Genomic DNA, 72089 nt, shown 5'->3' with positions numbered 1-72089 from the left:
CTCTCCTGCACGATACCATACACAGTAACATGGCTAGTTTCCCTGATAGTTGTTCTAGCGATAGGCATCTGTTGCTAGGCCAGTCTGATAGCAGTTTCAGCACCACCGATACATCCCATAATACTTTGTACTTAGGTTGCGGTGGCTTCCTAAATATTATTCCTTTCAGGAGTCTAATCACTGCTATGTTTTCCCCTACTGGTGTACCATCAAGTGGTATATGACCTGCTGAAATTGCAGATCTGTAGACTCCTATGGTTCTATATGCTTTGCCATCCTGCAGAAGTTCTGCCAGAAAGTTCAGTATTTCAACTAAAGGTGCAGAAACGGATGAAGATCTCTCCTTCTGCACCATGACGACCACTTATTCCAAGCTGCGTCGTAGCTCCTTCTGGTTGAGGGTGCCCAAGACTCGGCGATGAGACTTGCAGCCTGCGCCGAAATGCCTGGGAGGTTCCAGCGTCTCCTGCTATCCTGCACGCCATCAATGGCAGCGTCCCCTTCACTCTCAGAGGGTGAAATGACCCAACTGGGTCCGTGAGCAGGTTCACTCCTTGAGTAACATCCTCGGATAGTCTACTAGCATTTCTATGAGTGCTGGGAACCAAACTTGTGATTTCCATATTGGAGCTATTAGTATCAGATTTGCCGCCTCTCTGCGAGCTTTCGCTAGCACTCTGCTCAACATTAAGAACGGTGGGAAGGCGTATAGAATCTGTTCCCTCCAGTCCTGCAGGAAGGCATCTACTCCAGCTGCTGCTGGGTCTAATCTCCAACTGAAGAACCTCTTTGTCTGTGCGTTCAGTATGGACGCAAACAAATCTGTATGGACCAGCCCCCAACGTTCTTACAGCTGTTGAAAAACTACTCGGTCCAGCTTCCAGTCGCTGGAGTCCGAGAGGTACCTGGAGTTCCAGTTTGCTATCACATTCTGTGATCCTGGCAGGTATTCTGCTACAACCGAAATCCCTGATTCCAGGCAGGAGTGCCAGAAATCCTTGGCTATCTCCGCCAGAAGTTTGGATCTCGTTCCTTCTAGATGATTGATATATTTCACTGCTGAAATGTTGTCCATTTTCAACAGAATACAGGAGTTCACTTTCCCTTTCGTACACGCCTTGATCGCAAATGACCCTGCTAGTAATTCTAGACAGTTGATGTGAAGTTTGAGTTCTTCCGAGCTCCACTTCCCTCCTGTCTGAAGGTCTCCGCAACGGGCTCCCCAGCCTGCTCTGCTGGCGTCCGACTCTATGATCAGGTCTGGACGATCGCCGAAAATGGCTCTCCCGTTCCATGCTTCCATATTTGCTAGCCACCACTCCAGTTCTGTTCTGGCATCCTGGTCGATGTGGACCAGCTGTTGATATTGCAGACCCTGCTGAAGGTGTCTTATCTTTAGTCTCTGAAGGGCTCGATAGTGAAGGGGCCCCGGGAATATTGCTTGTATGGAGGCTGCTAGGAGGTCCACCACTTGAGCTATTGTGCGTGGTGATATAACTGCTCTGCTGAGACATGTCTTTATCTCTCTTTTTATGTCTGTTATTTTTCTGTTTGGAAGTTCTAGTGTCGCTGATCTGGTATCTACAACGAAACCTAGAAATTCTATTCTCTTGGCTGGTTTCATTTCCGATTTTTCTCGGTTCACTAGGAATCCCAGTGACGTCAGGAGATTCACTACCCAGTTGGTCTGATAGTGGTGCGTCTCCCTGCAGCTGGCCATCAGTAGGATATCGTCCAGGTATATAATCATACGAATCCCCTTCTCCCTGATCGCTGCTGCTACTGGTTGTCTAATTTTTGTGAAGTCCCAAAGCGCTGATGCCAGGCCAAACGGCATGGTAGCAAACTGCCATAATTGCTCGCCCCAGTAGAATGCTAGGAATGGGCGGAAATGTTTTCAAACTGGTATTGCCAAATAAGCATCTTTGAGGTCTATCCTCACTAACCAATCGTCTTGTCGGAGTGTGTCTCTGAGATGATGAGTTCCTTCCATTTTGAAATGGTTGTAAGTTACCCATCTGTTCATGTCTTTTAGATTAATTCCGGGTCTCACTTTGTCCTTTCGATGGACTAAGAACATGTTGCTCACAAATTTGGGAGGATCACGCAAGGCTCTATCGCCTGTTTTTTCGCTAACTGCAGCAGTTCTGTGTGCAGAAGATCTATCTCTTTTCGTGTTTTCGCTAGAGGGCGTGGCGCCTGACTCTGATTGGGAGTCTCTATAAAATCTATGAGCATGCCTTTTGCTGTCTGCAACACCCATGCATCGCTGGAAAGCGCTTGCCAGTTCTCCCAGAATATTGCTGTTCTCCCCCAACTGGTGGATAATTTGGGACTCTCACCTGTGGGAAAATTGTGTCCTCTCCCTTGTCCTCTGCTACGTCTTCCTCTCGGGAAGTGACCACTTGGAGGGAAGAAGGCGCCTGGCTGTCTGTTTTCCCAGTAATTACTTCTGTTTCCTTGAGGCCTCCTGAATGCTTGGTAGCGACCGGCCGCTCGGCCTCTAGACCGACCGGTCCCTCCAAAAATCTGTGTCGGGAAAATCTTTTTCATAGATGCCTGGGCCTTTTCTAGGGATGTGTATGTTCCAACAGACCTCCCCATTTCTTTTCCGAAGGTTTCCCTGAATAGAAGGCCTTGCATGGCTTCGCCCGCTTCATAAGACAACAGGTCTCCTAACTTCTGATCAATTTATAGCAGGAGACCTTTCCTGCGCTCAGAAGAAATTGCGCAGTTCGCATTGCCTAGCAGGCATACTGCTCTCTGGGCCCAGTTTGCCAGGACTCCTGGGTCCACTTCTTCCCCTGTGTCCTTCGCACGTTCGGCCAGATCCATGATCTTTGCTACTGGTCCCGCTATGTCAAGAAGCTTCTTCTGACAGCTTCTCCAAGAGCGATCAATGCCTTTTCTTGGGTCCTTGTTCGCTTTTGAGACAAATGACAACATTTTCGGATCAAGCTCCGGAGCCTCTGCTACCTTCCCTGGTAACTCTGGTTTCGGGCACTCTGCCCTCATCCTTTGCCTGACTTCTTTTTCTAAGGCCTTTCGTAATCTCTGCGTCATATATTTCGCCACTCTTGGCGACGGTACCCATTCTGATGATCTTGGGTTTCTGATATCTTCGGGGATAAACATATCGGAGGTCTCATCCTCCTCTAAATTGTTGAGCTTTCTTAGCCTCTTCCTCGGCGGAGGTTGGCTGCTCTTGTCCCCCTCGTTGTCCGCCTCTTCTTGCGAGGAGGTAGGGGATTCTGGGATTTCCTCTTCGGGGAAACTTCCCTCTATGTTGCCCATATTATCATCCCCTGGGTAGGGGATCTCGAGGCTCGGCACCTGTGTTCTCTTTATGAACGCTTCTCTTAGCTTACTAAAAGCGTCTACAGCCTCCGTGCCTCAGTATTTGCCCCCTCAGTTTGGCCCGGGGGGTCAGAAGAGTCCTTGCTCTTCCGGGCCTTGATACACCCCTTGGGGTCCTTTGCAGTGACCCTGGTGGACGTGCTGTCTCCGGTGCATTTACCTTGAGTACTCAGGTATAATTCTATGGTATGTAGCCTGTCTTGCAGGGGTCTCACACCCTGTGCTACTGCCTCTGTGAGCGAGTCCACCAGCACTTCTTTAAAGCTGTAGGCTAAATCCTCTGGGTAGGTAGCCTCTTGCTCCTCATCACTCCACTCAAAGTTAGACATTATTGTGCTGTTTAGGTGCCTTCCCAATACCTTTCCAGGTGTAGGTGCACGTCCACTGCTCCACTCTATGAGGCTGCACCTGTCTGCCCTTTTTCCTGCTGTGCAGGGTTCTTCAGATATGGGCTTTCTGATGTGTGAATGAAAGTATATGCTTTGCAGCTATCTTCCAGTATTATCACTTGACATTAAATTCCTGAGCTTATTAATGCTCCGAAACACTTAACGCGGTGAAATCCCTTCAAAATCCGGAATCTCTCTGTGTCGTGTATATTGCTCCTACTCCCCAAGGGTGGGGGCCCTCAGGAGCCGAGCGCTCTCGCTCTCATTGGCCCACGTGATTGTGAGCCGTGCTTCACTCTCACAAGGAGGGGGGCTTTCCCTCTCTTAGAGCGCGAGTTTTCGGGTACTCGTGCTCCGCCCCCACGAGGGTGGGGGCTAAACTCACTCCTTAGCGCGAGCGGGAAGGGAAAGCTTCCCGCTCGCGCCGCTTGCTCCGCCCCCCGAAGGGTGGAGGCCGCTAGCCCTCGATCGCGCTACGGAGCGCTGCGGGCTTAACTGAGGAGATCGGCAGGCCCCTAATGTGTCGGGTAATCCGGCACGGGGCCGCCGAATCTCCTCAGCAAATATAAACTGTTACGCTGCGCGTTGCGCTTTGCTTCGCTGAGTCTCACAATTAATCCCATAACATTGTCTTCATTATAAACATTAACACACGATCTCACATGCATATAAAATAAACAAATTCACGGAGCTCTACAATAACGTGTTACTTATCTGGAGAGCAGGAAAAGAAGAGGAGGAACACAGGAACAGGAAGAGCTAAGGCACAGAGACTAGAGACTAGAACTACAGAGAATGATGGGACTTGAAGTTTAAAAAAAAAAAGTTTTAATAATTTCACGAAATATGATGTATTTGTTGAAACTGCTGGAGAGTGAATGAAAGAGAAGAGAAAGCTTAATGCTCGCCTCCGTCTTGACATAGAATAACTGATGCCATTTTTAGATAAATAGCAGTTTTGATAAAATTCTTCCAAGTATGTACTGTGCACTAGATTGGTAATGGATGATGAGTATGGAAATGTGTAGGAGGTGTGCAAGGGAAATTTAAAAGTTAAAGTTCCTAGATAGGTAAAAAATGCAGTTCCGAACTGTCTTCGAAGCACTGATTCGATCACAAAGTGCAGACGCCTTCGCGAACACGTCACCATGCCACACACAAGCCTATGGTCACGTGGCACTGTCCAGAAGGTCTGCGATTAAGTCCGACGTTCCCGGACATCTACAGATGAAAAATTATTTCAAAAAGTTGCAAAAAAGTGTATAGACGTGTTAAAAATGATGCCACAAGGTGGGAAACGGCAGAGTTTTAAGGTGGAACTTTGTAAATTGGACAAAAATATTGCTTATTGGCTAAGTATGATATTAGTAAATTGTAGGAAAATAGCATGCACTGGTAAAAACCCATGAAATTCACTAAAAAACTTTGTTAAAGGGAAGTTATGGTTAAGTTGCACTACTAAAAACCTATGAAATTCAATGAAAAAACGTTGTTAAAGGGACGTTATGGTTAAGTTGAACTAATAAAAACCTATGAAATTCAATGAAAAAACTTTGTTAAAAGGGCGTTATGGTTAAAGTTTCACCTAATAAAACCCTATGAAATTCAATGAAAAAACGTAGTTAAGGGGACGTTATGGTTAAGTTTCACTAATAAAAACCTATGAAATTCAATGGAAAACATTGTTACAGGGATGTTATGGTTATAGGTAAAACAGAAAAACCTCAGAAATTCGCCAGTTATGGTAAGCTAAGCAACCACAACTTGCACGACCACCGTGCACTGCTAAGACTAACACCCAGGACATCAAAGATGACATCACAAATGTCATTGATGACATCACTGATGACATCACATATCTGGCTCACTTATTTTGGTTCACTGAAAAATCTAGGCCAGGTGGTTTTATTCACTGACAATCAGAATATTAAAATTCAAAAGGTGATGTATATCAAAACGTTAACCTTGTCGTATGTTCTTAAAGTACTTTCCTTAGGGTTTGGTCTCAGTTCATGGTGCACAAGCATGGAGCAATAGCAGGCCTCAAACACACAATTTATTTGTAAACAGGAAGATAAACTTTAATGCTATTAACATTTTCTGGAGATGCTGTTTCTTTCTTCCTTACTTTAGTTTCCCTGTATATTCCTATGATTTATATGCATTGTGGGTCTTCATATGTATTGTCTGTACTAGCACAAGTGTGTAGTAAATCTTGAATTGTTAGCTAGTTATTACATGTTTAACATTGCACAATCACCTCTGACATCTTGTTACCAACTTAATAAAAACAACCCCTTGCAGGTAGGGACTTTTCATCAACATTAATTTCACATGTGATGTCTTCAGTGATGTCTTAAGGTAAAACAGGGTCAGTTAGGAGATATACCTCCTTTGCCTTTTGTGATACTGTCGGACGAGGGAAGGCTATGCTCTCAAGAGCGGTGTGAAGGTGAACCAGTAGTGACCCAAACAACACAGTATAACAGTCCAAAATAAAGCGAATGTCCAATCAAGGTTCTATAAAAACATAAACACTTTAATCAAAACACACCATCTGCACATAGAACAAATATAAACGATGTACAAAAAAACCCCACCAGAGGAAGAACAGAGAAGATGGGACAGACTGGAGAAAGTAGCACTTTGAGCATGGTTCCAGGGGTGGAATGAAAAGTGCTAACCACAAAATGGATATCTTGGTAGAAAACAGGAGCAATTGTGACCTAACCAGTCTCTAGGGTCCAAGTGGACTGAGGGGGCAGTTCAGAGTCAACAGTACTTGGATTCAGTTCTTCGTGGGCTGATGCAGTCAGATCCGGGGTCAAACGTAGATGCAAGCTGATCAGACTCAGTTTGGGTGCATAGGATCAGTAGAATGGCGGCGCTTCAAGGATGCTGGTCAGGGTGGACGCAGGAACGTTTTACAGTTGACCAGGCCAAGGTGGGCTTTAGCCGCTCGGAAGGGTCAATGAGTGACACTCTAGCAGTTCGAGTCAGTGGACGACAGTCGTTGTAGTGTTTATCTTGGGTGTGTCGATTTGTGATCAATAAGGCGGCAATTCAAGGGCTAGCTAGGCCGAGCTGTGGTTGTAACCCCAGTTAGAGTCGGCGAGTGACTCTCCAGTGATTTGTTTCGGATCCCGGCATTGAGCAGTCGCTTCGAGCCTACCAGGTGACAAGCTTTGGCTGGAACATAATGCAGTGTCAAGCTGGTCGAAGGTGCAGGCAATGTTCGATGGGTGGAGAAGCAGAGCAACCCGCTCCATAAACTTTCCTCTCATTCCAGGTGCTGTGAACACAGAGCGATCAGTACGGTGCAGTGAACAGGGAGTTTCAGCTGATCTGGTCCTCCAGTTACTGTGAGCCCCTTTCAGGGGAACTCGAGGATAGGATGGTTCCATTCAGGGTCAGCTCTACCAGCTCAGGAGGTTTTGGTGCAAAGTGGTAGGTCCTGATCCACAGCAGAGATTACTCCTGATCTTCCCTTGGAGCTTTAGGGTACAGTTGTTGCTCCTGTCTCGGATGATTCCTTTTTCACCTCAGACTGAGAGCTTTGGAAAGTGCAACTCTCCCAAAGGAAGTCCAGTGAGATCTTCAAAACGAATCTGCTGCCTGAAAGGATTCCCCAGGAACTGAGCAAAGCTGCCGAAGGGGTGGAACGCCACTTCTTTTAAGGGCAAAAGTCCCCAGGTAATTGGACTAAAGCTAGTTTGCCTTAGTGGTCTCATCCCTTTTGAGGAATGGAGTGGACTTTGCCCTGTTGATGTCAGATTCAAAGTGCTTTGATCCAGAAGAAGTGGAGGGGACAGGGCAGAGAGAGAGGGACAGTGAGAATCAAGATGGTGGGAAACCTTCTCCCATTGACCAAAGCCCTCTGCCTATCATAATCCTGGCCCTTCCCTTCTTCTTACTGAGAACAAAGGCCTTTTTAGATGCAGCACCTTGGTGGGATGCTACTCTTTTTGAAGGGGTGTGCCCCCTTGATGCCCGGCCCCAGCACAGCTGCCTGCTGTGCGGCTGTCTCAGGGGAAGGGTGTTACCTGCCCTCATAAAGAGAACAAAGAGTAGGCCTGGCCCTCCAGGATCTCGTCCTGCCATTTGGCATGCTACACCCGGCTTACCAGGATACACATCACCTTCCATAGTGGAGCTGACTCACAGGAGCTGACACATGTGCAATTTCAATTGGATTGTGGTGGTTGTGACCATAAATAGCACCAATTACTATGCATAAGCATAGGCATACCTTTTATCCTGCCACCAGCATGGGTGACCTATGTTCATCATGTTTTGGGTACAGGGGACATATCTTAAGTCCTGCCTGTGCACTGCAGGGACTTGGCAGTGTCTGCAGATGTCAAGTGGGCATAGAGCGTGGGTTGCAGATCAGGCTACAGAGGCGGCAGGGCACGAGTGCACTATGCGTTTGGCATGGAGTCGATGGGAAAGGGGGAATCTCGTTGGCAGATTACCCCTCTTTGAGACAGAATTGCCCATGTCATTCTATTGCCCTTCTTTGCAGCCTTGCCGGAAGGCAATTGCTCACAACACCAAACAGAAAAGGACGAAGCGCTGAAATAGATGAGAAATAGAATGTTGAACACTGATGGAGATTCTCTCCGGAATAAGCTCTTAGTCACCCTGAGCTCACTAGATAGCCATCTGCAGTTCGGAAAAAAAACTTGAATACATTCCTTTTAAAGCTCTTTGTCGACCCATGAACACAGTTTTGGCCCATGGCTACAAGGACGCTGAAAAATGTAAAGAATCTAAAATGGTGTTCCTGGTGATGTTCCTGTACTATTTGTACTATGTGTTCTCAAGTTGTTGCACTTATCAGTACATAATGGTTGACATTACTTTCACATAATCTACTGAGGCCCACTCAGGCAGGTTTTCAGAAAGACTTCTCTATGCTGGATCACAGCTTACTCGCAAATATTTTAATTTACTAATAGTATTCAATTAGAGGGGGAACGTATATGTAGCTTTTATAGATTTAGAGAAATCCTTTGACTCTATCCCTAATAGTCGACTATGGGGTACGTTAGCCACACTAAAGATGCCTAAGGGGCTTTTAAACTTAGTTCAATCTTGCTACTCTGAAGTGCATGCTGCTGTGCCAATTACGAGATCTGGTAGTAGGACAGAAAATGTTCTAACAAACAAACGGAGGACTGTGCATTAGCCCCACTTTTATGTATATTATTGCTCTCAGAATAGTGACTCCCCCCGCCCACACAATGCCGGAATAAAGGTTAGTCCCTCGAAGCTGCATAACACTTGTTTTGGGATGCTTCTACATGACCATGATACTGCATTGTAGATTTGACCCCTGGGGGACTACATCAAGCCCTCATTTATTCTGATGAATATTTCAGTGCCCACAGCCTCAAGCTGACCATGATAAAAACTAAAGTGGTGGTGTTTGGTAAACACAGAAATTATTTCCCATGGTTTCTAAAAGGAGTGAATATTGAGGAGGTTGAGTGCTTTTGTTATCTGGGCGTGCTTTTCTCCAAAGATGGGAAATTGTCAAATCACATAAAAATGATTGCTGCAAAAGCAACGGCTCAGATTATTTCATAAGTACAGGGGCGGCTCGTCCATAATGGGTGAGGGGGCATTGACCCACCGGCCTCCTCGCCCATTATGGAGGAGCAGAGGAGTCAGCCAAGTGAAAAACTAAGCACTCCCTCATCAGCTTTTTCCAGCTGTGCGCACTCCCTCATCAGCTTTTTCCAGCTGTGCAAGTGTGCCTGGGCTGGCTCTGGCTGAACTGTGAAAGGGAAACATGGTTCTTTTGACAGTTCAGTTATTTTCCCCTGCCAAGCATGCTCAATGAGCCATACAATGCTGGTGGTGTTTTGCTTCCCCAACCTTGCATAGCTCATTGCAAATGCTGGCTGGGAAACTGCATGGCTGTATGTGTGAGGGAGCGCTCCTGCGCCTCCCCTCAAATGCAGAAAGAGCAAGCTGGAGCAGGGCGTCTCATCAACCATGCTCACGCCCCTCCATGCATGTGCAAGAACCAGGAAACTCTTGCTGCCCGATTCCTGTTCATCCTGCAGTAGCTGGAGCACTGGGGAGGAAACTTCAGTACCGGGGTAGAAGGTACATTTGTGTTCGTTTATTTTTCATTTAAATGTGTATGGATGTGTGTATGCTTGTGTTGTTATAAGTGAGTGTATGATGATGGGTGGTCTTGTGAATGAGCAGGTGCTTTTTGCTGTGTGAATGTTGTATGAATATGTGTGTGTGTATTTTTATGTATTATTAAAATATGTTTATAGATGCATGTATGCTTGTGTTTCTGTGAGTGAGTGTACAATGATGGGCGCCCGTGTGAATGAGCAGTTGAATCCTGCGTGAATGTTGTGTGTGTTTGTATGTTCATTTATTTATTTAAATATGTGTATGGATGCGTATAATCCTGTATTATGAGTGAGTGTATGAGGATGTGTGCTTGTGTGAATGATTGAGTGCTTGCTGTGTGAATGTGTGTGTCTGTGTGTGTGTGGGTGTGTGTGTGTGTGTGAGCGGACGTGTGTGTGTATTTGTCCTGGACCATGGAGCTGATTTTGGCAAGTGGGTGTGTACAAAAAAGGTATTTTAAAAATGCGTTTGTTGCACAATCCCCCGACCCACCAGCCAAAATCAGCTCCCCTTCTGAGGTGCTCTGGGGCCCAGAGAACAGGGATGGTATTTCTTTTATTGGACATCTATCATAGATGTCCAGTAAAAAATACCATGTTTTTCCCCTGGTCCCCCCAGCAGCTCCCATACAGGCATAATCATGTTGTCTGTGTGTGTCTGTGACGTGCTGTGGAGCCCAGGGGACAGGAATGGTATTATCTACTTGAAATCTATGTTAAATATCCAGTAAAAAATAGCATTCCTATCTCGGGGAACTATGAAACAGACAGCAAAACCCTTAATGAAATCTACTCAGTAATTCAAGCATGGATGGTACATCATGGACTCTGTCTCAATGACGAAAAAACCGAGTTGATCATCCTTGGCACTAACGCCAAACTCAAAAATCTCAATCCCGCATTTAAATCCTTCACCATAGATGGCAATCTCATTCCCGTGTCAAATAACACCAAAACCCTTGGGGTTTACATCGATGCCACCTTATCCTTCTCCAAACAAACTAATGCAGTAGCATCATCAGCCGCTTACACCTGCAAGCTGATCACTGCATGTAGGCCGTTCATCTCCTCACCCAATTGCATTACTCTTGCTAGAGCATTAGTCCTATCCAAGATAGACTATTGTAATGCCCTTTACTCAGGCACTAGCTACAAAAATATCAACAAACTGCAAGTAATTCAAAATAATGCCATCAGAGCTGCCCTCAACATCCCCAAAAAGATGCACATCTCGGAGACCAGACGCAAACTACGTTGGCTTCCAGTCAAGCACAGAATATCCCTTAAAACTCTGGCCCTTACACATAAAGCCAGGGCCAACCTTGCACCAGCCTACCTCACCAACCAATTTACACCTCACACTTCTTCAAGACCACTTAGAGCAGCACAAGCTAACACTATGTCCATACCGAGATTTAAACTTCATAACTCGGGTGGTGCTAGCTTCCCTGTACAAGCCTCTAAATTATGGAACACAATACCTGCGCTTTTGCGAGCAGAACCTTCATTTAACCTATTTAAACATAACAAAAAGTGTTGGCTTCACAACATGGACTCTATGACACCCTAACCGCCTGATCCCAGCATGATCGACTGTCACTGGCACACTTTTGTAATTAATGTACTTATACTAGACTATGTATATATGCATTTGCATGACTAAGTTTGTACCCACCTGTAACTGCAATGTAACGTAACCCTTATTGACTGCTTTCAATTGCAACTGTAACCAGATCTAACTTATGCGCCCGTATGCCCCTGGGCCTGGCTGCGCTTTATAAATAAAACAAATACAAATACAAATGCATTCCCCTGGGCCCCAGAGCCTGGCATTCACGCATAATCACATTGATTGTGTGTGTGTGTGAGGAGCTGGGAGGCGGCAGAGAACAAGCATGTTTTTTTTTACTGGATATCTATACCATGCCTGTCCCCTGGACTCTCAGTTCTTGGCATACACACATAACCACATTGATTGTGTGTATGTGTGAGGCGCTGGGGATCCAGGGGTCAAGAATGTCTTTTTCTTTACTGGGCATCTACGATAGATGTCCAGTAAACAATACCATGCCTTATTCTTGTGCCCCCCAGTGACTCACACGCATAAAATCGCATTCAGTGCGTGTGTGTGAGGCACTGGGGCCGAGGGGGAGACATGCCATTTTTTACTGAGTATGCCCAGTAAAGTTAAAAGGATGAAAAACAGGATCCACACACTTATATCTGATAGCCTCCATTTGAGTGACAATGAAATTGAAACCCTCATTAAGCAATTACAATGAAATTGAAACCCTCATTAAGCAATGGACCACTGATGTGGCCTCAGATCGAGGTCCCCCAGTCACTACCTCGGGTAAAATGTACATGTCATCCTATGATAGGGAGCTGGTGGTGATAAGGCGAGCCTATCGCTGTGACTTGCGAAAGTTTAAAAAACTCTTATTTCATGGGATGAATATTCCTTTCATAGAAAACAATATTCCAATGCTTTCAGAGTATGGTGTAAACGTCATCGACTAGGGAAAGTCAACATAAAATGGCAAACATTGATAGGAACCCTGCAAAAAGGGGATAGCAGATCCATATGGAGGATTCTGAACAAAGTTAGAGGCAACTGCCTTCCTTAACCCCTTAATGCGATAGGGGAACAGATCTGGGTCAGATACCTCACAGACAATATGTATGATGGGAAGATTGTGGAACCAGTAATGCATAATATAGAGCCTTGGCCGTTGAAATTTAGTAGATGTGAAATCCTTGCTATAATTAGTAAGCTCAATAAATCCAGAGCTCCTGGCCCCAATTGCCTTGCCTCAGTCGTTGTCAGATATGATCCAATGGGTTGGTCCTCCTTTTTGATGAGTGTATATAAAAAGGTATGCCATGAAAAATGTATTCCTGCATCATGGAACAACTCAATATTGATCCCAGTGTACAAGGCTGGCACACGGAGAATGCCTGAAAATTATTGTACTCTTTCATCACTTGATACCACCAGTAAGATCTTCGCTGCCATCGTCCTGACCCATCTTCAATGCTGGACTGATGCAAAGCAGATACTCCATCCATATCAGTCTGGGTTTCACTCCGGATGTAGTACCACAGATAATATTAGACTGCTTGAAGCCATCATGACCAGAGCTAAACAGCGTACCAACTAATCAATAAATGTGTTAAGCAGGGATGCCTACTGGCAGCATTGTTATTTAACCTCTACACGGCTGAATTAATTAGACGACTGGAGAGATATGCACACAGTCCAGCTAGATTCTCTAGGGTTGCAGCATTATTGTATGCTGATGACCTTGTGGTAGTCGATCATACCATCACAGGCATGACATCTATACTCGAGGAACTGGGCTGATTTGCCTCTGAACATGGCATGACTGTTAACCTTAAAAAGACAACGTCTATGCTTTTTTCTTCCAAAAAGGTTAATCGACCTGCCATGAAATTAAGCTGGGGAACAATAGACTATACCGACTCTTATAGGTATCTTGGAGTGGATATGGATTGTAGATTAGGTTATGTATCATTGATCGATAACTGGATAAAGCGGACAAACAAATCTCGTTGCTTGTGCGAAGATATGTCTCCCAATATTGTAAAGGATCCCAATCGGGCATCACACACCGGCCCAGGACTCTTGCCCTTAGCCTATGATGAAGTGCTCAATTAGAATACTTTTTCTTTATTTTCTACGAATTCGAATTGAGCTGGCACCCAACCCATCTCAAACCCATTTTACAAATACCCTGTGTCACAATGGGCCATGAACCAGGCCGGTAGGTGGGAATACAATATTTATTTATTTTATAATCAAAGAAAAGCACATAATTTTAATATTGGGCATCAATCACCAATGGGGTGATAGTTACAATGTAAACTAAGGAAATGCACTTGGTTGACCTTCTACAAGAACACACCCAAAGCACAAATGAAGAGGAGAATTTTTTCTATTCGGGTAGATAGCACCCAAATTAAGATTTACCCCTGTAATGCTCCCTCAAAACCTAATTAATCGAATTTTGAGTGGATAGAAGGGGCAGCAAGGAGTCAGGGATATTAGGAAGAAAACAGAATCAAAATCCGACCTTCCCTCACAAAATAATAGTCATTTTGCAAGGTATCAACAAAGGGCATACAGTTCAAAAAGCAATTTGAAAGTAAAAACACATTCTAGCCAAAATCTCACGTTGAAAAGTTTAATTTTTCTCTTTTGCAGTTTTACATATCAAAATGTTTTTTTTTTTTGAAACGGGTGAAATAGACAGAATCGGAATGTGGTTTTTAGACTGGGGGATAGATAAACATCAGAGGGATAATATGGAAGGGGAAGAGTGACTCTATCTGAATAATTAGATGAGATTTTTAATATGGAAGGAGATTCAGTTTTGGGAAAATAAAGCAGTTAAAAGATAAAACCGGTTGGGAAAGGAAAGGACAAGTTTCACTTAAACTAGATTTAATGGCTAGAAAAGAGAAACGCCACCCGTGAATAGAAAAGTTACACTGCATTTGTAACCCTTCACACGGTGTGCCTTTTTTCTTAGCGAAAATTAATTTATTTAATCAAAATATTGCTAAGGACTTACAAGACAGGAGTGAGTGGATGAATGGAGCTAACACTAAGAAATCAAGGACAGGATGCACAGAGAATTCAGACAGTTTTAAAAAAGTTATCAGGGTATTGATGGGATTGCTTAGAGAGCAGGACAAAGACAAAGTATCAAGATGAGGTATGCTATGTGTTGCTATCGGATGGGGAAATGCAATCAGCGCTGGAGTTTGGAATTTGGGACAGCCAACCGGGTTTTTGGACTCAAGGCAATATCTGGTCACTGGTCACCGCATGGCTCTCCTAGCAGAAAATAGCTGGCCTGTCTGGTCACGGCACAGTGGCCTGCAGGTAGTGGGGCAAAAAGTCGGTACATAGACAGATAGCATATTTCAGACAGAACATGGTAATCCAACTCCCAAGTTTGTAGAACTTTGTTTTGCCCTTCTAATAATTATACACACTTTTTAGTGGGAACCGCTTCACCTAAAATCCCACAATTTTAGGTATCTGTACGTATCATCATAGAGCATATTTTCATTAATTTTTAATGTTCCACCATATATACTTTTCCCATGATTCACATTTTCCTGTCTTTTCCGTCCCATACATGCTATGGACAGCCGCGATATCTTTTTTTTTTTCGATAATACTTTTTATTGGCATTTATAGATAACAAGAGCTTCATTCTTCTTAATGACATTTTACAAAGATATTGTGTAAGCAAACAAAAGTCAACTAGCCTCCACTGAGGCAAACAGGGATGGGGGGTTCGCCGGGGTATACCATGAGAGGGATAGCTGCAGTCTCGGGACATTGGTACAGGAGGTGCGGTCGATGATGACGGTGAGTTAGGCAGCAAATGTCACTAACTGGGAGTATCTAGGGGAAATTTCTCTACATAGTCTAGAAATGGGGACCAAACACTATAAAACGTATTTCTTTTGCTGAAGCGATATCTTGTTTTAAAGCCACAAAAATTACATTTAAATTGTAAAACTTTTACATTACTGCGTTGCCCGGTTATCAAAATAACAGCCTTAAAGTTTATGAATGAAAACAGTCTTTCAAGCCAAATGGGCTGGCCCTTTGTCCTCCAAATATGGTCATGTCTTTCCAGGCTACATACAACTGTCAGTTTAGCCCAGGGCTGCCATGGAGTTTCTCAGTTTGAGTGAATGGTAGGTGTCACTTCCAAAAGTAACACGTAGTGTCCCAGAATCTATTGTCTCAAGCTGGAGCACAGACACAAGTCTGACGAGCATGTGAGATGCATCCTTTTTGTCCATTCAGAGCTTCCAGATGCTGAAAGTAACACGTGGGTGTCCCAGAAATCCATGCGGCTCCTTTTGGGTGAACGCCACTCCTGTTGCCAGCACACAATTGTCCTTTGAAGCCATGCAACAAACCTGTTTGGCTGGTTCCCCAGTACAGCCAATGCATTTATTTACTTACTTATTTATTTAGTTTTCCTGAGCCCAAAAGGCAAGGCTGTTAGAATAAAACATTATATTATATTTTAACCAAACCCCCCCTTACATTTCTCGGCAAGGACAGGGCCTTATTCAACATTACACTTTTAAAACAGATATCTTTCTTGTGTGCAAAAGCCCATTTTGACACAGGGTGAATTCTACTGGGATGTGCCTTTTAAATTCAGTTTTCTCTTCCCTCTGGATTCCAAACATTGTTTGCAGCCCTAGTCAGTTTCTCTTACACATAAATCTGTTCAAGGCACAGGTCCACTGAAATTGACATATGCACAGAGAGTTAGGGTTTCTTTTGAAGCGTTTATTTTTTACATTTTGTAGCATAAAAGTCAAGTGTTTTTCCATCCGGCTGGGAGTGAAGTTTCTGGTGATTTCCCTGATCTTTCCTGACACAGCCTGTCATTCAGTGAGAAATGCTTTCTTTTGCTAAAGCACAACTGGCATATGGCTGGGTATAGTTGGGCCTCACTGGATCAGAACTGTATATTGTTTAACAGATGAAAGGAGCATCAGGGGGCATCATTTTAAATGTAAAATATTTCCTTTTTCAAGTGGAAATTCTGAGCTAGCAGCAAAGCAGCGCTGCTTCTAAATTTTCTTCTTTGGTGCACATAAGAAAACCCACTGGCAGCCTTTCTCGGTGTGCTCCCTGGTCCATCTTGCCCAGTAGGTGCTTAGCAAGACAGTGCAGCCATCATTTTATAACTGCAAAAGGCAGGTTTGATGCGAGGCAATGGTGCTCAAAGGAGCCAGTGCAGCTATTTTGCGGGTAACTGCTGAAGTGCAGCTTGGTGATGGAGGGGAATTCTGCTGAGTGGGTAAATGTACCCCACAAATCCCCCCCCCGACTATCCTGCGACTTCTTTTTGAGGGAGAGTAGGGCAAAGTGAAGTTCATCAGGTGGAGTCCCTCTTCCATCAGGGAGCGGTACGCAGCGATCCTCCTGTTGTCTCTCATTGGAGCGTGGAGCGACACCCACAGCTTTTCCTTTGGTCTTTCTTTGTGGTGTTGAGCGACCCCCCCCAGATATTCCTTTGGTCTTTTGTTTCCAAGTCCTCCTTGGTCTTTGAAGGGGCGGAACCAGTACAAATCTAGTGAATAAATCAGAACCGGTTACAACATTTTCCCACTGACTGCCTTCCCGGAAGGTTGACAGTAGTGGGACACACATGCATTACCATAATTAAAGTACGCAAGAAAATAACTACAAATAATTCCTCACAAGACACAGATAATTATGGATGTTTACTAGAATTTTTGGTGATAACCTTTTTGCACTGATAATGATGAAAAGTACTCCCTGTTAGATAGATATACCTATCAACCTAAAAAGGGACAGTAGGTCCACGGTAGGAGAGGCACTGCCAGCTTGATAGGTTAAATCGGTACTAGGATGAAACCATAACATACAGAAACCATATAAATAGTAGCAAACAAACAGAAACTTATGAGGAAAGTTTTTAATAAGTTCTGTCAGATATTCCAACACGTGTTTCGGCCCTTCCAGGCTCTTTTTCAAGGCAAAACTGATTAACCAATGTACATGAGAGAAATTGGTACCAAAAGACAACAGGCAATGTCATTATAAATTATAAATTGACCAAATTTAAATATACACACAAAGAAAAGCAAAAAACAAAATACAATCCAATACATAAGGGACCAGGTCATAGACAAAAACAATCAGATACGGAGAATCAAGGGTAATAAATCAGGCAGAAAAAAACACTCATTTTTTTCACAATAATGAATTAATAATGCATTAGTTACCAATTTAGATATATATGATTCAATTTTGTGGGATGGGAAACAAGTTGTTTGGAAACAAAAACCATACATTTCAAATTAGAACCTGGAATATGGCTTAAAAAACTCAAATCTTGTAACACCAAAGGAAGACATTGTGGTAGTGTTCTTAGTCTGATAATCACAGCTTCCCATAGCCAGAGCCCATTGGTATAGGTGCATAGTATGTTATTGCCAGAAAAGTGTAACACCCATGTGTTGTGCATAGGGGGATAGGTAGCTAAGGTCCAGACCCAAAGTGACCAAACAAATTCCTGCCCAACTAGTAGAATAATCAAATTCATAATAAAATACGAATGTATGTAGAGCAGAAAACAAAGCCTGACAGATATGAGCAAGGAATAAATAAGAATGGTTGGAACATAGCTGTCCAAAATAAATATCGTATGTATGTGGGACTGGCAAAATATCTGGCCTCAAATGGCTGGATGAAGACAGTTGCCCAATGGCACTTCCCAAAGATTATATATTCTAAAGGTAAAGAGAAAAAGAAAAGAGAGGGCTCACCCCGCATAAGGAAAATGCATTCCCATTCAGCCCCTATGCTAATTACGGCAGCGGGACATGTAACATCGATTGAATTGAGGAATGTCACCTGATATTTTATGCTGATCATTAGATGAGTGGCGAGTTCACAAATGGACCTTCTGCTGGATAGTGTCAGGTTTCTTGATTGTTGTGAAGAGTATGAGACCCCCGTCCGCAAGGATCACAGTGAGAGAATACAAGATTACTTCCTATGCGATCATTGAGGCCACAGGTGGGTAGTCCTCCAAGCCCGGAACCACGGAATGTTGATAACTCCAAGGCTGTGCAAAGGAAAGCTTTGGTTAGCAATCAAATGAGCACAGTACAACCAGAGAGACAGAATAAGGGTAAGTGCTTACCTAAGCTGGGAGTTGGTGTGGCCCTAAATCCTGTGCTTGGTGGTAGTTCCGTGGAAGGGGCACGTGAGCTGGTTTCCCCGATGGCAGTGGGGAGAGGAACAGTGGGCTGGGTGTGGACCCCAGCTTACCCGCCTGCAGCGAGTGAAGGAGAACCGGAATCAAAAGAACTTGATAACTCGATGAAGCAAGAAGACCAAAAACGCCAAGTCCATACAGGGCAATCCGAGGCAGTCCAGAGTACAAGCTGATGTCGGGTGATCTATCAAGGATGCAGAGCCAAAGAGCGTAACCAAAACAAGTCCGAGTAGAAGTCCTGAGTCGAAGAGCCGTGAAACAAGGTATCCTTAATGCCGTACAGAGTCCTCCCAAAAACAGCTGTGAAGCGCGGAACCGCGGGAGTTCAAGGCTTAAGTAGCAGCCGCTTCCGTGATCCGCGAGTGAGACAGGCAGGCACGTCACGTGACCCGCGAGGGCGACACACATGAGCGCTGGTTTCCGTCTTAGTGATCGCGGAAGCGGCTGTCTGCGCGCTCCATCCTGCAGATGCCGTCTGCGAGCACCATCCTGCAGACACCATGGAAGACGCCAGTGAAGGAGCGGGGATAACCCGCACTTGCGTGTATGGCCCCTGGGGTAAACCCGCTCACGTGACACCCTCCCACCGTGAGTGACAGGAAGTGAGGCTGTGGATAGTGTGACTGAAGTAGTGCGAGTGTTGCCTGAAGTAGTGCGAGTGTTGCCTGGCCTACGTACATGTGGGATGGAAAACGAGGGAAGCGTGACAGAGCCCCCCCCAAGGGCCCACGACCCATGGGCACAGAGGATTGTCCCTATGAAAACGAGAAACCAAACGAGGGGCATCGACATCCCTGGCAGTAACCCAGGAGCGCTCCTCGGGACCATAGCCCTCCCAATCCACCAGGTACTGCAAACCCCCCCTGTAAACACGGGAACCCAGAATAGGAGACACCTCAAACACATCCGGGGAGGAAGGGGAAACCGGGGAGCGAAGAAGGGTAGGACCAGGGCAAGGCTTGAGAAGGGACACATGAAAAACAGGGTAAAGGCGCCAAGAAACTGGGACCCGAAGGCGATAGGCCACAGGGTTGACCACCCGGGAGATCACAAAAGGAGCAACGAAACGGGGCAACAACTTGCGGCAACCCTGCAAATGTAGGTGATGAGACGAGAGCCAGACCCTATCCCCTACAGCAAACGAAGGGGCAGCGGAATGCTTCCGGTCCGCAGCAGCCTTCATCGAGGCCTGGGCTTCCCTGAGATGAAGCAAGGTCAGCATGTGGACGGCAGACACGTCTCTGATGCAAGAGGAGGCGGCCAGATTACCAGAAAGTGAGAAGTCGGGGACGGGCAGGATGTTAGGATGCTGCCCATACAAGGCATAGAAGGGAGAGAAACCAGTGGAGGAATGTACTGCGTTGTTGTAGGCAAAATCAGCCATATGCAAGACCCGAAACCAGGACTGTTGATGCTGAAGCATCAAACAACGCAGGTATGGTTAACCCTCTCAGTCTGCCCATCCGTCTCAGGGTGATAGGCCGAAGAATAACATGAATCGATCCCTACCAACTTGGTCAAAGTGCACCAGAACCGGGAGGTAAATTGGGAAAACCTGTCAGACACCAACACTGAAGGCAAACCAAAGAGACAGACGATGGACCTGAAGAACAACCCCGCCAAGACTGGAGCAGAGGGAATGCCCGAGCACGGAATAAACCGCACCATCTTGGTAAACGAATCTTGGTAAAGGCAGACCGTCCTGTACTACTAGATCCCAGTCTGGAAGCAAAGACGGGTGGGTAGAAGCCCATGTGCGGACCTTATCCAGGAGAGGTAGGGATGGGGTACAAAGACAGATAACGTTCTTCTTGTCTGGTAGGGTTTCGGGTTAGATAGGTAACGAGACCCCACCAGGAGAGCGAGACAAAGCATCAGCCTTTCCATGGACGGTACCAGGACGGTGAGTAATCTGGAAATCATATGCGGCAAAGAACAGATACCACCTGACCTGCCTGCTATTTACGCACTTTAGTGATGCCAGGTCACGGAGATTCGGATGATCCGAAAAGACTGTCACCCGGTGCCTAGCCCCTAGGAGGTGGTGACGCCAGACCTGAAAAGCCTCTTTAACAGCCAGAAGCTCCTTCTTGGTCACGGTATAGTGACATTCCGAGGGAGTGAATTTCCAGGAATGAAAGGCGACTGGATGCAGCCGTTCATTAGTGGGACACTCATGAGACAAGATCACCCCTAGGGCGAATGAGGATGCGTCCGCCTCAACTATGAAGGGCAATTCGGGGTCTGGGTGCTGAAGGACAGGAGCGTTGGTAAAGGCTGCTTTGAGGGTATCGAATGCAAGTTGCTGTTCGTCGGAACATTTGTATGGGACAAGAGGACTGGTCACGTTGGTGAGAGGTGCTGCAATGGAGGAAAACCCAGAGATGAACCTCCTATAGAAATTCGCGAAACCCAAAAAGGACTGCAACGCCTTGAGAGTGGTAGGGACCGGCCATTCTAATACTGCCTTGACTTTGGCATGATTCATAGCGAGGCCGTCAGCGGTGATATGAAACCCTAGAAACTCAATGTTGTCAGTATGAAACTGGCATTTTTCAGGTTTTACAAAAAGGGAAAACATGCGTAATCTTGTCAACACCTCCCTTACATGCAGGACGTGTTCCTCTTGTGAGCGTGAAAAAATGAGAATATTGTCCAAATAGACCACCATGACCACGTCCAGAATGTCACTGAATAGCTCATTCATGAAGCGCTGAAATGTGGCAGGCGCATTACAAAGGCCAAAAGGCATAACCAAGTATTCGTAAAGTCCGTAACGAGTGCAAAAGGCAGTTTTCCACTCGTCCCCTTTTCGCACGGGTACAAGATTGTACGCACCCCGGAGGTCTAACTTGGTATACACTGATGCATGCGTGAGGCGATCTAATAGGGGCGTGATCAGGGGTATTGGATACCGATTGTTCTTGGTGATGGAATTCAGGCGTCGATAGTCAACACATGGACGGAGGTCTCCCTCCTTCATCGGGACAAAGAAAATGTGTCTGGCAGTTGGGGATGAAGACGGGCATATGTGTTCTTTAAGTAGGGATTCCTGTATGTATGTCTTCAATGCCTATTCTTCCGTAGGAGAAAGTGAGTATATATGACCCGTTGGAACAACAGAACCACGTAATAACACAATGGGACAATCGTACACCCTATGGGACGGAAGGATTTCCGAGGACCCCTTATCAAACACATCCTGATAGTCCCGGTAGGCCTCTGGAACAGCCTCTGTTACAAGACCCACAATGTGTGTATCGGCCGTGGAGACCAGAGGTGTCTCTAAAGAGAGTTGTGTAATGGTGCTGAGGACTTGGGCTGGGGAACTCTCGCCAGGGGGTATCGAGAGGCAAAAGTCTTGACAGACATCTGATTCAAAGAGCACAGTACCTGTTTTCCAATTGATTAATGGGTTGTGCAGACGCAACCAAGGAATGCCCAGAATGAGACCATATTGTGGCATGGTTATTAAGTCAAAACTGATGGTCTCCTTATGTGTAGTTTGTATGACCAATGTGAGGGGCGCCGTCTGCTGTTTAACCGGACCAGAAATCAATGAGCTCCCGTCTATAGTTTGCACGGGTTCTGGTCGGGTCTTGGTGATGAGTGGGAGATTTAATGAGAGAGCCAAGGCGATATCCATATAATTTCCAGTGGCACCGGAATCAAGGATGACGGTAACTGGATGTGTAACATCAGTATGGGGTTGTAGTAGAGCATGTACCATAACGGGTCTGATGGTGCCAAAAGCAGGTACGAGGTCTGGGGAATGACAAAGAGTGCTCGATCCCGTCCCCGGGTCTATGATCGAGCCACCCGTAAACCCTGGGACTTAGGTTTCAGACGACGGGGACATTCTTTTACGAAGTGACCAACCAACCCACAGTAATAACAGGCATTGTCCACCCTCCTGCATTCCCTTTCTGTAGATGTAAATGGACTACAAAGCCCTCCGACTTGCATGGGTTCCGAAGTGGGCTCGGAGGTGGAGGGTGCCATAGAGGAGATGGGACCAGAGAACCCAGCTTCGGCTCTCCGTTCTGAACGTCTCGCATCGACCTGAAGAGCCAGATCCACTAGGTCAGGGAACAACATGGGCAAAGAGGGAACCACTCAGAGGGCATATTTCATGGTGTTGTTTAAACCCCTGTAGAACACAACGGCCCTCTTGCTTTCGGGCCTTGAAGTTTCGGCTGACAATTGATTAAATCTCGTGAGGTATTCAATGAGTGTCCCCTCACCCTGGTGTAGTTCTAACAGTTCTAAGTCCCGGGATTGGACCTTGTGGCGGGTGTCAAAGACTTGTGACATTTTGGCTACTAGCAGGGCAAAGTCATACAATGTAGGGCTATCATTCTCAAGAAGCGGGCTGGCCCAAGCAGCTGCTGTGCCAGATAAGTGAGATAACAAAAAAGCAGCCTTAGCGGTAGAATCGGGAAAGGCAGTGGGTCGGCGCAGGAAGTACGTGCAGTATTTGTTGGGGTCTCCCTGAAGCCTTTCAGGTGCGGCCAATGGAAACGGAGAGGGAAGAATCATGGGAGCGGGAGGGACTGGTCTCGGGGTCTGGGGCAATGGAGCGGGTGGTGCTGCGTCCCCGAACTCTGCATCTGCAGCTAAAGGATGGCGGGTACTCTGGATAGAATCCAGGCACTGGTTAAGGGCTGCGGTAGCCACGGGCATGTCTGCTCTTAGTACTGTGATCGCCTGAACCATAGCCGCCCTGGGGTCATCCGCGGAACCCTCCGTACTCTGAATGACAAAACTGGCTTCACAGTCTATCAGGTTTCTTGATTGTCGTGAAGAGTATGAGACCTCCGTCCCCAAGTATCACAGAGAGAGAATACAAGATTACTCCCTATGCGATCATTGAGGCCACAGGTGGGTAGTCCTCGAAGCCCGGCACCACAGAATGTTGATAACCCCAAGGCTGCTGCAAAGGAAAGCTTTGGTTAGCAATCAGATGATCACAGTACAACCAGAGAGACTGATTAAGGGTAAGTGCTTACCTAAGCTGGGAGTTGGTGTGGCCCTAAATCCTTTGCTTGGTGGTTGTTCCGTAGAAGGGGCACATGAGCTGGTTTCCCGGATGGCAGTGGGGAGAGGAACAGTGGGCTGGGTGTGGACCCCAGCCTACCCGCCTGCAGCGAGTGAAGAAGAACCGGAATCAAAAGAACTTGATAACTCGATGAAGCAAGAAGACCAAAAACGCCAAGTCCATACAGGGCAATCTGAGGCAGTCCAGAGTACAAGCCGAGGTTGGGTGATCTATCAAGGATTCGGAGCCAAAGAGCGTAACCAAAACACGTCCGAGTCCAAGAGCCGTGAAAAAAGGTATCCTTAACGCCGTACAGAGTCCTCCAAAAAACAGCTGTGAAGCGCGGAACCGCGGGAGTTCAAAGCTTAAGTAGCGGCCGCTTCCATGTCACGTGATCCGCGAGTGAGACGGGCAAGCGCATCACGTGACCCGCGAGGGTGACACGTGAGTGCTGGTTCCGTCTTAGTGTTCGCAGAAGCGGCTGTCTGTGAGCACCATCCTGCAGACGCCATGGAAAACGCCAGCGAAGGAGCAGGGAACCCCCGCACTTGCGTGTCTGGCCCCTGGGGTAAACCCACTGACGTGACACCCTCCCACCATGAGTGACAGGAAGTGAGGCTGTGGATAGTGTGACTGAAGTAGTGCGAGTGTTGCCTGAAATAGTGTGAGTGTTGCCTGGCCTAGGTACATGTGGGATGGAAAACGAGGGAAGTGTGACAGATAGATACGGTATAATACACTCATACAGGTAATACCCACAATGGGATTCCTGCAAATACAAAATATGTAGCCTCCATGTATATATGCACTGATAGTAAAATAATAAACAAGCATGCAGCGATATATCACTTGCATTAGCTTACCTGGTCATTCTTGTATCCGGTAGACTATTCCATGGTGTTAGCTCCAACACAAGCCTGTGTGGCACACAGTCGCGATTCCATGTATCTCACGGGAGTGACTACTTCCTCATATTACGTCCGTATTCAGGTCAAATGATGTGTCCCGATCATGTGATCCAACGCTGTGAGTAAAAACAGATCTATTAATCGGGCACCATTGTAGAAAGCTCAAAACATGTAGTAATAAATATTGAATGGTGTGCAAAAATATATATAATGCACTATATGTGAATGTCATGATTCCATATATGTCCATTGAGAAAGAATAAGAAAGAATAACGGGTACTCGCAAATTCGAGCACCTCACATGATACGATCATGTGATTCCGTGGAGTTGGGTTCTATAGGTTAACATTGTCTCAATAAAAAAAATACATTTAAAAGATGGACAGTTGTTACTAAACACCCGGGACTTGATGTATATGTAACTTCCTTATAAAAGGGAGGGGAAAATGGGGCAAAAGACCATGTGAATAATAAACGGATATCAAAAAAGGAAAAAATAGAAAAAATAATACTAAAGGAATAGAGCAAAAGTAGAAGATAGTTAAGAATATATGAGAATAGATGCAAAGAAAAGGATAAAAAATATATATACACACACACACACACACATTGGGGTTCCAAAGAGCCCCCCTGTACTCACAAAAGTAACAAGGAAAAATGTATATATAATTACACAATTTCATCTGTAAGAATATAGACAAAGCAGGAAGAGAGCAAATACAGAGGGTCAGGTATGTTTAGCCAAAAAGGATATTATATGTCATGCCGTTAGGTATGGGATCCAATTGGAACTGTACCGACAAGGCCGTACCACCCAAATTCTTGGTGACATCAAAGAAAAACATTCAGTTCATGATCTTTGTTTAATCCAAGCGTTGTACATCTAAGTTTGCAAATGGTCTGTGCCTCAAGTTGACGAAGTAATAATTGTCGATCTCCTCCTCTTGGATGAGCATGTGCTTGGAGCAGTCCAATAAACTGTATGTTCTTCACAGAATCCAATTGGTGATAGGTTTGCCAATGAATCACTAAAGGCAATTTAGGATCTTGACTATTGATGCGGATGCGAACACAAAGTTCTTTGACAAACACACAAGATTGCATATACTATATACTTTGATTTGCAATTGATGAAGTCACGTATCGGCAAATTGAGGCCATGGTGACAAGTAAAGAGATTTGTGGATGAAGTAAATTGACAGACATTACACATACCACATTTGTAAAACCCTATCAGTCTGGGCTTGAGCCAATTAATATGTTGAGACTGAGCAGGATTGAGTTCAAGAAACGAAGGACACAGTTGATTTTTAAGAGTCTTGTTTCTGGTAAATATCAATTTTGGATGTCTAGGGACGTAGGTTTTGAGATCCGGATCCAATTGCCATTGGTGCAAATGTCTGTTAAGAAACGTATAAAGACAATCGCTGTCCTGTGTATATTTAGTAATAAACTGCACCCCTTCTGGGGTTTTAGTACCCTTGGCCTTGGAGTGGGTAAGGATAGAATCCCTTGGGACCAAATTGGTTCGTTGTAGGCCTTTAGTAATACAAACAATAGTGTAACATCGTTCCGAGAACCTCTGCTTGATCAGAGAACACTCCCGTTCATATGCAACCTGAGAGCTACAATTTCTACAAGCACGATAGAATTCACCAAAAGGAATATTGTTGATAACAGAACATCTATGGCAACTATTTGCATGCAATATGGCATTCAAAGCAGTAGTTTTCCTGAAGGTTTTAGTATGTATGGCCTGATCAACAATATCGATCCTAAGATCCAAGAATAAAAGCATATTGGGGCTGGCATGTCCAGAAAATTCAATACCAAATGTATTATTGTTCAAGTAGTGTGTAAATGTTTGAAAGCGATCTGGCGTGCCACTCCAAATTAACAAGACATCGTCTATATACCTTTTACAAATTACAATTTCTGATGCAAATTCATGTGTCCCAAAGATATACTTGTGCTAAAAAAAAGCCCATAAAGAGGTTGGCCAATGATGGAGTGTATTTAGCTCCCATGGCCACCCCCTTTGTCTGCACATAATATTGTTGATTGAAAATGAATTGATTATGTTCCAAAGTAAATGCCAAAAACTCCTTAATCATTGGGATATGTTGCGTATATGAGGCTGAGTGATTGCGAAAAATGAAGTCATTGGTGTCAAGTGCCAGATTATGTTGAATTGGTGTATAGAGTGCTTTCACATTGAAACTTGCCAAATAATAATGAGATCGCCACTCAACAGATTTCAAAATAAGAAGTGTCTGTGTTGAATCTCAAAGGTAAACAGGTAATGTCAGTACAATATCCTTAATGGTGGTATCAATGTATTGTGAAAGACCCTCAGTGGCCCATCCCAGGCTACTCATAATTGGTCTTACTTGGGGTAATCTAGTAAAATCTGTATGGACTTTCAGGAGAAAGTACATAGTGGGAACCACCGGATGTGGTCAGAACAAGAAGTCCCTTTCATTGGGCCTCATTACGACCCAGGCGGTAAGGGGTTTACGGCAGCGTTAACAGCGCCGACCCTTACCGCCTGAGTACGAGGTCCCTTAGCGCCATGGCGCTTTTAACACCTGCTTTTAGCAGGTGTTAAAATCCATGGCGCTAAGGGACCATGGAGTTAATTACGCCACCGTAAATTACGGAGGCGTAATTAACGCCTTCCCCACTCCCATTATGCCCTATGGGGCAAAAATGGGGAAGGGTAAATGGGGATTGGGGACTTACCGCCCCGCCAAGGTCGGAATGGGGCGGTAAGTCCGCCAACCACCATGGCGTAAACGTAGTTTACGCCATGGTGGTAAAGTCACGGCCCAGGCGGTAACTTACCGCCTGGGTCGTAATGAGGCCCATTGTCAGTTACCATCCCACGTGAATGCCATTCTTGAATGAGGGTCTTAAGACTCAGAACTGTTTATATAGTAGGGTTTCCCGGAAGTAATTTGTAACTATCTGGGGTTGTAAGATGTTCATTAGTTATACTGATATAGTCATGAGTGTTTAAAATGACTATATTGCCACCTTTATCCACCATTTTGATAACAATGTCTTTGTCTTTAGCTAAATTAGTGAGTGCTGTTATCTCCGAAGGTGTTAAGTTAGATTAAAAGCTACCTGACCCAGTTCTTTGATGATCCATATACTGATGTATGTCCTGAGATACAGCCTGGTAAAACGTGTCAATCACATTCTCATTAGGTGAGGGTGGAACAAATTTAGACCTGTGTTTGTATTCTAAAAGTTCAAGATTGTGCTGGTGTATTCCCAAATCCTGTTGTAGTGGTATCGATGAAAGAGGTGACTCATCAGTGAGTGACATGATAAGCTGAGTGTCTTCAATATCTGCTATAGTTAGGCTACTGACTGGTTCCTTAACCTGACCGGGAGAGAACATTTTGACTTGGTTATGAGCTTTCTAATGAATTTATACAAATCATTCTGAAAATCAGTTAGATCCGACTGACGACTAGGTGAAAAAGACAAACCTTTATTCAGAAAGGACAACTCTGATGTGGACAGTTCTTTACTTGACAAATTGTACACTATGTTTTGAGGAAGGATTTGGATTTGAGATTCCTGTAACTGAACCGAGTCAGCCATGTGTTAGCATTTCTCCCTGTATCTGACCCTGGATCCTCTTCCTCTTCTTCCTCAGAAGATGTGGTGGGAGTTGAGGTAGTTCGCCCTAAAGGGACACTAAAATGAACTTGTTTATTCAGATAGGTAGCAGGATTGGAAACATTACACTTCTTATATTGTTTTATTTCAGCCAAAAAAAACTCCTACAATGTGTTAGAATGGGGGTAAGGCTGTCCCCCCTATCAGTTGTCATGGGTTGGTCCTCTTCGGATTCCACCTCAGATGAGAGTGGGGTCAGAGTAGGTGTTTTTACTGCACAACTAATATTATCATGGTCAAATTTAGCCTGGAAAGTATATACTCGATCATTATTATAGTGTCTTTTGTTACGAAAGAATTTACGGAATTTACGTATTTTAATTTCATCTTGATACTCCTTAAGTAACAAGTGCATTTTTTCATAGTTTTTGCCTTTAACAGCAATGGGATTACTCATGGCTTCAATTTCTTTTTTCTGAGTCTCGATTTGAGAAGTAACCCATTCATGTTCCCGTTCTGCATGTGTCAATAGTAATTTAAGCATCCTTTCTGAACTGAGGGTGAGATTTTCTTCCCACTCTTGAGCAAGATCTTGATCATCATTGTGGGTAAAATCAGGGAAAATAAGAATAAATAGGCCCCTTGGAACCATACTATGTTTAATGTAGTTGACCAATGAGACCTTTTCCAAGTATTTGTTCATTTCTAGCTTCAAAAGGCGTTCTAATCTCAAGAATGTATTCGCTAATGTTTCAGTTCATTGACTATTACGGGGAAAAGCATTACCAGGACTTCCCTTAGTGGAGAACAGGGCCAACCTATCTCTTTCACAATTGAGAAGATAGTCTGCCATGCTAGTGTATGAAGTAAATAAATATGAGTTACAAACCCAGCAAAGCTCCACCCGGAAAACTAAAGCACAAAATAAGTTTGAGCTATACCGGGTAATGAGAGCACTTGGGTGAAGAAAATCAACCTGGGAGCACCAAAAGGTAGTAATGATGCTAGCTGCTGCACCCTTGTGGAACTCGTAGGTACCTCCACCCTACTGCAATGAACAGAAAACGGACAGTAGGTCTACGTATGGAGCGGCGCTGCTAGCTTGATAGGTTAAATCGGTACCAATGAACCTACCTGTCCCCTTCTGGTTCTTCTTTTTCTTGTTCTAATTCTCCAGATGTCTCCTCTATTTGACTTTCTCTTGTCTCCTCAATCAGCTGCAAATTGTGCCTAGGGTGACAACTCTTTAGCTGATTAATATGGACCCATTTCTCTTCTGTCAGCTCTCCTTTGGGGATGCGGATTCATGAGTTGCAAACTCACCAAAGCTCCACCCAGAAGACTAAAGCACAAAATAAGTTTGAGGTATACCGGGTAATGAGAGAACTTGGGCAAAGAAATTCAACCTAGTAGCACCAAAAGGTAGTAATGATGCTAGCTGATGGACCCTTGTGGAACTAGTAGATACCTCCACCCTACTGTAATGAACAGAAAAGGGACAGTAGGTCCATGTAGGAGAGGCGCTGCTATCTTGATAGGTTAAATCAGTACCTATGAACCTACCTGTCCCTTTCTGGTTCTTCTTTTTCTTGTTCTCATTCTCCAGATGTCTCCTCTATTTGACTTTCTCTTGGCTCCTCAATCAGCTGCAAAGTGTGCCTAGGCTGACAACTCTTTAACTGATTAATATGGACCCATTTCTCTTCTCTTAGCTTTCCTTTGGGGATGCGGATTCTGCATGTAACACATGAAATTTTATCTACAATTTCAAAAGGTCCATGCCAGCTGAGGAGAACATTTCGATCCTTTGTCTGGTTCCTTTGGAAATTGTACAAATACACCCTGTCTCCTACTTGTATTCCTTTTTGGTTGTTTTTAAGATTCTCAAAATATTCATGAGTTGTGGAGGCGTTTATCAGTGTCTGCTCTTGTGTTCTATAGAGTAGATGCTGAGGTAGCACCATCCTTCACCCAGTCATTAGCTCACATTGAGACATCTTGGTTGCAGAAGATGGGGTAGATCTGATGGCCATCAGGACAAGCGGTAATCAGATGTCCCAACGTGGCCCAGAATCCACCACAATTTTTTTTAGAATCCTCACAACTGTTTTATTGTACCTCTCAACTCCCCCACTAGAGGACTGCAGCATGCAATGTGAACTTTCCTTTTTACCCCAAGTATCTCCCACATCTTTGTCATCACTTTGCTGGTGAAGTGACTTGCTTAGTCTGACTCAATCCTTTGGGGTAGGCCATAACGTGAGAAGATGTCGTCGATCATCAGGGCTACTGCTGTTTCTGCCTTGCAATTTGCAGCTATGAGACATTCCACCCATTTGGTGAACAAGCATGTTACTGTTAACATCTACTTGTTCCCCCTAGAGGAGCGACTCACAGGCCCGATGAAATCTACTTATACATCTGACCAAGGCAGTGTCACCCCCCTCTTCTGCAGGGGAGCACGGTGTGTGAGTGAAGTTGGCTGAAATTGTGCATACACAAGACACCCCTTCAAGTATTGGTCGAGGTCCTGTCCCATGTGTGGCCAGTATGCAGCCTCCAGCAAGATTTCTAGAGCAGTGTGAAACCCCTGATGACCAGCTGTGGCCATGTCATGGGCGTGACTTAGCATCAGGCTACGGAATGAGGTAGGTACCACCCACTGGTCACAATCAGAGATGGATCTCCTTACCAACAAACCCTCTTGGAGAACATTTTGGGACATTTCATCAACACCCTGAGGTCCTCTTCCCAATATAATCAGTATCCATCAGAGGAAAGTTCTCAGGATCCTCAATGTGTTGATAACATTTCCCAATAATCGGATCCCCTTTTTGTGCCGTGATTAAATCAGCATCTGGGGTCTCCTTACTCCACTGGGCAGTTGGGAGTTCATTGTGAGCATTTGTCTGGGACCTAGTGACAGCAGTGACCTGGATTTCCCCCAACAGGGACTCGATCTCAAGGAGATCCCACTGGATGGCTCCGGTTTTGGCAAGCTGATCAGCTAGGTCGTTTCCAGTTTTGTCTGGCCCCTCTATTCTGGAATGACCCTTAATCTTTTTCCAATAGATGGTCATCCCATTAGAGGTGACCAGATCATCAATATTTTGTATTAGCTTGCCATGTTTGAGTGGTCTGTTATTAGCACACAGCTTGCCTCTGGTTTTCTAATTAACAGGTGCTCCATGAACCCGTTCCGGAAATAATCTGAATAGGTGATTATGACCAGTTTGTGGAGTTGGTGTTGGACGGCAGTGAGGAATGAACTGCCATCAACTCTGCCACCTGACTACTGCAGGGACCGATTATGTACCCAGCACAGGGTTCCAGGGCATCATTCACCTAGGCATTCCCAACACCAGCCACCAGTTCCTTTTCCCCATTGTTGTCAACATAGTAGGAGCACCCACCACATAAACTGTGGCCATTCCCTGGCACTTGTCTTCTTCATAGACTTTGTGCGGGGAATTCCGGTATGCCTACATGTTGTCCTGGGTTTTAAGACTTTCGTCCTCGAGACAGTTTTCTCTGGCACAATCATGCAAGTCAGCCAGACCTTGCGCGAGGGGACTCTTCTTGTTTTGTCCATATCTGACCTCCACAGCAAAGCCTTCCATTGACAGAAACCAGAAAGTAATTCTGGAATTACTCACATTTCCGGCCAGTATTCTGTCACTTTGGAGGTATTACAAAGGCTGGTGTGGAGTCTTCACTATGATGTGTCTCCCTGGATGAACGGGCAGTAATTTTTCAATGCCCACACCATTGCCAGGAGTGCCTTCTCACAATCGTTGAATTTTTCCTCCACAGAGGATAAAGTCTTGCTTGCATAGGAGATGACTTTGTTGACCTTGTCATGCTTTTGATACAATACTGCAGTCAAGCATGTATTCGAGAACCCTGTTTCCAAGAAGAAATCCTTGTTTTTGACAGGTTAAGCTAGATAAGGCGCTTGTGAGAGACTTCCTTTGAGTTGTTTTACTGCTTTGGCTTGTTCTGGACCCACTCCCACTTGACCCCCCCTTCAACAGATGGATCAGGGGTCTTGTGGCCTCTGCGTAATCCTCAATGAACTTCCTACTGTAATTAGTCAGTCCAAGGAGGCTTCTTAGCTCAAGCACAGTTGTGGGGTCTTTCAGTTTTAGGAGTGCTTCCACTTTCTTCTCCTGGGGACAGAGACCCTCAGGAGTTACTTCATGTCCCAAGAAGTTGACACGGGTCCTGCACCAATGTGCCTTTTGAAAGGACATATTTGCTCCGGCAACCCTTAACTGGGTCAAAACATAACTGATTTCCGCTATGTGTTCCTCCACAGTTGAGCTTTTTATCAAGACATCATCCACATAGGCCAGGTTACCCCTTTCACCCAAGTCAGGCATGGCCTTGTGTAGGAATATGTTGAATTTGTTGCCGGAGTTTATGTATCCGAAGGGAGTGCAGGTTCACGTGTACTGCTGCCCCCGAAGGTAAAGGACAGCTTATATTGGTCCTCCCTGCTGACGGGCACGGTCCAGTATCCATTTGTCAGGTCGATAGCAGTGTATAACTTTGACCCCTGGATCTGGGCCAGCCCTTGCTCAATGTAGGGGAGAGGCCATCAGGACATGTGGACCCGTTTATTTAGCTCCCTAAGGTCTGCGCAGAGTCTCCATTGGCTATTTGGTTTTAAAATACCCAGCACCAGATTATTAAAGGTGCTGTGGACTGGACGAATTATCCCACGGGACTCAAGATTTTTGATTATTTCCATAAGGGACTCCATGGATGCAGGAGGCAAGAGATATTGCTTCACAAACACAGGAGTCATTCCAGTGTCCGTGGGAATTGAGGTTGTATGTATCTCGGTGCAACCACAATCGTACAAGTCCAGAGCAAAGATATCTTGGAAATCTAAGAACACCTGCTTCAACTTTTGCTTTTGCTCCGGATTCTCACATGTATCAGCTAGGTTGACCCACTCTACAACCATTTTCCTGAAGCCTGGAAAGATTTCAGGTTTTGCTATGTTAGCGGCCACCTCCAATTGGATGGAGAGGTCTCTGGTTAGAGTATTGACCGGGACAGAGGGTTTCAGGTGGGAGAGGCAGTTTTTGTGGACCTGGAATATCACCTCATCCTGCCTGATATCACAAGTCACCTCTTCCTCCCCGTAAGGGCAGGAAGAGTACACCAGGAAATTCACCCCTTGCTGGGTGAAGATCCTGTCTGGTGGTATATCATTGTCACTGTCATTGTCAAAGCAGTCATTGGGGATTGGTCCTATCAGTTTGTTTGCTAGATCCATGGAAATATGTTGGTTATCAACTGCCATTCCAATGTTGGTGCCTGCGCCCAGAGTGATACTCTTAGGGTCGCTGTTATCCATCAATATTGGAATGGTGTTGTGTTCTACATTGACTAATGGTGTTGGGTTTAACCCCAACCCCTGCTGTTGGAGATGGACATTGATATGTACATAGGCGTCAGGATTTTGCAGTTTCTGTCCTCTTTTAATTTTTAATTCAAGTGGGAATTGTCAGGTCCATCCTGGGATGGTGACCTCCTCTCCAATTTAAACTTCAACCACATAGGGCAGCAATTAGGCTGACCGAAATGCTTTTTCTGAATCATCAAAGCCCATGCGATTGCCCCCTAGTCGGGACCAGGCCTTGTAATTTATCAGGTCCAAATGAATTGCAAACCAATTGAGAATGTCACTGCCTAAATTGAATGCAGCAGGGACCTCTCGCACGACCCAACAATTATGTTCTATGCTTTTGTCACCTATAAATATTTTAAGCATACACCTGCTAGGCAGGAGATGTTTGAAATTGGGAGTTTCCAGGCCCATTTCCCACTTATCGATCAATTTAAATGTGGGAATGGGTGAATCTTTTGGGAGCTTTCTGAACATGGCTTCGCTGATGAAGCTCTTTCTGTTGTTCACGCACACTCGGGTGAGAACAGACTCCTTCCCCTCATTTAACTGAGTATGGAGGAACAACTGTTCTCTAATTTTCTGAATGTCAGCTAAACTTTGAGCTGGTTTCTCATCACTTTTGACTATCGAATTGGGATTTTCAGATTGTGAATCAGTATAAAATTTCAAAGTATTTCCTTCCAGTGTGGAATGCCACTTAAAACTGGAAGAAAGGTTGATTTTTCATGAATGGAGAGGAGTTCCCCTCACCAGTTTGTTGTCCTAAATCAATTACTGTAACGTCAGGTATTTGATTGTTTTGGAAATGAAACTCAATATGATCAGATTTCTGTTCAACCATGTGGCATGTGCCATTTAAACAAACATGGTTGACACTCTGTTTTAGTTTTATTGGCCTGTTAGTCTGAGTCCAGAGTACCATGTTCACACATCTATTAGGGGAGACTATGACCGGGTGTTTCACCTTATGTCGCCCAATTTTTATTTCCAAATCTGCAGTCCCCTCAACAGGAATTTTATTCCTGTGGAAGTTCTGGAGTTGTCCAGGAAGAGGGGTGGGAGGGATCTGGTGTCTCGCCCCCCTTCCTGAATATATCTGCTCAAAAGCCTTTTTTGACAGAAAAGTGGCTTGGGATCCAGTATCCACTAGTGCAGAAAATGCACATTTCCCTTGCACTCGCATTTTGGACTCCGACACGGTGGAGTTTTGGGCAATTTTCTGTGACGGAGTCTGGGAATCTGTAATAAACATTTTGCATTCTGAAATAGATGGGATTTCGGAATCCCTTTTTTCCCATAGCTCTCTGCTGGCCCCTTTTACCTGGAGGCAGTCACTAGGACCATTTTGTGGGGAGGATCCTTCCTTTACAATTTTTTTTTCAGAATGGCAATTCTGGGGTTCAGGGATGGGTGACTCTGAACCAGTCCCCATACCCACCCAGTCTTCATTCAGATCTCTTGGGACCCATTTTTCTTTGGGGAGAATTCCCTCATTCATGAAGGAGAAGATTGATTTCCCAGAATCCTCTAAGGATTCTTCCTCTTCAACTGGAGGACACTTACTTTCTCCACAAAATGGGTTCCGGCTGGTATGGGGGTCTTTGTTCATACCTGGGGGTTCACGGGAAGGGTTCCTATCCTTTTTCCCGGAGTCCCTGGGTACTTGGGATTTTGGTAACCTTCCACCCTTGGCCTCCCCTCTCCCAGATTGGGTAGTCTGGGCTCCTGAAAGCAGGGAAAGAAAGGAGGGTTGTTCTGCAGGTTAGGGTTTTGTGGATGCCGGAGAAAGAGACTTAACCCAGGATTAGGGGGATTACTGCCCTCCTGAGGGAAGTTAGGAGGGAAGTTTCCTCGGGCAGTACTTACCTGGTTCGATCCCCCTCTTGGACTCGGGGAGTCCATACATACCCCAAGATAGGTTGCTTGCCCTTGTATCTGGGACGTATGTAATCAGGAGAGTCAGGGGTCCCATTGGTGGGATTACCTCCCTGACTGCCACCTGTTGCTGATTGGTTAGAAGGCTTTCTTTGCCTCTGCTTTTGCTGGTTTTGGGTAGGTGCATTTTTAGGCCCCCCCTCCCATTTCTAGGTGTAACGCTCACCTGATTCCCGTAGAGGCGCCGGTCTTGACTGGGCGTATACCGTATCTTCAAAGGTGATGTGTAACACACGGCTGGCTCTTTGGGCTGGACCTCTGTGCACTGTATGTCTGACTCGAAGGGTAAGATGTCTGCAGATAGAAAATATGGGATTAAGGAACTGGGTTATTGAATGTCTCTCTCTTCTTCCCTTTCTCTTCTCCTGTAGAACCCCAAAGGTTAACGCTCTCACCTTAGGTAAGTGAACGCCGTGCTCTCCATCTGCCTCGGGGCAGGGTGCTGTAACCAGTTTCTTCACTGGATAAGGGGAGCAGGGCTCTTGACTTCAGAGGACTGCTGTCCGTCGTTTACTGCACGAACGGTAAGTTTCGAGTAATTCTAATGTCTTTAAAGTCTTTAGTAATAATGTTTCTTGTTTTGCAGGGTTCCGGCGATGGCGGATGACGGGCTGAAGTGAGTTGAAGATGGAACACGTGTGATGAATAGAAGCGCCTGGAAGCACGTAAGTAAGCGCTTGTTGCCTGCTTCACGATGCGCTCTAACTGTCTTTTTATTTTGCAGGTACAAGTTCGGAGCGGCTGCAGGGTGCCGGAATACCCACTGGGTTAGATGTGGAAAGGAGTAATGGCACGTGAGTATTAAAGTTCCCCAATGTCTTTAAACGCACCTTGTTTTGTCTTTCAGATGCGGGATGCAGCGCCGAAGGCCTCCGGAGCGTGCGAAGAGTTGGTAAGCTTTTGTCTTTCAGATGCCGGAATGCAGTGTGAAGACCTCCGGAGCGCACGAAGAGTAGGTAAGCCTTTGTCTTTCAGATGCCGGAATGCAGCGCGAGGCGTTGGTGACAGCCGATGGACCAGGTAAGTGAAGAGCTGTCACTGAAGACCGTAATGCTAACCTGTTCTTTCTTGTCTTTATAGGTGTTGCTGAAGACTGGATTCAGGATGGTAAGCCTTTTTCCTTAGGCCCAGGATCAGATGCAGAAGACACGATGAGCGTTCTGCTGCAGAGGATGCAGAATAACGCAAAGCAAGATTCATCCATCGGGTGTGGTTTAAATAGCCTCCTGTAGTGCTTAGAAGTCTCCTTCCACAGCCACGCCTATGTAAGAAAAGAGTTCCTGCTTTCCAGAAGAGTTCCAGTGTTCTGAATCTAGGGAGTGGCTCCTGCCCCACCAAACAGGAAAAGTAGTTCCAAACAGAAGAGGATCAGAGGCTCAACTGGCAGGCAAGTAAGCAGCATGGTCTGCTGCAGGTAAGTCCACCCAAGCATTATGAGCCCGGTGCTTCCAGCGCTGGGACTGGGCATATTTATGAGCCTGGTGCCACTGGCGCCAGGACTGGGTCCAAAAGGTCCCAATTGGGACTGGTTGGCACTCGGAACCTGGGTTATGGATCTGCTTCCAAGGGAGTTGGGAAAACCCTGACCTTTTGGAAGCAGAGATCATGACAGTACCGCCCCTCAAGGCCCCTCCCAAACCGGGCTTCTCCGGGGGTTTTGGCTTGTCAGGAAATGTTCGGTGAAATCTTTTGATTAGGCGAGGAGCGTGGACATATTCAGCAGGTTCCCAGGATCTCTCTTGGGGGCCGTAGCCTTTCCAGTCAATTAGGTAAAATAGTTTAGATTTGGAGATCTTGGAGTCCAGAATGCTTTTGACTTCAAACTCGAGTTCTCCATCAACTAGGATAGGTTTTGGAGATTTAGTTAGTCGGGTTTGAGGTTGCACGGGTTTTAATAGAGAGACGTGGAAGTCCGGATGTATCTTCATGTGCGGGGGCAAGTCCAACTTGACCGCTACTGGGTTTACTATGGTAGTGATGGAATAGGGACCAAGGTATCTTTGGTTGAATGTGCCTGGCCCTTTTAGAGGTAGATATTTGGTGGATAACCAGACTTGATCCCCTACTTGATATTGAGGGGCTTCCTTCCGATGTTGATCTGCTCCTTTCTTGTATTGTTCTTTAGCCCTTTGAAGGTGAGAAACAGCTTCCTTAAAGGCTTGGGTGATTGTAGAATGCAGGTAGTCTACTGCTGGTGTTTCAAGATCTTGGAGGGGATCCAACTCCGAGGTTCGAGGGTGACTGCCGTACAAAAGAAAAAACGGGGTTTTCCCAGTTCCCGAATGGACAGAGTTATTGTAGGCATATTCGGCTATCCAAAGGATGTCTTTCCAAGTTTTTTCAGTTTGTTGCAGCATGCAGTGTAAATACTGTTCCAGAGTTTGATTGGTCCTCTCGGTTTGTCCGTCGGTCTGAGGGTGGTGACTGGTCGATAGTCTCACATCAATTTGAGCCGACCGACAGCAACTTCGCCAAAAATGAGAAATAAATTGACTACCTCGATCCGAAATTAGAACCGAAGGAAAACCGTGCAGTCGGACGATGTTTTCGAGAAATTCTCGGGCCAGAGTTGCTGCTGTTGGCAAGCCTTTGAGCGGAATGAAATGTGCCATCTTGGAGAATAAGTCCACGATTACTAGAATCGTATTGTATCCGGAGCATGGAGGTAGATCGGTGATGAAGTCCATAGAAAGCGTATGCCAAGGGCGAGGTGGGATGTCAATAGGGCGTAAGAGGCCTGCTGGTCTTTCCTTTTGACTCTTGTTTTGGGCGCATACTCCACAGGACATTATAAAGTCTCTGATATCTTTTTTCCAAGACGGCCACCAGAAGTAGCGCTTGATCTTTTCTGAGGTCTTGGCCATACCGGGATGTCCTTCCATTAAAGAATCGTGATAACAAGAGATTACTTTTTTCTGTAAATCTGTGCTGGGTAGGTATAATCGTTCTTGGAAATACAATAAGTTGTCCTTTACTGCAAAGTCCTTTCCCAGCAGATGCCAATTCTGTATGTCTGCTGGAGTTACAAGTTGCCTGGCTTTATCCTTAACTTCCTCTATGGATTCTGTGGCGATTACACGCAGAATTCTTTGTTCGGGAATGATTGGTACAGGTTTAGGGTTGATCAAGTGTTCTTCCACTCCCATCCGAGAAAGGGCATCAGCTTTACCGTTCTTTGTACCAGGTCGATAGGTAATTATGAAGTCAAACTCGGCAAAGAATAATGCCCAACGGAGTTGTCTAGATGATTGGGCTTTTGCGGTTTTCAAATATTGCAGGTTTCGGTGATCCGTAATCACAGTAACGGTGTGTCGGGCCCCCAGCAGATAATGCCGCCAAGCCTTAAAGGCAGACTTGATAGCCAGAAGTTCCTTGTCAGTAATCGTGTAATTGACTTCAGGAGGCGAGAATTTGCGGGACCAAAATGCCACGGGATGCAACTGATTGGTTACCGGGTCCTTTTGTGATAGAACTGCCCCCATGGCAAGGCTTGAAGCATCAGTTTCCACGATGTAGGGGAGTTCGGGGCGAGGGTGTTTTAAGATTGGTGCAGAGATAAATTTAGTCTTCAAATCCTGGAAAGCTTGTTCCGCCTCGGTAGACCATTCAAAACGTTTGTTTTTCTTTAACAAGGCAGTGATGGGCTGGACTATTCGAGAGAATTCGGGGATAAACCTGCGGTAAAAGTTAGAGAAGCCTAACATGCTTTGCACACCTTTTACGGAGGATGGTGATGGCCATTTGAGAACTGCATCGACCTTCTTTGAATCCATACGCACTCCGCCAGGTGACAATATGAATCCCAAGAATTCAACTTCAGTCACGTTGAAAACACATTTTTCCAACTTAGCGAAAAGTTTGTGTTGACGCAATCTTTCGAGGACCATTTTCACGTGTTTCCGATGTTCAGATTCCGATGAAGAATAAACGAGGATGTCGTCAATGTAAACAACAACACACACATCTATGAGCTCTTTGAGGACATCGTTCATAAAATATTGAAAGGCGGCCGGGGCATTGCAAAGTCCGAAGGGCATGACCTGATATTCAAATAGCCCATACTTGGTGCGGAAGGCCATCTTCCATTCATCGCCCTCTTTTACTCGTACCAAGTGGTAAGCTCCTCTAAGATCCAGCTTTGTATATATGCATGCTTTTCTGACTTGGTCCAGGAGTTCAGGGATCAAAGGTAACGGATATCTATTCTTAACGGTGATCTGGTTCAGGGAGCGATAATCTATACAAGTTCTAAGGTCTCCTTCCTTTTTTGGAACGAAGAACAAAGCTGAAGAAGCAGGGGACTTGGAAGGACGAATAAACCCATTTGCCAGGTATTGATCCAGGTATTGTCGAAGGTGAAGGTTCTCAGGCTCGGTGAGGGCATAAATTCTACTACAAGGAGGAGTAGATCCAGGTATCAGGTCTATCTGGCAGTCATAAGACCTATGAGGAGGTAGAGAGTTAGCCTGATCCTTCCGGAAAACATCTTGGTATTCTAGGTATTCGGGAGGTAACTGGGGAGTCTCTGAAGAAATTGCTGCCAGTGCAACACCAGGTGGAGGGTGACAAGTAGAGACACATTCTGGAAACTGGACCGTTCTTGCTCGCCAATCGATCAGAGGATTGTGTTTCTCTAACCAAGGTATTCCTAGAATAATCTGAAACTGAGGGGCCTTGATCACATCGAACACGATCTTCTCATGGTGTCCATCTTGACTTATTAGCGTCACTTCTTGAGTGGTATGCGTTACTGGCCCGGAGGCTATCTCCGTACCATCCACCGTAGTAATGACGTCCTTTACAGCCTTGGGACAAAGAGTTAGATTCATCCTCAAAACCATTTCATGATCCACATAATTGCCGATGGCACCGCTGTCGATGTAAGCTTCAATTGCATGTAATCGATCCGGATTATCAGGGCTAAGGAGGACCATAGGTATCACGAAATGCGAGGTCACGGAACTGGTTTTCACGCTCGGCAAGAGGACCTCTATTCTTGTCGGGCGAGGTCGTTTCCCTGCTCAGAGTTTGTAACTTTGGTAACTGCAGCTCCTACTGCCTTCTTGGCAGGTTTCACCGGACAGTCTCGAAGAAAGTGCCCTGAGTTTCCGCAATAGAGGCATAATTGCAACTGTTTTCTCCTTTCCCGCTCCTTTTGTGTTAGAGGACCTTTCAGACCCCCTATTTGCATGGGTTCCCCGGAGTCTACTCCTTTGGAAGGAGTTGGCGGTTTGGAAAATACTCGAGCATCAAACTTGGAACGATCGGCCTTCCTGTTCTGCAGTCTGTGATCTATTTGAACGACTAAGTCTATATAGTCCGAACAATCTTGTGGGGGATTCACTACTTGGGCTAACACATCTTTGAGCTCTCCACGTAGACCTCTATAAAACAGCGTAATCCTTTTGTCCTCAGGCCATTGAGTTTCCACTATCAGTCTGTTGAAAGACGCAATATAAGCCAAAAGGTCTTGATTACCTTGTCGCAACGAAAGAAGCTCATTGTCCAAGGCCTGCCCCTGTGAATGTCTTGCGAACAGTTTTTCCATACTGAGCTGAAAAGCTTGAAAATCATGGAGGACCGGATCATCTTGATTTACTAGAGGGATCGACCAGTCTGCCGCATTGCCACTAAGGTACGAAAGCACGAAAGCTATACTGCAAACCTCTTTGGGTCACCAGAAAATCATTCGGGCGGAGCCAGAGGTACATTCCCAGGTAGGTTGATCTGCACTGGATTCATAGAGGATGTAGAAGGAAGATTTCCCCCAGATGCGGGTAACGGGGTCTGTCCGGCTTGTGACTGTAGCAATTGTCTAGCGAGATCATCTGTTCGCTCCTTGGAAATAATCAGTTCCCTTCTTAGAGCGTTCGTTTCCTGACGGGCTGCATGCACTTCTGCCCTTAGTTCCCCAAGTAACTGGGCTAGCTCGTCGGTATCCGAGGTTTCCATAGCGCCTGGACGGGAGTTTTGTGGTAGGCTTTGTGTTCTGTAACGCTCACCTGATTCCCGTAGAGGCGCCGGTCTTGACTGGGCGTATACCGTATCTTCAAAGGTGATGTGTAACACACGGCTGGCTCTTTGGGCTGGACCTCTGTGCACTGTATGTCTGACTCGAAGGGTAAGATGTCTGCAGATAGAAAATATGGGATTAAGGAACTGGGTTATTGAATGTCTCTCTCTTCTTCCCTTTCTCTTCTCCTGTAGAACCCCAAAGGTTAACGCTCTCACCTTAGGTAAGTGAACTCCGTGCTCTCCATCTGCCTCGGGGCAGGGTGCTGTAACCAGTTTCTTCACTGGATAAGGGGAGCAGGCCTCTTGACTTCAGAGGACTGCTGTCCGTCGTTTACTGCACGAACGGTAAGTTTCGAGTAATTCTAATGTCTTTAAAGTCTTTAGTAATAATGTTTCTTTTTTGCAGGGTTCCGGCGATGGCGGATGACGGGCTGAAGTGAGTTGAAGATGGAGCCCCTGTGATGAATAGAAGCGCCTGGAAGCACGTAAGTAAGCGCTTGTTGCCTGCTTCACGATGCGCTCTAACTGTCTTTTTATTTTGCAGGTACAAGTTCGGAGCGGCTGCAGGGTGCCGGAATACCCACTGGGTTAGATGTGGAAAGGAGTAATGGCACGTGAGTATTAAAGTTCCCCAATGTCTTTAAACACACCTTGTTTTGTCTTTCAGATGCGGGATGCAGCGCCGAGGGCCTCCGGAGCGTGCGAAGAGTTGGTAAGCTTTTGTCTTTCAGATGCCGGAATGCAGTGTGAAGACCTCCGGAGCGCACGAAGAGTAGGTAAGCCTTTGTCTTTCAGATGCCGGAATGCAGCGCGAGGCGTTGGTGACAGCCGATGGACCAGGTAAGTGAAGAGCTGTCACTGAAGACCGTAATGCTAACCTGTTCTTTCTTGTCTTTATAGGTGTTGCTGAAGACTGGATTCAGGATGGTAAGCCTTTTTCCTTAGGCCCAGGATCAGATGCAGAAGACACGATGAGCGTTCTGCTGCAGAGGATGCAGAATAACGCAAAGCAAGATTCATCCATCGGGTGTGGTTTAAATAGCCTCCTGTAGTGCTTAGGTGTCTCCTTCCACAGCCACGCCTATGTAAGAAAAGATTTCCTGCTTTCCAGAAGAGTTCCAGTGTTCTGAATCTAGGGAGTGGCTCCTGCCCCACCCAACAGGAAAAGTAGTTCCAAACAGAAGAGGATCAGAGGCTCAACTGGCAGGCAAGTAAGCAGCATGGTCTGCTGCAGGTAAGTCCACCCAAGCATTATGAGCCCGGCGCTTCCAGCGCTGGGACTGGGCATATTTATGAGCCTGGTGCCACTGGCGCCAGGACTGGGTCCAAAAGGTCCCAATTGGGACTGGTTGGCACTCGGAACCTGGGTTATGGATCTGCTTCCAAGGGAGTTGGGAAAACCCTGACCTTTTGGAAGCAGAGATCATGACACTAGGTCCAAACTGGGGGCAACCTTCTCCTCTGCCACCTTAGCAGCAGCAGGGGTGTTGGTTGGTTTGGGGTTTTTTACCTGATTTTCATTTTTTGCCGGTTTTTGGACCTCATTTATCCGGGTAGCCTGCTCTATTACCCAGTCCAGGGATCTTTTATCATGAAAATCCCTCACCACCTGGGTCATGATGTATTTTGGGAGCGCATGAAAGTAGGTAGTATAATCTCTCTGCGATCCGTGCGCACCCTCTTTGTGGCGTGTTTTAGCTCCTGCACAAATTCTCGTGGAGCCTGATCTTCTCCTCATTGTAAATTGTAGGCTGTTTTGCGAGCCTCTTGGGGGTTTCTGTGAGCGGAAAAGTGCTTCAAGCTGGCCACCTTGTAGGTGGACCATCTTGAAAGGTTTTGGTCTTCCAGTCCAACCTAGAAGCGGGAGTATGCCGGACATAACGTCGATTTAGCATACTCTATGCAGTTCTGGCTATCTTTAAGGTGAAAAGTGTCCATCGTTTGCTCATAGAGTTCCAAATGTTCCCAGACAAAATATTTTGAGTTTTTATGGATAGTGTTATGAAATTCCTAATAGCCTCGGTCTGCCTAATGGGGGTCTTACACTAGAACTCTATTCGTTTATTTGCCTTCTTTTGCAGTGTCACCTGAGTCCATGCGCCCTCAGACTGAGAGGCGCTACTGTTTGAGGTCCCCTCATGATCGTCTAGGCTCTCCCTGATTCTGTGAGCTTGGGAGGGGCTCGGAGAATGGTGGGGCCTTGTTTCTTCTCCCCTGTGGCGCACAGGAGAGTAGTTTTCTGACTCCTCCCTACTTCCAGGGTTGGCAGAGGATCCCCCCACTGCCCTGATTGGGTGGAGGTCTTCAGAATGCTCTTTTGGGGCCTAATTTCATGCTGTTTTTCTGCAAATCGAGCCAACTGGTCCCTCTGGAGGTAGTATTTCTGCAAATCTAATTCCCTGACTTTCTCCTCATAGGAGGCTTCCTTGTCAGAGACATCAGCCTTAATATTGTTATATCTATACAGGGATGCCCGATTAAATCTAGCATACTCTTTCTGCAACCACACTAGTTTCTCTTTCTCAGCCCTTACCTCTTGATAATAGGCAAAGGTCTGATCCTTTTGCTCGGCTACCAGGGCTTTACTGGCCCCTAAGATCCGCTCTTGTTCTGCCACCTCACAGAAGGCCTCTTTATTTTTTTGTGCTGCCTGCTGAGTTTTGGGAACACTAAGACCATTTTTGTTGCAGGAGATTCACATCCTGAGTTTGTGACATTTTTATTTTGGGTGTTCTCTTCCAGAGCACCTTCTAGCCGGCTGGTGTGCTCCAATAACTTTTTGTATTCTATTTTGAGTTAATTGAGTTTCTGGAGGCCTAACTCTCTTTCCTGTAAATCTGCTTTTAGTTTGCTTACTTCCTGACATAGTGCATCTTTCTCCTGATTTAGGGTGCCCCTCTGTTCAGCCAGGTCATCCCTTTGTTGCTTTATAGCATTTAATTTCTGGCGCTCTTGATCAAATTCTGTCTGGAGGTGGAGTTCTCTAATAAGTAATTTATTACTTTCCTCTTCCACTTTCTCACTCTGCTTTTGTAACACAGTTATTTGTTCTGAGCAAACTGTATTATGTTTTAGTTGTTGATTTAGTTTCTGTTCACTCTCTTCCAGAGAGTCAGCCTTTTCCTGACACTCCACTTTTAATGCATCTAATTGGGCCTGTTGGTCTGATTTATTCTGTTGTTGTAGAGCCAAGTCCTCTTGTAGCTGTTTAATGTACTTTCCAGATTCTATTCTACCTCAGAATCTTGGCTCTTTTTCAATTTTTCTTCTACTAATTTTAGCTCAGTCTGAATTTGAGTTAAGAGTTCAGATTGATTTTGCGCAATCGTTCTATTTTCTTCATGCTTTGCCCGCATCACTCCCATATTGAGATAGATGTAGGCTGTGATTCTGACAATTTTAATCTGCTCCTCTTTAATTTTTGAAGTCATGTACAACTCGCTCAAAGCTTGATGTAACAGGCCACCGTCCTGCCACATGTCCATGTTCATGGCGGAGACCTGTTGCATTGTTTCTTCTAGCCAGACTTTCTCATCTTGCTCTGCCCATTCCCCCGTGAGAAATAATTTGTGCAGAAGGTGCTCCCTAGCCATGTTGATCTCTACTGTGGCCATTCGGGAAAGTGTTCTTTCTTTATTAATTTATTTCTATAAAGGTAACCTGTATTCTGTTGCTTTTTGTCTAGTTTGGGGTTGATTTAGCTTTAATTTTATACACAGGCCTGATACTTACAGTCTTTGTTTTGAGGAGGTGCTTCTACAGCGTAACTCAGTGTTCCAACCACACAAAGTATCCCTACCTGAAGGTTAGCCTGCTGTATTAAGCTGTCACAGGTGAATACACAATCCCAATTCCCGGCACGAGCCCCCAATTTGTAAAGGATCCCAATCGGGCATCACACACTGCACCAACACTCTTGCCCTTAGCCTATGATGTAGCGCTCAATTAGAATACATTTTCTTTATTTTCTATGAATTTGAATTGAGCTGGCACCCAACCCGTCTCGCACACCCTTTTACAAATACCTCTGGTCACATTGGACCATGAACCAGGCCGGTTGGTGGGAATACCATATTTATTTATTTTAAAATCAAAGAAAAGCACACAATTTTAATATTGGGCAGCATTAACCTATGGGGTGATAGTTACAAGGAAATACACTTGGTTGACCTTCTACAAGAACATATCCAAAGCACAAATGAATAGGAGCACTTTTTCTAATTGGGTAGATAGCACCGAGTTAAGATTCCCCCCTGTAATGCTCCCACAAACCCCAATTAATCGAATTTTGAGTGGATAGAAAGGGGCAGCAAGGAGTCGGGGATATCAGGCAAACAGAAAAAAAATCTGACCTTCCCTCACAAAATAAGAGGCATTTTGCAACCCTTTGCAATTACAGAAAAGGCAGAAAATGATACTCGGAATTGGTAACTAATTAATTTGAATGCGGTTGAATAAAGGAGGTAAATATGATTTATCATAGTATCAGGGATGTAATATCACTAGCAACTACAAGGCAAGGTATCAATGAAGGGCATACAGTTCAAAAAGCAACTTCAAAGTAAAAACACAGTGCAGCCAAAATCACACGTTGAAAAGTTGCATTCTTCTCTTTTGCAGTTTTACATGTCAAAATGTTTTTTTTTAAAGCGTGAAATAGACAGAATCGGAATGTGGTTTTTAGGCTGGCGTGTTTCTGCACATCACAGGGATAATATGGAAGGGAAAGAGTGACTCTAACTGAATAATTGGATGCGCTTTTTAATATGGAAGGAGATTCGGTTTTGGGAAAATAAAGCAGTTAAAAGAGAAAATCAGTTGGGAAAGGAAAGGACAAGTTTCACTTATACTAGATTTAATGGCTAGAAAAGAGAAACGCCACCCGTGAATAGAAAAGTCTTGCTGCAGTTGTAACCCTTCACGCGGTGTGACTCTTTTCTTAGGGAGAATTAATTTATTTAATCAAAATATTGCTAAGGACCTACAAGACAGAAGTGAGTGGAAGAATGGAGCTAACACTAAGAAATCAAGGACAGGATGCACAGAGAATGAGAACCGTTTTTAACAAGTTATCAGGGTATTGATGGGATTGCTTAGAGAACAGGACAAACACAAGGTATCAAGATAAGGTATGCTCTGTGTTGCTAAGGGATGGGGAAATACTCACAATCAGCGCTGGAGTTTGGAATTTGGGACAGCCAACCGGGTTTCTGGATTCAAGGCAATATCTGGTCACTGGTCACCACAGGGCTCTCCTGGCAGAAAACAGCTGGGCCTGTCTGGTCACAGCACAGCGGCCTGCAGGTAGTGGGGCAAAAAGCTGGTCTGGTCACAGGATACTCCCAAAAGGGTACCACAGCTTTTCCCCCTAGTTATTGGGATTTTTAGTGGAGTTTCTGGATGAATGGTCCTGCCTGCATAGGGTCATCTATGCTCTGACCTGGCAGTAGAATCTGGAATCTTGCAGACTGAAGGTGGAATATCTGGATACGCAGGCGCTGGAAATTCAAAAGGGAGCTCCCCTTTTTGAGCTTCCCCTCTTTATTTATAAGGTGGGTGACATCACAGGATTTATTGTTGGGCAGAACTAAGCTAGACCTACCCCTAAGAACCAGATAGGTCAGCCTATGTTGGTCACCTCCTCAAGGAGGGGACTCAGTTTATGAGGCTGTGTTTTATGAGGTACAAAGCCATCCCACAGTCATTTTTGGCAAAAATAAATTTTGACATGAATTACTTATTTTTACAGTTGTGACACTTTTGCAAATTACATAGGCAGATTGCATATTTCAGACAGAACATAGTAGTCCAACTCCCAAGTTTGCAGGACTTTGTTTCATCCTTCTAATAATTTTCCGCACTTTTTAGGCGGAACCGCTTCACCCAAAATCCCTCAATTTTAGGTATGTGTACATATCATCATAGAGCATATTTCCATTAAATTTTAACATTCCCCCATATCTACTTTTCCCATTATTCACATTTTCCTGGCGTTTCTGTCCCAAACATTCTATAGACAGCCACAATATCTTGTTATAAAGCCACAAAAATGACATTTAAATTGTAAAACTTTGACATTACTGCATTGCAAAGTTATCCAAATAACAATCATAAAGTTTATTAATGAAAACAGTCTTTTAAGCTAAATAGGCTGGCCCATTGTCCTCCAAATATGGTCATGTCTTTCCAGGCAACCACCAACTGTCAGTTTAGCCCATGGCTGCCATAGAGTTTCTCAGTTTGAGTGAATGGTAGGTGTCACTTCCAAAAGTAACACATAGGTGTCCCAGAATCTATTGTCTCAATCTGGAGCACAGACACAAATCTGACGAGCGTGTGAGATGCATCCTCTTGGTCAGCTTCCAGATGCTGAAAGTAACACGTAGGTGTCCCAGAAATCCATGTGGCTCCTTTTGGGGGAAGGCCACTCCTGTTGCCAGCACACAATTGTCCTTTGAAGCCATGCAGGAAACCTGTTTGGCTGGTTCCCCAGTACAGCCCATGCATTTATTTACTTATGTATTTAGTTTTCCTGAGCCCAAAAGGCAAGGCTGTTAGAATAAAACATTTTATTATATTTTAACCAAACCCCCCTTACATTTCTAGGCAAGGACCGGGCCTTATACAACATTCCACTTTTAAAATAGATATCTTTCTTGTTTGCAAAAGCCCATTTTGACACATGGTCAGTTTCTCTCACACAGCAATCTGTTCAAGGCACAGGTCCACTGAAATTGACATATGCACAGAGGGCTCGGGTTTCTTTTGAACTGTTTATTTTTGACATTATGTAGCATAAAAGTCAAGCATTTTTCCATAAGGCTGGGTGCTGAAGTTTCTGGGGATTTCCCAGATCCTGTCTGACACAGCCTGTCTTTCAGTGAGAAATGCTTTCTTTTGCTAAATCACAACTGGCATATGGCTGGGCATAGTTGGGCCTCAATGGATCATAACTGCATATTGTTTAAGAGATGAAAGGAGCATCAGGTCGCATAATTTTAAATGTAAAATATTTCCTTTTTCAAGTGGAAATTCTGAGCTAGCAGCAAAGCAGTGCTGCTTTTCAATTCTTTTCTTTGGTGCACATAAGAAAACCCACTGGCAGCCTTTCTCAGTGTACTCCCTGTTCCATCTGACCTAATAGGTGCCTGGCAAGACAGTGCAGCCATCGTTTTATAGCTGCAAAACGCAGTTTTGATGCGAGGCAATGGTGCTCAAAGGAGCCAGCACAGCCATTTTTCTAGTAACTGCTGAAGTGCAGCTTGGTGATGGAGGGGAATTCTGCTGAGTGGGTAATTGTACCCCACAATATACTGGATACACATTAAAGGGGTTTATGTTGTTGTACAAGCAGTGGTTTGTTCCATTACTGGCCTATGGATTAGAAGCCCTTTCCCTTAAAAATCTGTCTTGGATAGACAAAATTGAAGGGTGTTTTTGGCGTACCACCTTGAGTTTACCAGCTATGTGTCCCATGCAATACATAAGAGTTGAGCTTGGTTTGACATCTTAAAAGCAATTATACAGTACCAAAGAGATCTCCTTCCCTTCAAAGCCCTCTGTCACCCTAGCAGTCAACTGCTTAGAATCATTCGGAAAAATGTAATTGATCTCACAACAAACAAAACTTCTGGTGATATATATGATGCTGCATGTATGACATCATATGCTGTACTGAATTGGTAATTAGAGCGTACTACCAGTGGAAGATTTAAGGCCATTAAAAGGGCCTATAAAAACAAATCAAGGAAAAAAGACTGGGAGGATAATTTTATCTATGTGAGTAATTTTCGAAACTACGTACACCTGGAGGGCATTGTCTATAAGTCTCTGTCCCCAGATGTACTTTGTTAGATGCCCTAGTCCCGAAGTTCGCTGGTTTCGGTTACTAATGCGGCTCAATCAATTACAAGTAAGTGCTATGCATGGCTCCCAGTGGAAATTGGCACACGACCAACGTATGTGCAGCATATGTGGAATTGATAGCAATCTAGAGACTGTGAGACACATACTAACAGGGTGCCCAAAATTGGAGACTCTTTATAGGTGCAGGTATGGCTTGTATTACTATAGTTTTGATTTTGTATCCACTGTCCATTTCTGGAACGTATGCCTAAACACCTCATCTGAAGCCTTGATCATCGCTCTGTATAGTGTTTGCACTGTGGCACCGGCAAGGTTTAGTCCTATAGCTTTCATCTAGATTTGTATTCCTTGGTTTTTGTTGTCATTTTATATGAACTATACGGACTGTGAATGAAAATGTGAAGGTCCGAATGACTGAAGATGCATTAGAGATATCGCACAGTTATTTAGTAAGCTGATGTAAAAATGAAATGAGATCGACCTGTGTATGATTAGGTGTGTGCTATTTACTTGGGGTGAGATGATGTAAAACTATCAATGACTTTGATGAATTGATACTGAATTATACTGTGAATGATCAAAGTTATTTATTTTTAAGTGATATTTTATGTATATCTGTACTGTTGTAAAAGTCCCTTAAAGATAAAAACAACAATCAATAGATAAAAAAAGAATACCAGCTCAGTCCACTGAGATTCCTAGTGTGTCACATGCAATGTCATGCCCGAACCCTAAGCACTGCAGCACCTTGCATGCAAACATAATTATCTGTGCACGTGAGATGCTGGAGAGCCCAAGGGGAAAGCATTCCATTTATTAATGGCCATCTATGATAGATGCCCAGTAAACAATACCCAGCACCTCGCACTGAGACAATTGCTTGCGTGCCTGAGTGATGATCGGGCTCCAGGGGGCGAGCAATTATGTCTGAGTGCGAGGCACTGGGATTACAGGGGGCAAATGTGTGTCAGGTGCTGGGACCATGGGTGTACAATCAATTGTGTGTGTGTGCGAGGTGCTGGGGGGATCCAGGCATGGCATTTTTTTACAAGGTGATTATGTCTGAGTGATTATGTCTGAGTGTGAGGTGCTGCACACCAGGTGCATTGCATGGCATTTTTTACTGGTCATGACTGATAAAGAAAGCATGATCAGCGTATTATTCGTAATGTGGCATGACATTTTATATTGGGTATCTTTGATAAAGCAAGAATGATATTTTATATCATGTAGCTAGACTGGGATTTCTATGTAGTCAGTCTATTGGTCATATTTGGTTGTTATGCCTCAAGTATGCCTCCGTGCTAGACAGCTAATGCTCCCCAATATTGTCACACTTCCTGATACACTGCCTACATTGCACTCACGTGGTACGCAGGGGCACCTTTCTAGGTCACGACACAGGGCCAGAGAATGTTTAGCCCTCCCCGTTTGCCAACACGGAAGACCGCATCTTTATGGCCACGCCATTCCAGACGGCTTCGCTCATGCCGTGATTGGCGGTTGCCCTGGAAACTGGGCCACCTCAGGGGAACACACCTCAGCAATCACGTGCGAGGAACACGGCAATTTGATCGCGTGACCATGGAAACTGTTTAAAGGAACGCCGGAAGCTCACTGTGTTGCTTCACAGCTGCGTTTAACCACCAGCTCCCGGCGTTTGTCTTAACTTCCATGAACTTTGACTTCACGGAATCTGACCACGGTTATTGTACTACGGACTTGCTCTTGGCTACTTCTTTTCTACTAAAGCATTTTGTTCTTGTCTTCACGGAATCCGACCCACCCTTTTGCTCACGGACTTGCTCCTGGATACTCCTCCTCTGCCACGGCGTATTCGGCTCAGGTTAACCCATTGAAGTGCTACTGGACTGTGTTTGCTCCGGATCTTGTTCTTTGCTACAGGGCTCACCCCCCGTGTCCCAGATTCAGGTCTGACCGTATGGAAAACCCCTGGACAGTACCACGGTTCATTGCATTCACTCCAGTCACACAAAGGTGTTCCAACTGCTGGACGAATCCCATTCTACATTACCACTGCCATAAGTGGGTACAGTCAGGTACTCTGCCTGCCCAAACCACTTGCAAGCCCTCCCCAGCAAGTACATGGTAGGTGCCTTTGTTATTGCTTACATATTAGGAAAACCTGCACACACAGTAAAATGATTGTCTCTCGTAATCCTTGTTTCCATTCCAGCTACCTGGGGACCCGGTGCACTGTTCCAGCCACCTGTGGCCTCAAGGACTGGTCAGTGAGTGATTTAACCTCTACCTGACCGTTACTTGGGGACGGAGGTATTCATAGTCTTCGCAAGAACCAGTGTTGACATTGGTAAAGCAAGCATGATGAGTGTTATTATGAAGCAAGAATGGCATTCTTATGCAACCAGTCTAGCCATTTCATACATGACATTTTGTATTGGGCATCTTTGATAAAGCAAGCATGATAAGTGTTATTATGTAGCCAGATTGGCATTTTAATACAGCCAGTCTAGCCATTGATTATTGTAGTATGACATTTTGTATTGGACAGCTATGCTAAAGCAAGCATGATAGGTGTTATCATGAAGCTACACTGGAATTTTTATTCAACCAGTATAGCCATTTTTTACTGCTGCATGACATTTTGCATTGGGCATCTTTGATAAAGCAAGCATGATCAGTGGTATTCTTACTGTCGCATAAACTTTTATATTGGGCATCTTTGATAAAGCAAGCATGATAAGTGTTTTATGTAGCTAGACTGGCATTTCAATGCAGCCAGTTACGCCATTTCCTATTGTGGTATGACATGTTGTACTGGTGCTGTGTAAAGCGCTTTGGATTAAGGCGCTATATAAATAACACATCATTATCACTATAATTATCTAAGCAAGCATGTTAAGTGTTATTATGACGCAAGACTGCAATTTTTATGCAACCAGTCTAGCCATTTCTTACTATGGCATGACAATTTGTATTGGGAATCTTTGGTAAAGGAAGCATTATCAGTGGTATTATTCTTAGTGTGGATGGCAATTTGTATTGGGCATCTTTGACAAAAAACAAACATGATAAGTGTTATTATGTCGCAAGACTGGCATTTTAATTCAGCCATTCCAGCCATTTCTTATCGTGGTAGCACATTTTCTAGGCATCTTTGGTAAAGTAGGCATGATAAGTGTTATTATTAAGTAAGACAGGCATTTTTATGCAAACAGTCTAGCCATTTCATACAGTGGCATGACATTTTGTATTGGGCATCTTTGAGAAAATGCAAGCATGATAAGTGTTTTTTGTAACTAGAATGGCATTTGGTGCAGACAGTTTGGACATGTTTTCATACTGTGGCATGCATTTTTATTGGTAAAGCCAACTGGAGTGGTTATACTGCCATATATTGGCAGAACAAACATGGGCATGTTCTCTTATAGTAATATTACAGGCATTATGCACAAAGCAAACATGAGTATGTTCTTATTTGGGAATACTGAATATGGTATAATGGTGCAGTCAGCATAGAAATGTATGGGCACAGCAAATGTGAAAATGTTTTAAACTGGCACACATTGTGGACGGACAAAAGCATCATGAAAATGTTTTGGAGAAATTCTCCTGTGCACTGTTGGTGACTTGCATCTACTGGATTTTTTCATGAGTTAGCCTACAAAACCAATTGCAAACTGTTTGGATTTGTACCTACTTGTTTAAAAATGTGTGCTCTAAAATGTACCATTTTAACCCATTATTTGAAAAAATGTCTCAGGGTGATAACGGCCACGAACCTTCCTTGATTGGTTTGAGCTCCCTCACTACGATGGCATATCTGGGAGAAATATTTATGCCCTTCCACTTAAAGAATTCACCAGCCGCCACTACACACATCACTACAGGGAGGCTAATACCTCTGTGGAATAGCTCCAACAAGACCCAATTAAGAAAAACTGCAAGGAAAGACAAGCAAACAGGACAGCACAGAAGAAAAATAACCACTGGAGATGATCACTGATGGCACCCACAACAACCTAATCCTATATAGGACCTCCATTAAACAGCTTTAAACCCCTAATTCACCACAAGGGGGCCTCTCGACAATAAGAACCACCTACATCAACAAGAAACACTGCAGGTCTCCACAAGAGAAGACCAAAACCGGAGAACCACAGGAAGGCATTTGCAACTGTGAACCCTAACAACTACAAATACATAACCAGAAGCCCCCTGGGAAAGTCAAACTTAGGTGATCACAGGAAGGTTTTTGCAACTGTGAACCGACATCTACACAGACATCTACTCTGGCTTACAAGGACCACCTAAAAATAACAACAGCTCAACCATTAAACATCACAAACTAGGAATCACTCATCGTAAACCTAGCCTCAAACCTTCAAACAAATCTTACATTTGTACTCATCTTCAGACTACCGACCTACAAGGCTACATTGTAGACACCTTTGTGGAAGCAGTCATCATCATGGCCCTTAAACATTACCTTCTAATCATCCTGGGGGACTTCAACATCTGGTTCGAGGAAGAGAACATTAACTCACCCAAAGCCCTAACCAACCACTGTGAAACAATGCAACTACAGCAAATGGGAAAAGGAGCGATGCACACAGCAGGCCACAAGCTAAATGCAATCTTCAGCAACAAAAATCCGGTCACAACTGCACCACCAATACAAATCCTTTGGAATGACCACCTTACATACCCTCCGTGGTCCATTTTCAATATAGAACACCAGACTAGCCCGCTAATAATCTTCCAACCTTGAAAAGAAATTGGAGAAGTATTAACAGTGTGGACCTAAATGCCAAACTAGTAGCCACAAAACTGTAACCCACCACAATAGACACAACAGGCATGGAAGACAGAACAGACACAATCCTAAAATGGATCACAGAAACAATTGATGTTATTGCACTGGGAAAAACCCTTCATCCCTTCACGTAAGAAAACAATGGCAAGATGGTTTACGCCCCACCTCATAGCAATTAAAAAAAAACAGGAAACTAGAACAAGAATGGAGAAAAACCAATGACAAACACAAAAGAACACATATAAAAAGGCAGCTCAGATTATACAAAGCAGAAATACTCAAAGCAAAAATTAAAATACTACAATGAACGGATCGCAAGAGCAGACAACGGCCAAAAAGAAATGTTCAGCATCATAAATGAGATGAGAAACCCATCGGTGTGCAACAACTCAACCATCCCTACACAAAAACTATGCAATTACCTCACCAATCATTTTAAGAACAAAATCGACAACATTCAGAAAATACTAAGCAGGCCAAATAACCCACATTTCCAACCCAATCAGTCGATGCCGGAACCAGCAACCAGACTAAACCACCTCTGCCTAATCACAACAGATAAATATAACAGCCTGGTGAGCGAAAGCAACAAAGCAAGCTTCCCAGCTGATCCCTGCCCACCAGACATCTACAAAACCATAATTTACCAGAAAACATGGGCATATTACTATCTCAATTTCTTCAACTTCTCACTAGAAACAGGAACAGTGTCACAAGCCTTCAAATTGGCTTACCTCAAGCCACTCCTTAAAGACACCACGGGAAATGTGCAAGACCTTACCAACTAGTGACCAATTTCAAACAACCCACACCCGGGAAAGCTAATAGAAAGCTATGTCTACGGAACACATCCTAGAACATGTGGAAAACAACCATCTGTTAGATCAGGCACAAGTAGGCTTCAGACCCATGAGAGGAACGGAAACTGCCCTAGAATGTCCATCTGGGCAGATCTAAAGACCAATGCTGATTCCAATACAAACTCAGCTAATACTACTTGATTTCTCAGCAGCCTTTGATACATTCAACCACAACACCCTCATCAAAAGACTAGAAGATAGTGGGATTTGTAAGGTAGTGTGTGCAGGAAAAGTGTTGCAACTGGTTGGATTTTTGCGGCTAGGAAATGTATCAGACTTGACAGATTTTTGAGGGTAGGAAATGTGTTGCACTCGACTAACCATACTAAAAACTAAATATTCTGCATACTCACCCTTAAACGTTAAACTAAGCACACTACCTCTACCGCACCCCAAATCACACACAGATCACAACACCCAATATGAAACCAAACACAAGAACACACAAAACACCAATGCACAATCATACCTTAACAGCACATGATGGCTACCAACCAGAAATGACCAAGAACCACGCTAGTGGCAGCAGTGCACGGTAAAAGACCACATAACATAACATATTGTTCTAATTTATTACTTGGTCTTCCAGCCACTCATCTTGCATCACTACGCAATTCCTCTTCAGAAGTTCCTCTGATGGCTGACCTTTGAATCCCGACTTCTGTTTTCTTTTCGCTGTATGGTCTTTAAATGTCTTGAGCATAGGGCCCTTTGGGTAGTGTGTATGCAGTGGATGGGGGGAAGAGTAACCCTTACACCAAATAATGGAACCAACTCAGGAAGATGGCAAAGGTTGCTGTTTTAGTAACAATTATCTAAAACAGGGTTTTACAATGGACTTCACAGACGCTTGCATGAGCTCTCATTAACTCACTGCATTCACCTTCAACAGATTTCATAAAAAACATAGGGCCTCATTACACGGAAGGCGGTAAGGGTTAACTGTCACTGGTAATGCTACCGGTGACCGTTAACCCTTACCGCCTTATTACGAGGTCCCTTTGCGGGTTGGTACTTTAACGCCTGCTTTTAGCAGGTGTTAAAAAACGAACCTGCAAAGGGACCTTGGTGCTAATTACGGTACCGCAAATTGCGGTACTGTAATTAGCACCTTTCCCATTGTGCCCTATGGGGGCAAAAATGGGAATGGGGAAGGGCCTTGGTGAATGGGGAATTACCACCCCCACTCACCTTGGAGTAGGGCGGTAATTCCGTCATCCACTAAGGCAGACACGGTAAAATACCGGCGGCAACCATGGCGCTAATAGCGCCATGGTTACCGCCTATCATGTAATGAGGCCATAGACTTTATACTCAACATTCACCATAGGTGATGTCATACTACGTGGCAAATAAGAAAAACCTATGAGTGGCTGTGATTGGCTTAAGCGGAACATCTAAGTATACCTTCTACAAGGGACTGGCTTGTGATTGGATATCTACTTTCAGGTGGACAACCTCTGCCCACCCCTAGTGCAAGTCATCTTCACCACTTATTAAGTACACGGTATATCACTGGCTTTCAAACTATAAGGCCCTTCATTATATGGCCCTCTACAATTGGTTGGCACGCTCGTGCCCTTCTGGAACCTTTGGCTCACTTAGCAGCATGTCAGCTCAACCCCAGGTACCAGGAGGTAGACTGAACTGTACCTCCCCACCCAATTGGCCCATCGTCTCTCATCACCCATGCCTTTTGCCTTTGAACTTGGCCTTGCAAATGTATCCTTGTCTTTGGGAATATAAGGGAGTGTGAGCATGCTTCTGGAAACTCTATTTTCATCCTTGGCACACGTGACAGGAGACCACAATTTGGCCCATTTTGCGGCATATAATTGTCTTAAATGAATAAAACTTGGCAGGCATGGTGTTCTTTCTTTGCACCTTAACAAGGGATGATTCATCATCTCATGTTCCCCATCTTCAACAATAGATTACCAGTCTTGGCTGCTTTAGCTCTGACACCAGGACAGGCAGCCGTTCCAGACTTTTCCACAATCTCAGCTAATTCATGCTGCGACATAGCTTTGATTCTCCTCTCCATGGGTTTTTAGCTTACTAAAATTGGGACACCGATGTCCAGCTTCTACATAATGGCGGCTCTGCCTGCAGTCTATCCACTACTTATAGCCATCTTCTAAGATTTCTTGATCTACTTGCGTTACAGCATCTGTACACTTATTGAACAGCTTGCATGTTTGGCAGTGCTCTTTACACGTGCAATCTACTCTTCGCATATGAAAGTTCACTTGATTCTCAACTTCATCATCAGCTTCTATAAGGTCCACACGCTTTGTTCAGCCAGTCTTCTCAAGGTGTCACGTTCGTCTCTCGTGAAGTCACCAGCTGTTCTTTCTCTCATTTTCATACTCCTTCTGGGAGCTCTTCCCTCAGATTATCATCTCTTCGGGATACATCTGATTGGGTCTTCTCAAAGGGTACCTTCTTTCAAATATACGGTGCGGAATTGGCAATACTGTTGCTTTCAAGCATGACATAGGGCCTCATCACACGGAAGGCGGTGAACCATGGCGCTATTAGCCATGGTTCATGCCGGTAAAATACCAGCACCGCCTTGGTGGAAAGGGGAATTACCGCCCTATTCCAAGGTTGGCAGGGCGGTAATTCCCCCTTCCACCATTGCCCTTCCCATTTTTGCCCCATAGGGCATAATGGGAATGGGGAAGGTGCTAATTACGGCACCGCAAAATTGCGGTACCGTAATTAGCTCCCTGGTCCCTTTGCGGGTTGGTTTTAACGCCTGCAAAAAGCAGGCGTTAAATTCCCCAACCCGCAAAGGGACCTCGTAGTACAGCGGTAAGGGTTAACGGTCACCGTTGCCATTAACTGTGACCGTTAACCCTTACCGCCGTCCGTGTAATGAGGCCCATAATCTTAGGTTTGCAACATATAGCCGGGAGTGGGGCGAGACTTATGGCAGAGGCAATTAGCTCCTCCTCTACAATCTCTACTGTCTTGCTCCCACCTATTTGTTTTCCTTTACTCTCCCTCTCATTCGATTGGGTCTCAGTGTCTTTTTCTTTTGGTTGTTCCTCATCCACCCTGTACTTCCTCTTGTTTCCACTGCTTTTTACTCCTTGCTCCGAAGGACTGAAATGCCCCTACCTCTGTCTATTCAGTCTTTGATTTCCTTCTCACTCTTTGAAATTCAATTGAATTTCCCCTCCCCTCCCCACAAACTGAATATGTACTTAACTCATTTTGTTTTACTGTTTTTGACCTTTTGTGAAGCGCTTCGGTGTTAGGCGGTATATAAATAAAATACAAATACAATACAAATATAGGCTGCTTTACTACACCTAGAGGGGAGCTAGCTGAAATCCTCCCGTATTTTCCATTTGCCACAAATGAACACCCACTGATAGCATTCTTGACATCCTCGATGAACAACACACATGTTGTGAAGAAGTAATACGACTGGCAATACCAGGGAAAAAGAGTGGCCAACTGGCAAAATCAAATGGGAAACATACCATGACTATCACTTTGATCAAATGTGCATGTAAGCTAAGCAAGTATCTATGAATTATAAACAGAAACTCATTCACCTCAAATGGTTGTATACGAATTGATCGTTTTACAACTGCTCGAATGACAATTGACCTTTTCACAATTGACCGAATTGTGAAGGTCAATTGTACCATATATGTGGCCCCCACCCAATGCCAAACCCCCCAAAACCCATATATATATATATATATATATATACATATACATTCGGTCAATTGTGAAAAGGTCAATTGTGACCCTTTAAATTCGGTCAATTGTTCATTCGAACAATTTTAAATGACCAATTTGGGTAATACCCCTCAAATTGATCCACCATTACTACTATACAACCGTACCGATAATACTATTTGATACAAAGGCTACTGCATCCTGCCCAAAATTTCCTCAAGGGATGCAAATTTCATTCATTTGGCAGGGTAATGTCGGTGTGTATCGACCTTTTAGGGGGAGATCATCCAAAAGATAGCGCACATTTTAACAGCAATTATCCCTAGTGCCCCAACACTTTGCCTCTTGTGTGTGATACAGCCTCACTTCTCAAAGGAGAGAGGACATTTGTTGGGGTAGAATTGGTGTTGGCCAAGAGAAAATAGCAGTTACCTGCATGGTGAAACGCACACCTAAATTGCAAGATTGGATGAGGGACTTAAGATGATGCACCACTATAGAGAACCACAAAGCCCTGTTAATAAACCCAGGAATTACTGTTCAGCTCTCAAATCATATCTAAATAAAGAGACGTGTAAGCAGAAGCCCCTTGAAGAAAGGATCTAACAGTAAATACAATGATAAGCGACTAGAACCCCAAACACTGAAGGAAATAAGATCACAGAAGATAAAGCCAGAGAATGGGAACAGGAGTGGCAGCCGAAGCTGCGACCAGGTAATAATAATAAGACGATTCCCCATCAGCATATTATGCAGCGGATGAACGAATATAGGTGAGGATGGGGTGACCAGATAGGAAAGATGAACATTGATATACCATAAAGACATAGGGCCTCATTACAAGTTTGCCGGTCCAGTAACAATGGTACCAGTAAGCTTGCCGGTAACGTTGTTAGCGGAATGGCAAACTACGAGTTCTGCTCGCGGGTGCCTTCCCGCCCACCAGGACTGACCTGGCGGGTGTACCACACCCGCGAGCAGACCTCGAGGATGCACCGGCACTATTCACGAATGGTGCCGGTGCATCCGGCCTCCCCATTCCCGTTGAGTTCAATAGGACTCAATGGGAATGGAGAGTAATAATTAGCAGCCCCCGGCAATGGGGATTTACCAGGTCTGCCGGGGCTGGAATGCCCCAGTACATGCCCATTGCCGAGTGCCAGTAATTTCATGACTCCGACAGCAGCCGTGCCGGTAGTTACCGGCAGGGCTACCGCCGAACTCATAATGAGACCCACATACATTTAAAAATATAAAAAAATAAAAGACCTTCTCATTTTGAATAGAGGTCTTTTAGGCACATAGTTAATACATATTTTAACTCTAAAAAAGATCCATTAAGTGCTTGGTAAAATCGTCAGTACGTTAATTATAACTGTTCCACTTCTCCATGCTTGCGCGCATTTATCTGGAGCACTAACACAAGCACTGAACAGGTTCTAATTTAAAGGTGAATGCATTTAAGTATGGACAAGCGGAAAAGTTATAATTAATGTACTGAAGATTGTTCCAAGTTCTTGGATATGCACCAGCCCTTGTAGCATGAAATATGTGTTGGCTGAAGAAAAATAACAGGTGATGGAAATACAATTTAAATAAATCTAAAACCAGCAGACTCTTGACTACTTTCATTTTCTTTGACATCAATGTAGGCACTCTTAGCACTGTATCAAATTCCCATTTGCAGCTAGTAACAATAGCAGACCTCCTTCCGTTAACTGGGCACGCATCCAAAATATATCCATAGAGCTGTGTGCGGTGGAAGCAGATGAGGAGGCTCCTAAGTGCCTGTTGTTTCCATGTATTTGTTGGGAGAATATATACATATTTTTGTTGAAGGGAGTGATTGCCCTTTTATAGGGGCCAACTGTGACTGGTTCACCCCTGATCCTCTATGGCTAGATATAGTCCCCTTCCCATTCAGGATTTATATATGGTGCCCTTCACATCTGGAGTACTTCTGTTTCTTATTTACTGCCTACCCTACGTTGTAGAAAGCCCTTCACACTGATAGAGGAAATAGTGTCCTTCACACCAAAGGTAAGTCCATGGTCTCAAGTGAAGGTGGCAGCTCATATGGCGTCTCCTTAGGATTCACCACAGCTGTGTTCTCCCCGGTTGCACACTGTTAAGCCTCAACTCTGTCTCCATGGCCTCTGGAAGGCTGTTGCTCCTGCCACTGCTCCTCTGGCTAGACCAATATACCTAATGTCCATTGCTTCTTCTTGTCTTTCTGCCACGGTTCTCTGAACTACTGGTCTCTGCTACATCTTGTGCTGTCCCGCCTGTCTCACTTTTCCAATGTCACCTCTCCCTATTTATAAGCCTAGCCACTTTCTTTAGTCTCTCTCCCTTGCAGTGATTGGCTGTCTGTAGTAATCCTCTGTAAGGAAGCTTTGTATATTGTATATGAGGATTTGGGTCTTCTACCTACTAGCCCATGATGGCCATTAGCGGTAAAATGGCTGCAGGGCAGTTTGACTCTTGGTGGAACTCCAGCTTTCTCTGTGACTCCTAGTCCATACCTTGATTGCTCAGCTCATGGGTGGACTTTGTTGCATCTCCCAGGTGCCCTCTCTGTCAATGATTGCTGCTCGTGCGAGCTTCCGATCTGACAGTAAGCTCTTGGGTCAGATGTGTACTGCTTTAGATACACAGGTGAGTGCCAATGCACTTTTGCAATCTCCGATGAGAGTTCCCTCCTCCAGCATGGCCCAAGCAAAGGTTGGATGGACACAGCTTTGGTCTGCTACTCTGCAAGAAGCACTCAGTCACTGGCTGTTCTCAACAATTTGAAAAAGGTACAGCACCAAGGCAGGGTCGTGAAATAGGGAGATTGAACAATAGCCTTTTGGTGGAGAGGCTGGATGAAGGACTAAAGTGTGTCATAGACCTGAATTTAAAAATGTACATTTAACACAATTATAAAAACACATTTAGTGCATGATGTAATAACCAGTAGCATAGTCCAGTAATAGTTTCGAAATCTCTCTTTATTTACATTTAGTTTGTCTTGTTATGGTTGTTAGAACAAGTATCCAATAGTAGTCTCAAAGAGTTAGAAACTTTCCAAGTGCGAACATTTGCCTCAACAATATATGCCAACACAGCACCATTTTAAGTTGGGTGTGCCCAAACAAAATTCAGAGTCCTATCCAAATAATATATGCTAGCATTGCCACTGAAAACTATTTTCATGGCGCTTGTACCCCAAAACTATTATGAGACTTACCTCAACAATATATGTCAGTGCTGTCCCCCTTAACGTTACGGGTGATAAAGGAAAGTTTAGAGCACTGTCCAAACAGAATGTGCCAGCATTGCCAGTGTAAAACATTTTCTTGCTGCTTGTACCCAAAAATCATCGAGTGGTTGTACCTCTTAATGATCACCAATATATGCATACTCCCATTTGTCCATCATTAATGCTTATTGTGCCTGCTGCTTCATTTGATTGCATAACTTTAATCCTCCTGTGTCCCATCTCGTGGGTAGCATTCAGTGCCAGCTCAAAGAGTCATCGTCTATTTCACAGTGCCATGATTGTGGAGCCCTCGTGGTAACATTTGGAGCCACTGGTATTTTCTATGTCTATATTTCATAGTTCAAGTACACTATAACAGGACAAAATTATTGTAGGCACCCAGAATCCCCCCATTCACGTCGCTTGTACAACCACCTTTATTACCAACAAATGTATGCATGCCATGCCCTCTTACAATTATGTTTTTATTTTGGGAACTGGGTCAATGCTCACTGACCTTTATGAACCCCTTAATATAATGGCTAGAAATCGTTTATTCTCATTAGATCATCAATTTCCATTTCAAATTCATCCGGATTTTTTAATGTTAAAGTAGAACATTTTTTTCTCAGGAGTATTGGTGTACTCATGAAATTATATTTTATAAGTATGCCATCTGCAACAAAACAATTAACATTGCTACAATTCCTAAAGAGTCAAAATGGCCTATAGTATTAAGTAGGATGTCAGAATTGCAGTTTCAAATGTACTTCTCTCGGTGTCATAAATTCCCTTTATAATAAGATCTGTTGTGCTTTGGGCGAAAATGTTAAGAAGAGCTAGGAATCAATGTGGCAACAGAGATGTCTTAAATGGCATTTCATGATAAAGACTTACCAATCATATCCTTCAAGTCAGCCAATAAAAATGTATGTGTCCTAGTGTCGGTTAGCAGTGTGATGTGAATGTACAGAAAAGGTATACCACTGACCCAAAAGCAACTATCATTGGTGGGTATTGTGTCCTTTTGCCGACACCCTTTTTTCCGATGGGTGTTTTGCCGTGGGAGTTTTGCCGAAAAAGTCCATCGACATTTTTGGGAGGGTGGGAAAGGGTAAATAAAGGGTTGGGGGAAGGGAAATAAAAAACAAATTAAATTAAGGGGCCTTTGAGGGATGAACCCCCTTATACCCCGCCCTCACAAATAATGTTAAAAAAATGTCGATTACATTTCTCAGCAAAACTCCTGTGGCAAAACATCCATCAGAAAAAAGGGGGTCGACGAAATGACATGGAAATCATTGGTGATAAATAGTACTGTTCCATACAAGACAAATCCATGCCTTAACCCCATTCCAACATTTCCTCTTCCCTGCTACTAATATCTGACCGGGTTTCATTTTGCTAACCCTTTGCCGTCCAAGATTCCCAGATGCCAATCAGTTCTTAGTTCTGTTCAGACATGCAGCGTTACCTCTAGAGCACTGAGTAAACACCTGCTTGGCTCTATGACAGTCTTCATTAGCCAGCATAGCTCTCAACTCACACGCTTTTGGCGGGTGTCACACGCCTTGTAAAGGGCTGACTCACCCGCCAAGCCTCCTGCACGCCCATTCATTCCAATGGGCGTCTCACCCACCAAGAACAAAATCGGGTGATTTCACCCGCCTTTGCAACACAAATGGTTGAGAGCTATGAGCCAGACATCCCTGTGGATAATTCAGTCCCACAGACTACCTGTCCAGGATTCGGGCAGAATCCGTCTGGAAGGAGCCCAAACTCTTTCATAAACACTGAGTACACTGGCAGTCCAAGCTTGAAACTTTCAATCTCCATTTTCACAGTTCATGGGGAATCCTAGAACCTTTAGTGAGCTCTTTGGGCTAGAGCTGGTGTTCTATATCATTGCAGATCATTGCAGACCCTCAGCAAATGTTAATTGAGAATTGCCTACATCTGTAAGGTTCCAGATCAAACTTGCTGGCAGGTCTTTAGTGGTGTCTGTCAGCGCAAATACTGTTTTCAGTTCACCGACATTAATACACACGTTTATTAGCTTTGTTCCAGTTTTCAGGCAGGGTTTCCCTTTCTAATTGGCCTATCTTGTCACAGAGTAATTTACCCTTGAATACATCCAATGCCGCAATCACAGAGTGTGCTCTGTTTCATATTCAACCTTCTAAATCCTGTTTACTTCTCATGATGAACAATGCTAGGCTGTGCTGAGTTCGAGGCACTCCCAATTCCTTTATAATGAGGGGGCCGAGCCACAGGGGACTTGAGTGTCTGGCCACAACTTATTTGCCTCCCAGAGGGTGGCTGGAGCATGATTCCCTGGGTTTGTCACCTCCTCCGAGATGGGGTACGATATTGTCCCCTTGAGGAACAGTCAAATCTCAAACAGCATAATGGAACTACATGTCCCATCAGCCCTTGACCTTGACCGTTCATGGAGTGAAACTGAAGCAGAACCATAAATGCTGTATAGAAACAACGGACACACGTACCCAAGAACAGAAAGGATTCAAAATCAACAGCAGACCCTGTGGTCAGACGGGAATGCTGCAACCATTGACGCAGCAAAGTCAGGCAGCCGTAGAGCGCTGCAAAGCTGAGAGCACGATGGCGCTGATGGTACGGCATGTATTGCATGGCACAGATGTATTAATGAAGCCAATTTTCCTCTTGCCAAATCTTGCGATAATCCTATCACGACCCCATTAAGAGGCATGTGGAGAAGGGGCCAATCAAGGGACAGGTTGCCTAAGGGACCACTCACTGGTCAGTTTACAGAAACACAACAACTGCGAGATTATAAGAAGGTCTGAAAAAAGCTAGAAAGGCGTACAAGCCGGGGCATGGGGGGCCAGGTGTTACTCACCTCTCCCTGGAAGTACAGAGAAACACCTATCTGGGAGCAGGAACGGTGTCTGCTGAAGTCTATTCATCAGAAGCTCTGTCAGATAAAAATCAGATACCACGTCATAAGGGTCACGGGTCTGAAGAGGGTGAAATCCATAGCAAGGGTTTACCCCTGAAACATGGAAGAAAAAGGGAGGCCTAAAGACTGAACCCTTCCCAAAGTAGCTTGAGCTCAATAAGAAGAGACCCCTGGCAGCTGGGTAACAATATTTGATGCCTGACAAGGACCCTGATGCTGAGGGGAGCAATAATCGCTGTATATAGAGTAGACAAGTGTGTATACGGTGGAGGGAAAGAAAACCAGCATTCAAAACCCACAGGTAAAGAAAGGAACGAGTACCCTGGCCTTAGGGAAAACTGAGCACAGGGAATCCAAGAGACCGTGGAGAGGTCTAATAGAAGAGAAAGGCCACGGAACCGTCTGGGGAAGCCAAAAGAATGTGGCATGGTCTGGAACAGCCAAGAGAGGTCAGAATTGTGAGTGCTTCCTTGAGTCATCATATTTGGTGTTTATTTTTAGGCTGGGGTTGGATATTAACAGATTAGGTTTGTGGAGCTTTTATTGGCCAGGAATTCTGTTGGAAAGCCTTGGATTAGGCAAGAAGCTAAATGTCTGATTAAGTAGAGGTTTGAACTTTTATGTCGGCTCCACTGTTGGAACTCGGTTTGATAGACTACAGCGTCCTAAGGGGGACAAAAATTCGTTAAGACTATGGACCTCATTACAAGTCTGTCGGTAACCGTGCCGGTAAAACCGGCAGGTTGCGGCCAGACTTGCATATTTTTCCGGCGCCTGACTTTCCGGAAACATTGGGGCATTATAGCCCCAGCGGTCCGTGAAGTCAGGCACCGGAAAATGTAATTCCTCATTCCCATTTGAGTTCCATACTACTCAATGGAATGGGACCACGGAAGCACCGGCACCGTTAATAACGGTGCCGGTGCTTCCGTGAAACTCTGCAAACGTGTGCCGTTCCACCCATCAGGTCTGACCCTGGCGGGCAGGACTGCACCCACCCGCAGCCTCGTAGTGTGCCGGTCCGGTAACAACGGTGCCGGTAGGCTTACCGGCACCGTTGTTACCGGAACGGCACACTCGTAATGAGGCCCTATGTTTTAAACTTTTATTTTTATGTGAATGTACATCTTAAGGCGCTGTGAAAAGCCATAGAACCCCATTTTAGGTTGGCTTATGCTTGACACTGTTTTTCAGATGTATCCCTTGTTATGTTTCGAGTCTTGCCCTAGCTGTTCGAGGCATATATCCAACCCTAACATTGACTGCATTCTTTTTTATTTTAATGATTTTTATTGTTAAAATATTGATTTTGATACAGATATCAACAGGTTACAGACTTTGAATAAAACAAGAACAACAGAGAAATGACATAGTAATTGATTTTGATCCTTTGTAATAGTATTTCTATAAGGTTAAATCATTTGTTAAATTCACTTGCGAATGTAATATGAACTATAATAGATATAAACCGCATTAATATAACATGTAGTTTAGAATTAATTATATCACAGGTCTGCAACGAGTGATTTATATATAGTGAAAATAGAGATTTGGGGGGAGACGTACAGGGAGACAGACTAGAGACATATAAGAATTGACTGCATTCTTAATTAAAACTAAAGACCCTGATCCCACCAACAACACCATTGTAGTTTCGACCAACACCATCATAGTTTCTCATGTATCAAGCTCTTCACCACGCACCCATAGAACAGTTTGTGAATTTGGAAGTCATCTTTAAAGCAGACAGAAGTAATGAAAAACTGATAGCACCAAAAGTGACACTAATGAGCGATCATCTATGGCGTGAGACATATAGCATCTCATACCGCAGTTTGCATACTCGGCATAGTAGTAAGGTTGAGGAATTCTGTTCCAATCATAACATTAGAGAAGGAATATCAGATCACAGATATTTCATGTGCTAAATAATGCAATAATTCTGCATACACATCAGGTCTGTCTGAGCCTAACCTTTTTTGTCTCACTCTTTACTGACAAGTTGTAGCATCTGCGCTACCTAAAAGAAGACAGCATTCTTCAGAATGCAGCAGTCCGCCTAGAGCGTGCTGGAGCGAGCCACAGACAAGAAGTGACGAGGGAGAATGTGGAATGCGAGTTGAGGACCAACAGCTACCAGCCCTGCTGATGGACGCATCGTCTCCCTCCTCCATATATTTATATATACATGTAACTTATTAATATATATAATAAAGTCACTTACACTCTCCCCTTTCGTGATCCTTCATTTATCCACGCTCGGACACTTCATTTGGCGACGAGGAGCTGTGTAACTGTCATTGCCATCCATCTGACTGTTACAAGGCTGCTCCACTCATGCCCGAGTGTCGCAGCGGCCCGATTCATCATACGGTAACGATATTATAACTTCAGCATATGCACAGAGTTTTTCCTTCTGCTTTCATATTGTGCCGTGATTCACTATGACTCATTCAATCCACACGCATATGCATTGAAGACTCATACGGCGTTTCTTAAACTTTCCTCTGTCTCATTTCCTCATTCCACCCGCATGCGTACTGAAAACGTATCTGCCAGAATGATTTAAAGCGACACGCACATACATTGCTTATGAGGAAGTTTCCTGCCCTAAGTTTATTTAAAGTGACACGCACAATTTATTTTTGGACTACTCCCAGTGCACACAAACTAACCTAATACCTGCACTTTGCCTAAAGTGGCCACAGCTGTGCTAGGACATCATTTCAAAGTGACTTTCACAGACATTTTCATGATTTGCCAAGCAAATTTAAGGCCACTGTTACAATTTCTTTCTGTTTCATGAGCTGACTCATACATATAATAGTACATAGATATGTGCACTGTGTAGGAGTGGTCACAGCTACTGCCATCTGCATCCATATATATACTATAAAACCTTTTTCCAGCCAATTTCATCAAAGTTCCTACCTTTGTTGGTCTGCTCATATATCACACCGCCTGGACATTGTAACGTTTTTTTAATTTTGTGGTGATGGCATTCAGCAGTGTACCTCCTCCCGCATTGTTTATGCCTGATGCAGATGAACCTGCCATTCCTTGGAAGAGGTGGATACGGTCTTTTGAACACTATGCGGGAGTGGTCTGTGGCCCGAATTGCAGTGCAGAAAAGAGGAAGTCATTGTTATTGCACTGTTTGGGGCCTGCTGGTCAAGAAAAATATGAATCCTTACCTGAACTTCCATCTGATGAGGACATAGACATTAATGAATATGAACGCACCATAAAAAAGATAAACAAGCATTATGAGAAGAAAGTGAGTATCATTCTGGAGAGATATAAGTTTGGCAAGAGAACACAAGAGGAGGGAGAAAGTGTTGAAAAATATGTGACTGCTTTACGCAAACTTGCCAAAACATGTAATTTTAATGAGCAATTGGACGAAAGGTTAAGAGACCAGTTCATGTTGGAATGCAGGAGTGCCAAAGTAAGAGAAAAATGATGGTCTAAAAATGATCCTTCGTTGGATATAGTGCTCAGAGTGAAGAAGTAGAGCACACTGAAGAGTGTGTGAAGGAACTTGAGAACAAGATGAAATCTGTCCAAATAGAGGCGAATAACATGAAACTTACAAGATCGACATGTGACAACACTGATGAAAAAGAATATATCACCATGGTGAATAGCACCAGAATCAAGAAGAAAATATCCAGTAAATCATATCAACCACCGCCCGACAGAGGGAAGTACAAGTCAAATCAGAAAAGTAATTCAGGTAACTACTACAAGAGGGAAATTTCCATTCCCAACTCAAGAAAGAAGCGTCAGGGCAGATGTTACAGATGCGACAGTGTCAATCATTGGGCAGATGATCCCGAATGCCCAGCGTTGAAGATCATATGTAGTAAATGTAAAGGAAAGGGACACTATTCCAAGTGTTGTAGATTTCGCAGCATGTCCACTAACTGGATAGGTGGAAATTCAAGTAGTGATCGCAGTGATCAAGATGAAGGCGAAAAATGTGTATTTGTGGTCATAGATGATGAAGATGAAAAAGTATTGGATAGTCTCAAAGCCAAAATTCACATTGAAGGAGTCGAAATAGACATGATGATTGATGCAGGTGCCAAATATACCCTAGTACCACAATAACTATGGGACAGAAAGAAACATGAATATCTGCACGAGACAGACAGCAAACCCAGTGCATATGGTGGTGTGAGGATAGATACCATAGGATGGATCTGGGGTAGTTTGAAATTTAAAGGAAGAAGAGCCAATGCAAACATCTACATCACTGACTCAGGTCAAACTCCCTTATTAAGCTGGACTCATCAAAGCAAATTACAAGTGAAAATAGACTCTATTGCTGAGGAATCTGTGTTTATTGTGCAGGATGAATTCAGTAAACAAAAGAATGATACCAAAGCGAAGAATTATACTTCTGAAGATGTTGTGACAGGAGTATTTCGTGATGGAATCGGATGCCTTTGTGGTTATGCACATAAAATAAAACTGAAATCCAATCATACGCCTGTAGTTCAGAAATTAAGGAGTGCTCCATTATCATTGAGAGATGAAGTCAGGAGAGAGATTAAACTTATGGAAAGTCAAGGCATAATTGAAGGCATAGACGCCAGTGAGTGGGTGTCGCCATTAGTGGTTCTCAGGAAGAAATCAGGCAAGCTACGGATATGTATTGACATGAGAGAATTGAATAAATGTGTTATACCGGATAGACATCCTCTTCCGAACATACAAGAGTTGATATCTACCATTGGACCTTCGAGTCATTTCTCCACTCTCGACCTGACATCAGCTTACCATCAAGTCAATTTACATGAGAACTCTAAACATCTTACGGCCTTTATTACACCAGATGGGTTATACCAGTTCAAGAGGATGCCGTTTGGACTGGTGTCGGCAGCATCTGTTTTTCAAAAGATTATGCATAATCTGTTTGAAAGAGTGCCAGGAGTGATATGTTTCCAGGATGATATATTAATATATGCGGATAGTAAAAGACTTCATGATGAAAGACTAAAATTTGTGTGTGGAAAACTGTATAGAGCAGGAATGACTTTAAGCAAAGAGAAATGCAAAATTGATCGTTCCGAAATTGAGTACTTAGGGCATAAGATTTCTGCTGATGGTATATCTCCAAAAGAACAACTGGTTAATGCTATAAAGAAAATGCCCAGACCATGTACCAAAGAAGAAGTGCGTACGTTTTTAGGTATGGCAGAGTATTATTCACAATTTGTTCGTGATTTTGCTGTGCATACTGTCCCTCTTCGTGAAGCCATTAAAAAGAAGAATTTTGCATGGGATAATGAATGCGAGGAAGAGTTTGAGTTCATAAAAACTGCAATTGATAAAGCCCCAGCTTTGAAAGATTTCATTGGTGACAAGAAAGTCATTATCACCACAGATGCCAGTAATATCGGATTAGAAGCTGTCATCACACAGGAACATAATGGGCGAGAAGTAGTAATCGCATTTGCTTCAAGACTTTTGAAAGGAGCCGAAAAATCCTACGCAGCCATAGAAAAGGAAGCTTTAGCTATAAAGTGGTCGGCAGAAAAGTTCAGAAGCTTAATTTGGGGTGGTGAAGTAGAGTTCTGGACAGACCACAAGCCATTGGTCCATGTTATCATGTCCAAGGGATTAGACAAAATGTCCAATCGGATCAGAAGATGGGTGATACTCCTTCAGGAATACAATTGTACTGTACGTTATGTGCCAGGAACCAAGAACATTACAGCAGATTGTTTGTCACGTTTGACTAACATTTCAGAAACTATAGATGAAGACGATAATGCAGAAAATGTTCTCAATATTGAGTCCAATTCTATTTCAAGGATGGAGTGGAGTGCCGCTGTAAAAGATGACAGTACTATGAACAGTCTTAAGGAACTCATCTGCAGTCAAGGTTCATGGAATAAAGCTATGTTTGAGAAAGCCAATCTTTCGGAATATTGGCTCATTGCAGATGAATTGCATATTCAGAATGATATAGTTATGAGAGGAGACAAGATTATTCCACTAAGTAGTTTTCGACGAAGAGTAATGGAACTAGGTCATGAGGGCCATCAAGGGATGGTGAAAACCAAGCAACGCATAAGAAATGATTTCTGGTGGCCAGGATGTGACCTGCAAATAGAGCGACATATCAGGGATTGTATCCTTTGCAACAATAATGATAAGAGTTGTGTGGGAGTAAAACAAACCATGGTTGTAACTGAAATTCCTGATAAAGCATGGAAGGATTTGGGTATGGATGTGTTAGGCCCAGTGTGCAGTGCTGGTATACAAAAGTATTGTCTTGAAGTGATTGACCTTCTCACTAGATGGATCGAGGTACTCATTGCACCTAACATCACCGGAAATATTGTAATAAACTTCCTATCAGAGATATGTGAGAGAGAAGGTTATCCGAGTAGCATCATGACAGATAATGGTACCCAATTTAGGTCCAAAGAAATGAGAGAATTTTGCAAAAAATATTCCATTCTACACATAAAAAGTGCCATTTACCATCCTCAAACTAATGGTACTGTGGAACGATTTAACAAAGTGTTGAAGCAGACCATTAGGTTGGCATGGTCCAATGGCATGGATTGGGAAACGGCTGTCAGGATAGAATTGTCGCACATCGGTTCACATCCCATTCGACTACGGGCCTTTCCCCATTTGAGTTGAGCAGGGGTAGGAAAGCGTGCACCAAATTGGCACCAATGTGGTTAGACAATAAGAACAATGGAGTCAATAAGGACTTTGGGGTAGTGTGTAACAATATCAGGAGTACACAGTTGAGAAACAAATCTGTATATGATGAGAAGAGACCCATGGGCAGGTTTGATAAAGGAACTGTAGTGGGGAAAATGGTAAGAGTCAATTTACCCCCTGTTCTCAGGGAAGGTCCCTGCAAATGGTCCAAACCCATCAGAGTGCTGGAGGCATTTAAACACTCTGTCAGAACAGAGGATGGTAGGATCTGGAATGTTGAAAGAATATGGATATGTGGTGATAGCAGACACTCTGCCGAC

General features: G+C 44.4%; 1 long non-coding RNA gene across 1 annotated transcript; it reads right to left on the bottom strand.

Annotated features, from left to right (window-relative positions):
* Positions 1–15109: 15109 nt before the first annotated feature.
* Positions 15110–67604, bottom strand: LOC138454844 (uncharacterized). The gene is made up of 3 exons (XR_011261505.1): positions 67304–67604; positions 24622–24782; positions 15110–17043 (listed from the first exon to the last, which is right to left on the bottom strand). It is a non-coding gene; the product is annotated as an uncharacterized lncRNA (long non-coding RNA).
* Between the last annotated feature and the right edge of the window lie 4485 nt (positions 67605–72089).

This window comes from Ambystoma mexicanum, chromosome 1p (assembly GCF_040938575.1).
Source record: "Ambystoma mexicanum isolate Mex_15411 chromosome 1p, UKY_AmexF1_1, whole genome shotgun sequence".
NCBI classification, from domain to species: Eukaryota; Metazoa; Chordata; class Amphibia; order Caudata; family Ambystomatidae; genus Ambystoma; species Ambystoma mexicanum.
The sequence above is the reverse complement of the archived record's forward strand: the minus strand, read 5'-3'. Positions and strand labels throughout refer to the sequence as shown.